The sequence below is a fragment of the Topomyia yanbarensis genome, chromosome 3, assembly GCF_030247195.1.
Source record: "Topomyia yanbarensis strain Yona2022 chromosome 3, ASM3024719v1, whole genome shotgun sequence".
NCBI lineage: Eukaryota > Metazoa > Arthropoda > Insecta > Diptera > Culicidae > Topomyia > Topomyia yanbarensis.
In genome coordinates, this window is record NC_080672.1 from 142,491,438 (window position 1) to 142,552,385 (window position 60,948).

The following is a 60,948-nucleotide window of genomic DNA, read 5'->3' on the forward strand; positions in this document are numbered from 1 at the left end:
GGGCCCTGCAGAAAATTTTCAACTTGTTAAGAAATTTTAAACTAGTTTTAATTTTAAAGTAGCAACCCCTCACTGCATACTCCCTCCGGGCCGGTATGATCGACGATTTTTAGAGTGATTGCATAACCTTTCTATATGATAAAGGCAAAAATGTACCAAAGTCCAAAAAAGTCAATTTTTGTCAAACATATCAATGTTTCATGCATTTTAAAGTCATTTGGCATCAAAAATACAAATTTGATTTTGAAATTTTTTCATTTCAGTTTATATGAGAATTTGCTGTGTGATTGCACTCTTCAACTCGTAACTCCGGAACCGGAAGTCCAATCAATAAAATTCAATAGCAGCCGATGGGAAGGTTGTACCTTTCATTTGAGACTAACTGTGTGCAAATCGGTCAAGCCATCTCTGAGAAACAGAGGTCACATTTTTTTTCACATACACACATACACACACATACATACACACACACATTTTCCGATCTCGGCGAACTGAGTCGATTGGCATATAACACTCGGCCCTCCGGGTCGGGATTAGATTGACGAATTTTAGAGTGAAAGGCAAAATCATTTTTAGCAAATGTTGAAAGTTATGCATTTTTTTGGTGAGCAGTTCTATGTTTCATAGACATTAAATCAATTTTAACTTCGTTTTCTATTAAATAAAGACCCCTTATTACAGTACATCTATGCAAAAACGAGCTCAATTTGAAAATAAATCTGAGGATTATGATTGATTACAGAACTCTGGAATTTTCTATTGGAATGTTTTCAGGCAGGAATTTGATATTGATGCTATTAGACAACTGTGAAATCAAGACCAATAGATCAGTTACATATCAGGACCCCATTCCGACAATTTATCAAAAGTTCTCATGATGTTTACAACAACAGGTTATCAATCTACGGATCAGATAATTGTAATTGTAATATTGAAATAAATCAATCTGCATCAATAAATTTTCAACTTCAATCCAATATTTTTTTTGGTGGGGGGGCGTTGTAAGGTGTTAAACCCCAAAACCTTCTCTTGGCTACGCCGTTGCATGGAGTTATTTATTTCGCTTTTCATTTTCCGATATGTTTCAAATCGATCCGATGGTCATAAGTTAGAAAAATTGCAGTCAGAAGGTTCGCACAAATGAACATTTTTGCACTGATAAGTTATCAAGTTCCTTCCAAACAACTTGGAAGTGTTCGGTGATTATTTCTAGCGGTTGTAGATAGAAAAATGAAATACAAAATTCGTTTTATCGTAATAATGTTTGGCTTATTTCAATGGATTATTACTATATTGAACAATAAATAGGCGACAAAGAGTAATCCACAAACAACAAGCCATAGCTTTTAATGTATTCAAAATGGATATTTGAAATCTTCAGTAAAGTTATTCGCAAAAGTAAGAGCTACAAATTTGCAGAAGGCATCATTTCGATATAATCACTTCCACGAAAATTTGTGAAAATATCTCACTCATAGGGGAATTAATCAGCAAAAGCACAATACCGAAAGAAAGGGCATATTGCCTCCATTAAATTCTCCGAAGACACTATTGACCTAAAATAAGCCGTTTTGGCGTTAATAATAGATTACATGTTTTTGGTCATATTTCTGGCAATGGGAAATGATAAAAATCTTTCGTCCGCATTTAATGTTAAATATCTCTTTTGATAATAGTCCGATTTCAACAATCTATAGCTTGTTCGAAAGGTATTCGTTAAAGCTGTCTAAAAACATATTAATTGTAAATCTATATTGTCAATTTCGGCAGATAATTCAAAAAAACTGCAAGGAACGCCATTTTTACGCATTCAAACATTCATATCTTGGAAACTAAACATTGGAATCAAAAACAAACTAATAGCGTTCTTACTGTTTTTTAGTTCTTTCATTTAAAATTGGTTTGGTTAAAGCGGTTCAGCCATTGCTGAGAAACACGAATGAGAATTTGTCCGTTACACACACACACAGACATTGTCCCAAATCGTCGAGCTGAGTCGATTGGTATATAAGACTCGGCCCTCCGGGCCTCGGAAAAAATATTGAAAGTTTAAGCGAATTCTATACATATCTTTTATAAGAAATGTAAAAAGGGAAAAGAAATGACATCGAAAACTACCGCGACATCGCATCACTATGCGCTGTTTCAAAACTGTTTGAACTTGTTGTAAAGGAGCCTCTTTTCACTCATTGCAAGCAATACCTACTTTTTTTCAACGATGTGAATTATGTTTTGAAAGGACCTCGTCTGTCATTTGCGGACGATCTGAAAATGTATATGCAGATTCGTTCGATTGCTGATGCCCATTTCCTGCAAAATCAACTCGACAGTTTCGCAGCTTGGTGCGATTTAAATCGAACTCAACCCGAGTAAATGCTCGGTGATTTCCTTCACAAGGAAAAGCAACCGATTCGTTTCAATTATACCTTGGGGAGTGTTGAAATCGATCGTGTCACTCACGTTAAAGATCTTGGAGTCATACATCCAAAACACGAGCCGTATGATTTACGTGCGAATAAGCATGATTCTAATGATAATTTTGCATTGTAACTGGTATAATGCATATAAAGCGATATTGGTCCGAGACAAAAACGCATGAAATGGTGATTACGCTGTAGAAACATACACAAACATACAATTGGGAATGTATTCGTGAAAACAGTTTACAGCATACTATGTTGCGTTTCGGCTTCGCCTTATCAGAAACCGACACTAACGTATTGTCGGAATAGATTAGCGCCGGCTTGACGCAAATCCCTTAAAACTAAAACACACTATGTGTTTCAATCAAACGACTGATCAAACGTGATGTCCCGTTAGAGCAGAAGTTCTGTTTATGCCGATGAGACACAAGTGAAGCCGAAACTTGTCTTGGCTTAGCAGGCCTATGCGAAAGCACTATGCTATATTTCACCCTAAGGAGGAAAATTTGGTAAAAACCAAAATTTCTCACTAGGGTGAAAATTTGTTGGTATAAACCAGTCTTTGTACAGGAGGGCACAAATCCTTATTTCATACTATGTTGCGTTTCGGCTTCGCCTCATCAGAAACCGACACTAACGTATTGTCGGAATAGATTAGCGCCGGCGCTAATCTATTCCGACAATACGTTAGTGTCGGTTTCTGATGAGGCGAAGCCGAAACGCAACATAGTATGAAATAAGGATTTGTGCCCTCCTGTACAAAGACTGGTTTATACCAACAAATTTTCACCCTAGTGAGAAATTTTGGTTTTTACCAAATTTTCCTCCTTAGGGTGAAATATAGCATAGTGCTTTCGCATAGGCCTGCTAAGCCAAGACAAGTTTCGGCTTCACTTGTGTCTCATCGGCATAAACAGAACTTCTGCTCTAACGGGACATCACGTTTGATCAGTCGTTTGATTGAAACACATAGTGTGTTTTAGTTTTAAGGGATTTGCGTCAAGCCGGCGCTAATCTATTCCGACAATACGTTAGTGTCGGTTTCTGATGAGGCGAAGCCGAAACGCAACATAGTATGAAATAAGGATTTGTGCCCTCCTGTACAAAGACTGGTTTATACCAACAAATTTTCACCCTAGTGAGAAATTTTGGTTTTTACCAAATTTTCCTCCTTAGGGTGAAATATAGCATAGTGCTTTCGCATAGGCCTGCTAAGCCAAGACAAGTTTCGGCTTCACTTGTGTCTCATCGGCATAAACAGAACTTCTGCTCTAACGGGACATCACGTTTGATCAGTCGTTTGATTGAAACACATAGTGTGTTTTAGTTTTAAGGGATTTGCGTCAAGCCGGCGCTAATCTATTCCGACAATACGTTAGTGTCGGTTTCTGATGAGGCGAAGCCGAAACGCAACATAGTATGAAATAAGGATTTGTGCCCTCCTGTACAAAGACTGGTTTATACCAACAAATTTTCACCCTAGTGAGAAATTTTGGTTTTTACCAAATTTTCCTCCTTAGGGTGAAATATAGCATAGAGTTTACAGCAGTTAATGAAAGAGAAAACTTTTCTCTTTGGTTTACTACCAACATCTGTGATTGGTAAGAAACGGTTTGTTCGGATTTTTTGTTTCAAAGAGAATTATGACAGTTGGCTTTTAAGCCGTAATCATATGTTTCTCGAGACTTGTATACATGGGCGCTCTAAAAATACTAATACACGCTCAAGAACCTTTTTCCTTTTCGCCTATCCATCGATAGCTTGCTGCATCTTACAGAGAGTAGCACACGGTAATCATCAAATTGATGTGGTGCGCGTGATGTTTCTGAGATGATCTTATGATAAACTTCGGCGTTCTCTCAACCCTCAATATAATTAATTAATATCAACAGACACAGTATGGTCCTAATGATAATTTCTTAATCTATTTAAAAAGTCAACATGTAATCTGCTACGTGGAATGTGAAGATCGAACTCGGATGACACTCTGTTGAAGGTCCGCTGCAAACCAATGATGGCACCGTTTACTCCATAGTTAGTCCGGCGAAGAGGTAATCGGAGGAATAAATTATTGCGAAGGGCGCGAGGGCGAACGTTCAAATTCATCGCACTGAGAAGCTCGGGGCAGTCAATTCGATCTTGCAAAATATCCGAAATCGTCATAGCACGGAATAGATCCCGTCGCACTTGCAATGTATCGAGTCCAATAAGCAAACCCCGGCTTTCATAACTTGGCAGCTGGTGAGGGTTGCTCCAAGGCAATCGATGAAGGGCAAACCGAACAAATCTGCGCTGTACTGTCTCAATTCGATGGACACCGTTGAGATAATGAGGGTTCCACACAACTGAACAATATTCCAGAGTTGATCGAACGAGTGAGCAGTAGAGAGATTTCAAGCAGTAAATATCTGAAAAGTGCTTAGATATTCTCATTATGAACCCCAAACAGCGTGACGCCTTTGCGACAATATAGCTGATATGCTGTTTAAACGTCAGTTGTTCATCGAGAAAAACTCCAAGATCTTTGACGCAATTCGCTCTGTCAATTGTGGATTCAGCTAGACAGTAATTGAATCGAATTGGCGTTTTTTTCCTCGAGAACGTAATGACCGTACATTTCTTGGGGTTTAGGGTCATTCGGTTGATCTCGCATCATTCCGCAAACGTTTCCAGTTGGCGTTGAAGGAAAGCTGCATCATCAGTATTCCGTATTCTATGGTATAACTTGAGGTCGTCGGCGAAAGACAACCGTGGTCCTTCTAAACAAAAGTTAACGTCGTTGAAATACAGAAGAAAAATCAATGGACCGAGATGGCTGCCTTGCGGAATACCAGATGAAGCAAAGAACTCTTCGGATACACAATCACCTATCTTGACTGCTAGACGACGATCACTGAGATACGATTGCATCCAACGGAGAATATTAGTACCAAAGCCAAACTATCCAATTTTGCCACTGCAATAGCGTGATTTATCTTGTCAAAAGCAGCGGAAAGATCCGTGTAGATAACGTCAGTTTGAAGGCCGTCCGACATAGCATCTGTAACATATGTTGTGAACGACAGAAGATTCGTAGATGTTGAACGTTTCGGCATAAATCCATGCTGAGTCACGGAGATATACTGTTTGCAGTGGCTGGAGATGGGTTCCAACACAGCCATTTCAAACAGCTTAGGAACTGCGCTTAGCGTTGTAATACCACGGTAATTGTCAACTACCTTTTTATCACCTTTTTTGTGAACTGGAAACATGAAGGAGGATTTCCAGAGTTCGGGAAATACTCCGGTTGATAGCGACAATTGAAACAGATGACAAAGAGGTTCAATTAGACCGGCAGAGCATTTTTTTAGAATAATAGTTGGTATACCATCTGGGCCTGCCGAGGTTGAAGCCTTCATTTTGCTAATCGCCAGTTGTACCATATTATTGTCGATATTGATAGAGTTCAAAGACTGGTATGATTGAGGTACATTGAGAGCCGCGCGTGAAGCCTGGGTCGATGTCAGTTTCTCGTTGGAGAAAACACTCGCGAACTTTTCAGAGAATAGTTGGCAGATCTCCTGTAAACTAGAGCTCATACGTCCTCCATAGCTCATCGTTGAAGGCAACCCGGATTCCTTTCTTTGCTCGTTTACATGCTTCCAGAATGTTTTAGGTTCGGACTTCAACTTACGTTGCACGTTTCGCAAGTAATCGGCATGGCAACGCTTCGATGTCTTTTTATAGACTTGGTTAACATGAACGTAGTGTTGTCGCAGCACGTAGCCCCCAAACTTGGAGTACTTCTTCAGAGCGGCTCTTTTAGTCGCTTTTAACCGTCTCAGCTCGGCAGTCTGCCACGCTGGGTGCTTAGATTGAAGGCCACTTCTTTTGGGTACATAGCGATCGATAGCATAGCTCATAACATTGGAGAAGGTCTGCACTGCAACGTTGACATCATCATTGTCGAGAATTTCAGTCCAGTGGATATTCGACAGGAAGTCAATAATGCTATTATAGTTGGCTTTTCTAAAATTATAGCTGACGGTGTCAGAAGCATTGCAGTCATGCTTCACTCGAATCGCTTCAAGCAATATATGCAGGGGAGGGTGATGTCTAACAGTCTTTACCAGGGGGAACGGTGCTGCGGTAACTTTTGGCGCGTAGTCAGATTTGCTCGAAAAACAGAGATCAAGGATTCTGTTGTTCTCGTTCACCACATTATTCGTTTGGCGCAGCAGATTTAGACTGTAGCAGTCAAGCAAACTGGTGATACCAGCATGAAAAGATGACAATTCGGGATCAGCGAACATAAATCCGTCAGAAGCAGAGCGCCATTTTAATCCGGAGAAATTGAAATCACCAACAATCAGGATCTCATCAACCGGGCTTGCTTGAGCGGAAATCCGTTCCAGTGACTCAGTATGTGAATCAATCAATGTCAAATCGCGAGTGCGGTCCGGTGGAAGATAAACCACGCAAAGAAAAAGTGCGTAGCCAGCCAGTTTGATTCGCACCCACACCTGCTCGACACAGACCCCCAAAGTATCGTCAATCAGTTGCGCTTTCAATCGACGATGGATAGCCACAAGTACCCCGCCGCCGGTAGCCTTGAGACTGTTACGTGAGCTGCGATCAGTTCGGAAAACATCGTAGTTGGCACCAAATGCTTGCACTGACAGAGTGCTATCGCTAAGCCACGTCTCTGTGAGGGCGATTATGTCGAAGCATTCATCCGAACTTGCTACCAAATAATCTTCGATTACTGAATTCATACCACCGGCATTCTGGTAATATATTTGTAGGTTTGAATGCCGCGATTGATTGCCGTTGGTATCGATTTGGAAGACCCCTTCACCACTCCTGCACACAGGACCGGGACGACTGGTGAACGCTGGCTGCAATGGCTCGACTATGGCAGGGGGATCTAGGGCTTCCATAGTGCAGCTGCAGTGCGTCCCAGGGTGCGATGAGTCATACCAGCATAGCATAGAGTGCTTAGTCCTTCTGTGATCGTTGTAGAGCCGAATGTGCTATGAAGAGACGTGCTCGTTACGATGGGATCCAAATTTTGTTTTTGACATTGAAGATTCACAGCGGCGGTAGAGTTGTGTTCATCAGCAGACTGTAAGTGAAATTTACATTGAGGGCGTGCAGCATCTTGTATTGCTTCGGAAGGACATATACCCTTCTTGGCTTTACCTGACACAGAAGAAGTCGCCGATTCGCCAGGTAAACCTAAATCGCTCGCCGGGATACAAGAAGTTGGACAGATGAGTTTATCCGGAACAGCTTGGCGCTACTGTCCACCACCAGATGGATTCTTCTCCGCCGCAATCCTGATGATAGGTCGTTGGATTTTTGAATTGGTCACAAATTCACGAAAGTAGATGTTCTCCGGCCAAGAGTCTTTGGACAGAGCCTTATCCCTGTATGATTTGCTAACGCCAACTTTGAAAGTAATGAAGCTCAAAGTTGAGAGATCCTTGTCCTTAGGAACTAGACGAACTATTCTCGGTTGCAGATTCTCCCCCAGACAATCTTTCACAAGGGTAGAAACTTCATCATCCGTCGTGCTGGGATCGAATGCTGACAAGTAAACCCATAACAGCTCCTCAGGTGGTGAAATTGTTTTTATTGTTTCAAACGCAGCTTTGGATCCACGAATATTTGGAATTTTTGTTTTGAGCGAATCATATTCCCGTTTGCGCTTAGGCGTGTTTGAAACTGGATTATATTCAGCAATTCGATTCCAAGGCGTTATAGTTGGGGATAGCGGTTTTGAGTCAACTTTAACCGAGAGAGCTTTGACGACATCTTTCAAATCAGCTATGTCGTTCTTTATAGATTTCAGAGAATTGTTGTCAGGCACTATGTCGCAACAACGCGAAGCCATTCTACGGAAATTATCATTCGAGAATAAGTCAGCACAGCCGTCGCACATCCAGAATAGATTCCGTGGGTGGGTTCCCAGGACGTCACGAACATCATAATCCATCTTGACGCATATCATGTGGAACGAATTTCCGCAGTATCCACGACATGTGATTCGATCAGAATCATTAACCACTTTCGAGCAGTTCTTACAAGCCATGCTGTTGATGTAGAAATAACGCCTTGCGGGTATGCAATATGCGCAGGAAAACGCTAACGGGTAACGTGCGTCAATGGAAGCGAACTTGCACGCAACGTGCGATAACTCAACTACCCACCAGCAGATGTCGCTTTTGGCGAAAAAATTGAGCGTAACGTCTGTGCAGTGATAATGTCAAGTGAAAACAAAAATCACAACCAAAAACAATCACTTTCACGAATCACACCGGTAGATATAATCGTGCTTGAAGTCACGAAATTTCAATGCACACGTACTACCGAATAAAACGATATACAGACAAAACGAGAATAAAAATAATCGCGAGTGTAAAACACTAAAAAATCAAAAAAAACTATCAGCTCTACTGACGACCGGAATATAGCAAACAGTGATGCCAGCGGTATCGGAGTTCTAGCCGCTAAACAGTCTCATGCATTTTATTAATGATTTTAATGATTGATGAATAATTAAGCGCACTATAGGCAGAAGAAAATTACCCATATCGTCGTTGTTGTGCTATCTTATGACAAACGCCATTTTGGGGTAAACTGAGTTAGATATGCCACATTACTTGTCTAAAAAATCTCTACAAAGTGGCGTTTACAGAATTTTGACATTCTGCTTGGTTACTGAGATATAGCGAGAAACATGCTGAGAAATTTTTAATTTTTTGCTTCAAATGACTGTGTCTGGGGATTGGCTCTAATTATCTTTATGTATGAAATGTTTTTATATGTAAAACTATCTGATAAACACAATGGAATAATCATTTTCGAAACAAAAATGCACGAACTGTGAGAAAAATGCAATTTAAGTTTTAAACTGGAAATATATCATATTTGGCAACACTGTTACCAAAAATAGTTATTTTTTCTAGATTGCCTGACTCATTTCCTTCAAAATGCATCTCACCGATTGTTTATAGTCCAAATGAAGCCAAAGATATGAATAAAAGTTAATAATTGATGATTTTTTTCTATGGAAAATTTTCCATGCACGATTATGACATGCCATACAAATTTTGTCATCAATACACACCTATGACACGTGTGAGACCGACTTTTGTTTACATTTTTAAAGAAAACTCGCAATGTAGTTAACCGATTTTCGTAATATTTGAGAGATTAATGCAGAATAGATAGAAGCATCATTTGTCTTCTTTGAATTGTTTATACCATTTATAAGTTTCAAGATATTCAATCTCAAACTTTAAAAATCGTTTTTCTCGAAATGTACAAAATGGCGCTTGTCATAAGATAGCACAACAGCGACGATATGGGATCATTGGGCCAACAAGTTAGTTGAACTTTTGTTCGATAAAAGCCGTTCACTAATCATTTTTGGTATTCCTTATTGCGACAGTATCTTTAAAAGTCAGGGTATATCGTATCAATATTTTGCGTCAAAAGCATTTAAGTGTAGGGCAACATAAACTATAACGGTCAATTTCTTCACTTGGATGAAAACCGGTTTGCGTTTAAAACCGGTTTTCGGCTAATTAATCACCAGCAACCCGAAAACCGGTTTTCAGCGAAAACCGGTTTTCATCCAGTGAAGAAATTGGGCGTAAGGGCAGTACTGAATTGGTTTTGCATTTTTAATCAGAAGTGGCAGTTGCTCATTTCAATTGTTTGCATGTCATCTCGAGCATGTGAATCCAGTCCACAGCATCGCCCTGGTCAACCATCATCAAAAATCAACCTGAGCACAAATCATTTGCTTCCACCTTTCTCTGAAGGGTGGAATGAGAGAGCTGCGCGAAAAAAATATTGTGTACTTCACACACCACCGTGAATAGGTACACTGCACATTTGAAATATAAATCGTTTCGATAATCATCATCTCAACACTCCGATGGAATACATCTGGTTCAGTTGAAAAAATATACAAACTTGAACGATGATTGGGAAATCCCTCGACTGCGCAGATGTTTTCACTCACCAGCGCGCTTCATCGTTAGACTTTCGAAATTCAATTTCCAGCTTTTGCCATGCATGACTTGGGATTTCACACACTCCGGCCAATTTCAAGTACCTACGATAAGTTTCTATGCGATAATGCCATACAAATCCACCGCTACATAAAGGCAGACTGTATAACTAGTACGTAAATGTGTAACAGTCAGGGATAAAGTTTTCACAAGCGAAAGTTGACACAACTTGAACGTTTCCACAAGGCGGGAGTCGCTTATGTGCATCAAAGGGGAAATTATCATATTTCGGATCTTTTTTCTCCCATGTTGTCGTCTGTTCTGCTGATGGAACCCAGGGTATACAGTAAGCTCGAAAAAAAATACGAAAAATTATTCATTATTCGAGAAGGTGAAAATTTTATCTTTTATACTTTGTTCTCGTCTTGGTCCCACAATCTGATGTAGCAGCTGGGTAGGAGTAGCGGAGATACTTAAATAAGATACCAAAGCAGGATCCAATCTTCTTGAGTTCGTAATATTTATTTTATCGTGGTAATGGTAGAACGTTGGCCTAACGTGACTTGGGCAAGGGTCCAAAATAAAGGAATGTAGAGTGGAAATCCACAAGTGCATTTTCCGTTGATACGCTAATATGGGCTACGAGAGCGACCAAAAACTTTGTAGGACAGCTAAATAAGAGTTAATTAAAAGTTGTTCAAACGATATAAGGGAAAGTGAAACAAGTTTTCACTTTGCACGTCCACGTTTTTTTCCGGCACTAACTGACGCAATATCAGGAACATGGAACCATCAAGCACATATATTGAAAATAGAAGGTACTCACTCAGCTGTTCCAGCATCTAGCGATGACCATTCTGTTCAAGTTGCAGACGTCTGAGATAGGCTATGACAACAAAAAAAGCTTAATTGTTTTATGATTAACAGTCAACATCATTCTTTGGAGGTTGGAAAGATAAATACCGCACATTTCCATATCGCTATCAAATCTAATTTCTCCTCATCCCAAGCAGAAAAAATACCGTTTCTAAGACCAAATGACTTAATACGGCATTATTCAATGTCCAGCTCCAATTTATTAGGTACTATGTTTAACCAGAAATCCAGGTTTTGCTTTGCTACTGCTGCATTCGGTTTAGATTTGGTGGACGTTTTTCACTTGATTTAATTCGAAAATAACCAACGTATTGCCGCTGCCGAGTAGAATGCAGATAGATACGACTGCTACCCTGCCAACTGTCCGCATACATAAGCGTTTCAGGTGGCATCTTTTAGCCAGCACAAGGACGCAACCGATCTACTTTCGAAGGTTCGGGACCGTTTCAGGTGCGACAAGGTGAGCTACTTTACCGAAAATTTAATTAACAGTGGCACAATCCGTGGTGGCTTCCACTCACCGTAAAGAGCTAGGTATTATGTCGGGTATTAAACATGGCTCACAATTTCTTGCCCTCTTGTCTTATCGAAGACAATGACATGACGGTGGTATCCTTCCTTCGGTAGATGATGGTAGCTAATGAATGCTCTGTGCAAAATGAGACACTTGGTAGCCCGTTATCTCCTTCCGTTAACTGTTTCTCGTTGGCCTTCTCTGTGAGTTCTGATTGCGGTGGATGATGTTGGTATAAATAGTAGGTACGATATAATAATCAATTACTTGGACTGCATATTGTTTTTAGGTGGAATCTAGCACAGGATCTGCCAGCGCTGTCCTCTGTCTTTAAGGGGTTACACCACTGTAGAACACGAAAAAATAGGTATACATATTTCAGGATTATTATAGACACGCGCGTGTTGTGTAACCCTTGCTGTATTAGGCGAATCTCTGACACAGTGCACTATGGTCCCAAAGCTGTATTTAGGAAGACAAACCTGTTTGCGCCTAAACCGTTGGTTTTAGATATATAGTATCTTCGGCAAACTTTCTTAGAACTTTCTTTCCGATTTTTTTTTAAATTAGTTGAATTAGGGTGGTCCTTTTGGTTAGGGTGTTCAAAGTATCAACTTCTTAGATATGTACAATTCAGCTACATAGTGTTCCACAAAGTTATAAATAAATCAAATTGAAGCAACTTTTCTGAAGAAACTATGTGGCTATCTCTAATCGTTCATGTGCTATGATTTTTGCAATATTTAAGGTAGGGTGGCTCTTTAAAAATTAGTTTTCTATTAATATCTTTTTATGTGTTAATTTCTCGCTAATGCTTTGTTTTAGAGGTTTTTAAAACTTTTGTAAATACACATTTTTGCACAAGCAATGAAGTTTCTATCTCTTTTGTTTGCATAGTTATAGGCGATTTTCAAAACAAACATGGTTTTTTCAAAGCTATATATCTTTAAACATTGCAAATGGATTTTCAATCTTTTAATTTCAAAAATCGTTCATAACTTTTCAAATAGACGAGATAATAACTTTGTTACTTCAGCAAAAATATTCGCCATGCAAGTTCTAAAAGAGCTGCAAACAAAGTATTTACGATAAATCAATGTATGAAGTGACAAATGAGAAATAGTGATTTTAAGGGGCCACGTTTTCATCGTTCAATCTCTTATGGTAAAATCAACTGAGAAATAGTCAATGTGTATGATAATACCAAAAGTCACAGAAAATCTATTGAATATGTGACACTGTTTGAAAACACAACATTCTACCGTACAACTACATGTTAGCGTGAATTTACAATAGTGTTAATAGCGTACTATAGTTAACTCTAAATAAAAGTTATCTATTACGTGGCCAATAAAGCAAGTACCGTCATCATGCATTATATAGATGCTAGGGAATTATGCTTTATGAGTTATTTTACCAGTTCGCGGCTAGCGATTTTCAGACCTCTTACTTTTATTTGTTTTGAAGTAACAAAAAATTGAGAATCTTTCCTTAACTTACCCACAGCCATCATTATAGCCGATAATTAATTTATACTTTCAAACATTGCATAAATGTTGGAAAAGCATACAATAATTTCCGCTGCTATGAATAACAAACTCGTTTCAAGATTTTATTTTAAGATAACAAGACGTGAACTAAAGCATTTTCTTTCTAGCACTCGTTTTGAGCACTAATCCAAACCAAAAAGGAGTGAGCATAACTTTTGTTGGCCGGTTTAGAATTAACGGTAGTTTGCAGCTAACACTACTGTAATTCCACTGTAACATTTAGATGTACGGTAGACTGTTCTTTCAAAAACGTTTACAAATCCAATAGAATTGCCATGACATTTGGTATTATCATACTCAATGACTATTTCTCAGTTGATTTTACCATAAGACATTGAGCGATGAAAACGTGACCCCTTAAAATCACTATTTCTCATTTGTCACTTCATTCATTGATTTATCGTAAATAGTTTGTTTGCAGCACTTTTAGAACTTTGCATGGCGAATATTTTTGCTACAAAGTTATTATCTCGTCTATTTGAAAAGTTATGAGCGATTTTTGTTGAAAAATACGCCATTTTCAAAAATTAATTATTTATTTTACAGAAATAAGGCTCCCACAGTTTTTTCACCAAAAACTAGAAAAGTTTCGATCTTTCAAATAAAATAAAAAAATTGAAAATCCATTTGCAATGTTGGAAGATATATAGCTTTGAAAAAAACCATTTTCGTTTTGAAAATCGCCTGTAACTATGCAAACAAAAGAGATAGAAACTTCATTGCTTCGGCAAAATATGTATTTACAAAAGTTCTAAAACCCTCTAGAGCAAAGTATTAGCGAGAAATTAACACATAAAAAGATATTAATAGAAAACCAATTTTTAAAGAGCCACCCTACCTTAAATATTGCTAAAATCATAGCACATGAACCATTAGAGATAGCCACATAGTTTCTTCAGAAAAGTTGCTTCAATTTGATTTATTTATAACTTTGTGAAACACTATGTAGCTGAATTTTACATATCCAAGAAGTTGATACTTTAAACACCCTAACCAAAAGGACCACCCTAACTCAACTAATATAAAAAAAAATCGGCAAGAAAGTTCTAAGAAAATTTGCCGTAGATACTATATATCTAAAATCAACGGTTTAGGCGCAAACAGTTTTGTCTTCCTAAATACAGCTTTGGGAGGACCATAGTGCAGTGGACGTTTGTTTCTTCGCAGATTCTGGGATTCAAATGATGGTCGTGTGCCTAATACCCATTTAGAGGTTCGCTATTAAAGATTATATGCCAAAGTTTTTGGTATCTTCAAGTTGCTATACAATAATTGCTGATGATGAAATGTGCAGTGCTGTGATCGAGTATTATTAGAATAAAACAAATTAATCTTCAGCACAAACGTACAGCAACTATGAGTCTATCCTGCCTTGTACAGGAAGGAAAAGCTTCCATAGCATTATTTGAAGAACTGTATATCCATGAAGGAAACTTCTATGTTGGAAAGCTAAGTAACCATGTTTTCGTGGCTTTCAGCAAAAATGGCGTGACAAATCCACGTGAAATGCATCGTCCATGTATACTTGCGAATAGTGCTATTGACGCATGTATTATAACCGACCTCATAACTCGCGATATTTGTGCTGTCGCAGTCGATGTGACTGTTGATAATATAAAAAAATCCGTCTGTTGTGATCATTCCGGTGTTACTGGAAAGGAATGTGTAGACGAATTGGCTAGAGCGGGCGCTACTACTGACTTCGTTGACCCAGAACCAATTCTACCACTGTTGGCCAGTTGGATTCGCTCTGCATCCGAACATGCGAACCATTAGTGAAGTTTGCAAACAAACGAAAACTTTTCTTCTGGATGAGTCCGAAAATATTAAAAAATATGTTGTATTTTTCAAAGCACAATTGAAGTATTCTAGTCAGGGTACTGACTGGACATTGCAAAATCAATTATCACATGGCTACTATTCCACGTGCTGCGTATTATTCGTGCGATCTTTGTAAATCCAATTACGGAACCTCATATCAATTGTAACTGCCTGCAGTAATGCGATGGCGTATCCGGATTTTTGGTTCTCCATTTGTAGGTGAACCTATGTACAGGGAACTAAAACTCAACGATATGCTATTGTTCCTAGCTCAGTGTGATAAAGAGCTATAGGGTTTATCAGTAGGATACATTATTTCTTTTGGAGTGAAGAATACAGGCTGTTGCTTCGTGTTGATTGAATTGTGTTGTCATTTTCCATTTCCCTACTTTTTTCCTTTCTCCTCAAGCAAAATGACTAAACGTTATGGCAATATACAAATCTCCGAATAACATGGAGACCGTGCCAAACGATAAAATATATACTGATTACGATTAGGCACTTTTCCCCCGAAGGAATGGCCGCATATATTTTCGATCAGATAACACAAAAAACTAGCGACTTTATTCATTACAGCGAAAGTTATTCGCATTCAAAAACTGAGAAATTATTCCAGCAGAATTTTTTGAAACGGGAAGTGTTCTACTTCAAAGCGAAAGTGGATAAAAAATTATTTTCTCAACATTTAAAAGAAAACACAAAATAAGTTTGAGAGTGTATTAAAATGTAATGCATTTTAGTTTTCAGAAAAAATGCAACATCTTGTAACTCATAGTCGAAAAGACGATATCCGTATCGCCTTGGCACCTTACTGAGATACTGGATACTGAGGATTTTGATCTAAAAATCGTGAATAAGACAACGAGTCAGATTGTCCTATTTTAAAAATAACTGCATTCACAGTAATGGCATGTCAGTCCATATTTATGGATTAAATGCAATGCTTTTGGATTATTGGCATTCCATCAATCTTGCGTTTGCATGTTTACTCTCCTCAGAAACTGGAATTTGGCAAAGGCACCAGACACAAGGAGTGTCTCTAATTTTGTTCACAAGGTTTGTACTAGCGACAGTCTGGTACTTCGGTCAAGTGCTAGATTCTGAGTAAACGGACTAGACGCAAACCCCAAAGAAATTGACTTACTTTACATTATTTCACTTCAGTCAGATGTATTTATGTTTAGTTTCGAAATCACATATTTTCATAAATATATCTGAAAAATTTTACTTTAGGGGAACATGGGGAGACTTGACCAGGTTTTCAGCTAAAACTGCATAAATCTCTAGAAAGAACTTCAATCCCTCAAAAGTCATTGAGATATAATGCGCAAAAGTATTGTGCTTCTTCATGATTTTTTGCAGAACTTTTAATTTAATTTTTTAAAAGTTAGGGTGGATGTACCAATAGTCGCATGCTTAAGGAAAACTTTTGATAAAAAATCGATTAATAGACCTATGGGCAATGTAATTACATTAAACGAAAGCTTTCAGTCCCTACTTCATAGGAAAAATATAAAGATGGCTTAGTAACCAATTTATGTATTCAAAACCGCTTGTACCACTATAGGAACACATGTACCAATAGTGGTGCAATCGCTAATTTCGGTTCCTATTGTTGCAAATCCCATTGCTTTCTTATGGGACTTGCAACTATAGGTACACTACATCAACTATAGGTGCAAGGGAGCTCAAAATTCTAAGAAAATAATTTTTTTCAATAGTTATTTGAGCAAATTTCAAGGATAACAGTTTTATTGTCGCATAATTTTAGTGCGATGAATCGATAAAAAATATGTGTTGATGGTTGGTATCTTAGTTAGGCGTATAACCTACTACTGCAACTATTGGTACACCTCAACTATAGGAGCACCCACCCTACAAAAGTTTTTCTGAGATCGTTTTTTTTGTCAAGTCTCCCCACTGCGGGGAGACTTGACCAAGACGTAGGCAGACGTGACCAAGAGAAATTTGAAAAATCATAACAAAAAATAAGGACATAAAACATACTGTAATTTTTTTTTCCCATATTGTCGCGAACTTTAGGTAGCAGCAAAAATATAAAAGGGTTGCATTTGATAAATTTCGATTTTTTTAATGCATTTCTTTTTAAGGATTAACTTTACTGCTTGCATTGCATGTTCACTAGACCTCTCCACATTTTAAAAAAGTTTTGAAATATACATCGGTCAGCTCAAATTCTTGGTCTAAGTGTGAATTTAAGAACATTCGCCAAAAATGGCTTAATTTGGACATGATTTAGAGGTGTCTCCAAACAAAAATCGTGTTTTTGATATGTTTCCATAGGAAGACCACTTACACTCTGATTTAATAGGCCTTACAAGCAGAGTTAAAAATAATCGAAGCTCTTTTTTGACGGCTGAAAATGAACCTGTTGCGACTCGTGGTGAATAAAAAAAATATTCATTCAACTATCCATCTTATTCATTCAGTTGAATATCGTACAAAATATTCATTACACTAATTATCTAGGAAAATGTTTTCAAATGCCGATAAAGCATATGATACAACAATCATCATCGCTTACATTGTGCCAGGGCCTACTTTGATGCGTTTGATTTGTTGCTGCACTGTCGCTTCGTGTAATAATCGGAGACGAATGAAAATTTGTATGGATGAATGGGTGGTTTGTTCGTTTGACGTTTTCAGCTGCGTCACTGAATATTGAAAATGAATGCGCCTGATTATGATCAATTTTCATTCAATGAATTTGAATATTTTTAACTCTGCTTACAAGCCCACATGTCGTCAAAGGTTGTTCCTTAGACATATTTTAACATGTTTTAACAGGTGAACATAGCTCTAATCGCAATAGAAAATTTGTTAGTTGGATTTTTATATAGAAAAGAATACCAAAACCACGAAAAAATACTACTAATTTTCCTTGGTTTTGATATACTTTCCTATATGAAAATCCAGTTAAGAATTTTTCTAGTGCTATTAGAGCTATGTTCACCCGTTAAAACATGTTAAGATATGTCTAAGGAACAACCTTTGATGATATGTTGGCATGTATGGCCTATTAAATCAGAATGTAAGTGATTTTTCTATAGAAACATATCAAAAACACGATTTTTGATTGGAGACACCTCTAAATCATGTCCAAATTAAGCCATCTTTGGCGAAAGTTCTTAAATTCACACCTAGAACAAGAATTTGAGCTGACCGATGCATATTTCATAACTTTTTCAAAATGTGGAGAGGTCTAATGTTCACACATCATGAAATCAGTCCTACTATTGCTAACTTTGTTTACTGATACTAAAATATAAAGACTTATGTTTGAGGTGGGATTTTTTTACGGCGTGATTAACATTAACAGTAGATACCAAAGCATAATAATTATCAGGAATTTTGTATCTTTCTTCAGCTAATTGCCACTTGGTCGAATCTCCCCATAAAATCTTGGTCAGGTCTCCCCAACATTAGTTATTGCATTCAATGTCATTCAAATTCTAGTAATAACCATCCAATGTTCCAATTTATGTAAAATCATTTCACTGCTTCACAAAGATTAAGATTAGTACATTAATAGTAATTAGTAGTCGAGTAGATATGTCCATACAAAGTTTGATAAAAAATTACATCATTTAATGCAAATTTATTAATCACGTAATTTTTTCTGTAAGGAAAAGATTTTTCATTCTAAACTTTTAAAATTACCTTAAGGGATCGAAAAAAGCATGAAATTCTTTTTGAAAAAAAATTAAGAATCGAATAGAAGATACCATAGCCAAAAATAGAATTTTGCGCTTGGTCAAGTCTCCCCATGTTCCCCTATATGTTGGATATACTACAGATATCACGGATAGGTCTTTTATGAGGTTGCTAGAAACATAATTAAAAAACATTTATACCAGATATATAAAAAGGAAGAAATGAGGCTATCCCAATAATTGAATACATACAGCAAACTTACTCCCCAATCCGTAATTTTTACGCAAACCAGCACTCTTCAAACTCATAATTAAAAATGTATGTATACATTGCAGTATTCGATCGAATTTTAATTATAGCTGCAATTCACATTCCACCACCCATCATCAGCTGTCTGCGGAGAAGATCATTACCACTGGGGTGTTAATTTGCGCCAGGAGACAGCTTCTGGCAATAAAAAAATAACAGACAACTCACTCAGTAATATAGAAATAAGTACAGCTGCAGTCAGTGTCAACAGTGGAAGGATAGACTGGAAAGGAACGTAAAACTTTTTCCACTTTTCACTGCATAATTTTTAATTAAAAATTTCTTGCTCTTACTCTCATCTCTGCCAATGGCTACCGTACTTTTTCGCTCATAACTTTTGTTCCGTATGTACAAATGTCGTCGGGATGGGTTGATAAAATACCCCGCAAAGAAAATGATGAGTTTCCGCTGTCAGAATTATCGACCGTTAGTTGAAGGAGATGGAGTGGATTGAGTGCGGGTTATTAAAGACCGAAACCAAAAAAAAAACTAAAAAATAGGCCGCACTTAAACACACATAGGGGAGTTGTAGGAAAAACCGACACTGTGGGTAAAACCGACACCCCATAACTTTCCCTAGAAATCAAATTTTTATTCATTTCATAATGACACATTATTATTAGTATGATTATGTAGAGCATTTGAAGAAAAATTGGATTTGCGTTAGTACGCCAAATGTCATAAAAATAAACAAAACATACGACAGCAGCTTTCATACTCGTTTGGATGTAAAATTTTGTTGGTAGATTTTAAGGTTTTAACCGAACAAAAGCTTTTCAAATCAACACAAATTTCAGTACCTATTATTATTAGCCTTTCCTATGATTAACTGGGTGCATTGAAGACGAGTTTGAGAAATTCAATATTTTTAATCGCTTTTTTTAAAAAATGTGCGCTGTTGGGGTAAAACCGACACCCTTTGGTTAGAGTAAAACCGACACGCTGTTAAGATGGTTGTGTTTACAAGCGGTTCATTACAAAAGGCTGGGGATCTTTGTGACACTTTAATTACACTATTAGCACACTATAGTAATAGCGGAAATGCACAGAAATACTTTTATTGTGTTTATTTCTTATAAGTATCTTTAAAAATCAAAAATTGGTATTTTTGCTTATCATATTCTATCGAAGCTTTGGTATTTCTGCAAAAAGCTCCTCAAACCGAAGTTCTAGTGTTCTCTTGGTTTGTCACAGATGTACTTTATCACAATGAGACAATGATTTTTTGTATAACCTGGTAGATCGTTGATGATCAGAATTCAAGGAAAATCAAGGCTGGAAAAGGTGTGCGTCACTTATAAGTGAATGAATCCGATTAGCAGAATAGAGAACACTTGCAAATCTTCTCTTACGAAATAAAATGACACTGAAGGTTGCAATGATGTGCGTAAGGATTATTTGGAAATATCATTATCAAGAAATAATCCTATAGCATAAAATACTCTTGTTTATAGCACTACGCTTTCGAACTCTCTTCTCCTCACTACATAATGAAGCCACGAAAATCACATATTTGTGTCTCACATACTCACACTTTATTATCAGGCATACATACAATTTTTAAAAAATACAATCAATTTTTAAAGAATACAAGCATATTGAATAAAGTGGAGAGAAAATAAATTAAAGGGGGTGTCGATCTTACCCCTATGGGGTGTCGGTTTTACCCGCAGTGCCTACAAAAAGGCACTTTGTTTTCCAAGTTTTGCAACCGATAATTTTTAATTAAATTAATTTTTTGAAGCACTTGTCAGCCTTGTTCAGAATTTTCTGAAGAAGAATTCTGTGTAGAAATTACAATTTTATTGGTTTTGTGGCAACTCAGAAAAAATGTTAAGCTTAAGGTGTCGGTTTTAACCATAATTCCCATACTATATGAATTTAAGCAGAAAATTTTCAGTTTCCTTTTCCATTTTTGCTGCTTTTTTCATGGAGACAGTTTACATATTTTTGTGTTCTTCCATGTTCTTCCAACACTATTTCCATCAGATTGGATATAAAGTAATGAATTAGCACAGTTTCCTTGAATATTAACAGCATAAAAGCCGACGGGAAAGTTTCTATTATTTTTGGGTAAGATTCTATTGTTATTTTGGTAATAGACCATGCAATTGCATATTGTGGTTTTAAGCCCATATTACCTCAAAGATTATTTCTTTTATCGGTAGTCTAACAAATTTCGGTTGCTGTAGGGAAGAACGAGAAGGGTTGAGATAATTTTTCGGTTTAATTAGATAAATCAACAAAAAACTATTACTCGATGATTGTTTAATTTTAAATTTCTTACTTCTGCTTATGCTATATCAAAGTATTTCAGAATAAATGGTACAAATCAATAACAATGCATCAATGTACTAACAATGTTTTCTTCATTTCAACTCTTCCCCTACCGAGGTTAGTTGAAACAGGGATCAAGTCAAAAATAAAATCAAATTGAATATTATCAAAACTTATTCTAAAGCACCAAATGTCACAAGTGTGCTGGTCATTCTCATTAAGATAATGCCTTAAATTGACATGCAAGCATAACAATATTTTTCACAGTGTAGATCTACGTAAAAATTTACTCTTGTTTTATAAAATGATGTTTGATTATGGCCACAAATGCAGAATTTTTTTCACTGATCCTAACAGTAATGATAATCAGATACTAACTAACCACTGGTTTACTATAATTGCAGAATCAAGAAATTTGATACCTATTTATCATTCCTTTGGTTATGGATTACTTTTCAATCACTTTCCTCAGAACATTCGGTAGTGATGGTCCATATAACCAGTGATACTCTTTATAACTCTTTATAACCATAAGTGGTACGAGCTTATGAAATCAGGCAATTTGGTATCCATATCGGTAGTATTTGGTTCATTTTGAATTATGGTCGCTTCACTCCCATCTTAAAAAAATGTGAGACGTGTACAATTAGAACAATTGCCTATTTCATGGTTATCAATGATCTAGTAGGGGAGCCCGGGGCTAGTTGGCGATTGGGGTAATTTAGCGGAATCCCTTTTCTTCCGTTTCTATTGGACATATAGCGCTGCCTCTCGTTGTGTACCTCAAATTACGCGAAACCCATGATCCAATGTGTTTTTGTTGCAAAACATTTTGTTTTGTAGAATTTGTGGGAGATATTGTTGTTTCAAGCATAACAAGTAAATTTTCTAAATTTTAAACACTTTGTGTTATGTAGGGTGATTTTCAATCTATTTCTAGAATGATTTTATTTTTCGATAGAGCGTAAAAAGAGCTTTCAATATCCATATAGATATTACATCTATCCATAAACGAAAGTTATTCTTTAAAGACTTTTTTATAAAATATGCAGTTGGGGTTGGCGGTGATGCAGGCGGGGCAAGTTAACGTTACCATTTCCAGTGTAAAAATAGTCATCAAATTTATTTTTATTTCTGAGATTCACTCCAAAGTAAGAAAATATTTTTCCTGAGTATCTCGTCAATGCAGGAGACATTTACTTCGGTCAATTGCCTGAAGAATTTCGAAAATTTGCTTTTGAACATGGGGTACACGTCGAAGTCAAAATGTCGGGGTATTGAGACTGAAATATAATACCACATCTCGGTTAATACACAATTTTCTTGGAAAGGCATTCAGCACGTTCCATAATGACCCCTGAAGTAATTGAATCCTCATTTGATCGCTTATTTTCTGAAGTAGTCATACATCCCGCCAATTTATCCCGGAGCCGGAGTAAATTGGCGGGTTTCCGCGTTATATATTTTTGTCTTTAAAAACGAAGACTACGCAACAAACACTTTGATAAGATTCAGGTATGTTGCCAACAGTCTACCCTTTCACCCTTACCCCGTTCTGTTTAGCAAGATCTTCATAAATTAAAGCAGTAAAACATGAAAACTGAAAACACCGCCAACTAGCCCCGTTCTCCCTTTGCTGATGAAGTACGAATGTTGACGTTTTGCTTATTATTATAAGTCCAGAAACGATTATGCGATAGGACTAGAAGTTCATCATTGAGAAGAGTTGAGTTGTTTCTCCTAGGTTCATTCGTTCGGTGACTCTCGGACCGATAGGTCAATCTTTCCAGTCCGTATAGTGTAACGTTGTAAAGAATAGTGCTTATCCGCTGTCAAGGTTATCTTGTGGATTCACCGCCTCATCTAGGTTTCAATATTTTTCCCTTTTTTATGTTTTGCGCGATTACTGTTATCGGCCAGTAGATCAGTGAAGCTGCAGTGTTTCTTTCTAGTAAGCCGTCTGGATACTGTTATATATATACAAGTTAAGTATCGTATAATATTACATTTTTCTCCAATATCAGCTTGAATGTAGAAATAAAATCGCCTCCTCGGCTGAAAACGTTCCCACACTCCGCAACCGGGCCATTCTTCCGAACCAAAGATAAGAAATGTTTGAATGTTTTTTGTTGCAGATTTCTCGACTTCTGACGGAGCGATATTCAGCTGTGACAAGAATATCGCCCTGATAAGCTTCGCTGATTGTGGGCTACGAGCCTTCTACGAAGCAATATAGAGTATATATCTAAGTTCTTCAATCAATGCATTGAATAGGGTAACTGAATTTCCTGAAGGGATGGTATATGTTGTGCTGGCAATAAATATTTATCTATCTGTCTCTCATTTTCCACCTTCTCCACTGTCACTGATACGAAGATGTAGGAATAACCACCATCCCCCCTCTTTCTCCCTGAATATCTTCCTGAAACATATTTGCCTTTCTTTTCTAGTTTTAGTTGTAAAATTAATTTTCTAGTTTTAGTTGTAAAATTACAAAATCTCTTTTAGAAATGCTCAACTGTACTACTACTCATATAGATAGTTCTAAATAATCTCCCATATTCTCTAAATAATCTCCCAATCACTCCCTAGTTATTAAGTTTTGCAAATATCGCTTTCCAACTAAATTTCCACTATTTCAGTTATGTATTAACGAAACAAGGTAAAAACTCTACAAGTTAATTTTTTCTTAATCGATAAATGGCAAAACAAATAAAACTAATTAAAAAATTTCAATATATTTATCGGGCGAATCTGAAAATTTGGAAATATTAGATAAAAACCGCGTCTAATTTAACAGTAAAACAATGAACTAAGTGCATGTCTTGCAACGTCACAATTATGAATCTAGGACTGTAGCAAAGAAGTTCTAAACGTGTTTCAAATGAAGCACAATGAAAACGTCTGTTTTAAAGTTCGAAATAATAAATCAAAACGCTTTGGTGGCGATGGGATTGATTCCATTCCAGTTCTGCTTTAAATCTCTTATATAAAGTACTACGCTGCTTAATACGCTATAATGGTAAACAAATTATGCAATTTACTCGATGCTTACTTTATATCTGAATGTAACGCAAAGGACTTCGCGAATGTACTTGTACTGTATGTGTGTAAATAAATAAATTTGAAAAATCTACCAGGGCATAGAAATCTTAAAATAACATTTTAATACTTTCTTTTAATTAGCTTCCAATGTCATGCACCTCAAATTCATCTATGTAATGAAGACATCATTCCACTAAATTACACAAACATTGGCTGCCTTGAATTATCCTCGTTGTACCAATAGAGAAGAACACGATGACTGTCTTGGTGTCCAGAATATTGGCAACGCGATGGAAGACCAGACCGGAACTGGAATCATAAAGTTGCAATGAACTTGACTTTTATCAACCTCCCTAATTCCACCAGCCCGACCGTGTACAGCACGAAGCAGCGAAATTAGTTCCGGCAGTGGCGGCGGGATAGCACCAAACATTCCAAAGGTCAGAAATAATTTCAGATCTAATTGGATGTCTCTCGTTGTGGGAGTGTCGGTCGGCGTCGTCGTGTCGGTTGTGCCATTTCAGCTGTACCATAGCTCGGCTCCAACGAGTCCTGCTTCATCTTAGAGTAGTTTCCATGTTGAAAGGTGGCGATTTCCAGAAGATAGGAATGTTTCAACGGTTGTGCGGGAATGGATGAGGAGCATTTAGCTGTTGAATGGAAAAGTTACTGGTGTCATTCGATATGCAGGAATTTAATACTGTGTTCGATGTGCGGAATTTGTGTGGTTACTGGTACGTTATTGTTTCTTGGTCGGTATGGGTGAGGACAAAAATATATGAAATACCAAGTAGCTAATAATATGTCTAACACTTTAGACAGAGATTTAGCAAATTGACAGTTTCGAACATTAGATAGAAAGTCAATAAATAAACTATGAACAAACATATGATCACAATTGTCAAAATTCTATTTAAAAGGAAAATCTTGACAAATTGTTACTGCCCAAACACAGTTCATAGCAGTTAATGAAAGAACTTACTCCAATCTGGCGAACGGTAAGATGCCAATCAGCATTGACTTACCTTTTGAGCACAATCCACGATTCGTATATCATACATCGGAGCACAGTATAAATAACTGGAGTTAAGCACTGTAACTTTAATCCTTAAAAGGGCATATAGGGGAGAGTGGGGATACAGGAACCACGGGGATAGGATATTACGTCACATTCTACCAATTCTACTGCAAACCTTACGCGTTTTGATAGCTCTGTCGGTCAAGTGTCGGTCAACTTGCTTCAATTGAGACCTCGCGTTTTTTTGGGAAAAGTTCTGTGGGATTAAACATCATAAAGTTTTTAGTTATTGTAAGTAGGTGGAAAATCTATTAATTATAAGAAGAAATTTGCAAAGGTAAATTTTTCCTGCAGGCTTAAAATTTCCTCAAATTTGCTTATGGCATGTGGGGATACATGAACCACTTTTTGGTTCGGGATTTTGTAATTTTTTGTTACGGGTTGTTAAAATAATGTGCAACTATAAACGCTAAACGCAAACAGGCTTGACTATGAGTGTAACTATGAAATCTGCGCTAATTTACAATCTTGAGAAGGGACATAGAGTACGTCGAGTAAGTAAAATACACAATATCTCGTACCCAACTTTAAGTCGTTACGTCATATCCTTATAAACGACGAGAAACGTACTTGGAAGCTGACTTTGGACCCCAAGAGACAGAATTGACTGCTTATCTTTTTCATTGTTTATAAACAAGATTCAGATTGAGCAGTGTTGAAACTCTTTTTAGAGGCAAAGGCTAATCAAATCAGTCTGAGATTTCGCTGAATATACCTATAATGCTCCATCGGCATGCAGAAAGTATAGGTTTCTACCAAGTTAATCACCTGAAACTTGCGCGGATTCCCAAAGGCTCAACCACGTGAGACTAAAAATTAGGAAAGAAGACGAGGAAGAATTAGCATCACTACCGACTCGCTATAAATGAAATTGATCAAAGAAAAACAGGATGGGAAAAATACTAAAAACAAAAACAAATAATTTGGGATATGGATTTTAAACTACAAACATACCAATGAAATTATTTTTTTGCCCAAAAGCAGAATGAACGAACTTTTTTCATATGGTTCTACGTGTTTTTATGATAATGGTTCAACTATCCCCATGGAGTGGTTCATTTGACATACTTAACAAAAATGCATATAATTTTGATAATGCCTTACTTTTGATTACAAATGGTATTGCATATAGTAAAGCAATGTTTGTTCTGTCATATGCATGCATATAGAATATTTTATGGCAAATGGTCTAATACATATAACAATCTATTCTATTCTATTCTATTCTAACCCTTACACAGCCAGTATTGAAAAGCATCCTGGAAAACACTATAATTATTCCATAGTGTTTTGCTTGTCAATATTAATATTTGAAGCATATTTTCATATGTCGCAAATATTAAACGGCCTACTGTGCAGAGTTTGGTTTAAAGATGATTCAAAATTAAACGGCAATCAAATTAATCAATTAATGAATAATTTGATTGACGAATCGTTTTGAATCTTAAAAGAGGAAGAAACGAGGACAACCGTACCATCGTTTCCGTTTGAAGAGGATATGATATATCGTTGGGAGTGACTTTGCTAAGAAGGTTAATGTCACTCCTTTGGTCCTTTGGGATGGGACAGAGGTATTTACACCTTGCCCTGGCTGTTAAGCCTAGGATAAAGCGCCTTTACTCGCTCTGAATTACGCCAGTGGCTGCAGTTGTTTTTAACGCAGTGTCAAAAATCGCTAGCAAGCGACTTTCAATTTATCGATGTATGAAGAGCCACAAAGTGTTGGATCCATAAGTAGAAGTTCTATGCGCACTCTACAGGGACAAAGAATTTCTATCCATCAATAAAATCCAGACGATTAAATAGCGACATTTACAACAATCGTTAAGGCACTGCCTTATGGTTTATATGCGAAGGACGCATCAAACTTACAGCGTGGTGAAGACAGGAATATCTACAATAACTACAAAATTTCGAAAAATTAATAAGTCAGTGCAGACATTTCTATCTTTTGGCTATAGACAGATGTTCCACGTACACTAGTCCATAAAAAAGTTTGTATTATGCCCTGATGTAATCTCTCTAGCCAAATAGTTAAATAAACAAATATCATGAAAAAATGCATATAATGTCTATTTGAATTTAATTGAAATAGTGAAAATGAAAAGCAACGATATACTTAGAGGGAACAGTGTTAAATTTATACATATAATAAAACTTATGTATGTATGAAATATGTTTAATAAACGCATGAGTGTAACATTGACACCTGGAATCGACATCCGACTCCAATACAAGCAAGGAGGGTCGTCATACGGAGCATGCTAATCTGCATCCTGACACTTTTAAGGAAAGTAGAAATGTTATTAATCCAATGTATGTAATACACATAATGTCTTATGGTGTTTGTTTTGCCAATATATAAAAAACATTGTTATAAATATTCGGCATCTCACAAAACTATTCAGATAAATTTTTGGAAGAAGTGGTAAACGGATCCACGTCGCCGTTGTTGGACTTTTGCGACAACTGTATTCACCACTATTTTCACTATTTCAAATAAATTATTTTAATGTGAATGTGTAATGTTGGAATATTAATGAAAAAGGAATAAGAAGGAAAGTTAGCTTTTGTGTTGTTTGCTAGAACTCCTTCGCTACTATTCTTCGCTAATATCCTCCAGAAAACAACGTTATATCCTCAGCGGGAAGTTGACGGGAGCAAGAAACCCATTTCGCACGCACAACGGATGTGCCAAAATTGGTAGCATCCACTTCCTACGGAACAACCTATTATGTTGTCCGGTTTGAAAATGACGGCTGCCGGTCCACTGAGCAATTAATCTTCTGCTGATATGGACGTTCCGAAAGTATAATTTTTCACAATCAAAACTCTCGCGTCGGACTTGAGCAAGGCGCCGGTATTTGGGTATTGTGGAGGCGTTTGGCGGAGTGGAGGTCCCCAGGAAGATGAGGGGGTATCCAGGCCCATGGTTGGGGTATTGCTGCCTTAGCACTCACTCGGGAATGGGACCTCCGAGTTGTAAAGGACAGTTTCAGTTTGCGATCCGTTTCTTAGATGCGAAAATTAATGCGATACCTGTCGTTCGCTGGTAGGGATGACGCCACCAATATAATAATTCGCCAATTCTTCCTGAAGCGACGCCGAAAAATAAATGCTTTTACGAAAGGTATTCTGTCCGGAATCCCTCCTCAGAGCGTTGACCCGTACTGAGCAGTGTTTCTATAAGTCACTGCCGTAGTTACAGCGACCCCGGGTGACGACGGCCCGTCTCACGGGGAAAAACTTTCACTAGTCGTGTCCGTTGAGAAATGCTTCGAGAAACACCTCCTTTATGCTTCTTCACTTTTACCATCACTGGATTTCACAGTTAAACATGTTTTAAACGATTGGAAGGAACAATCTGTGCCGAAAATGGTAAGAATTTTTCCTCGAAAAGAGCTGCGAAAAAAGTCAACCACTTGCAACGAAGGCATAGCCTACTTGTTGATTGTTATATGTATTAGACCGACATATAACAATCAACAAAAAACTGTATCTTGAACAATCTTTCAAAAACTACTCGGAAATGATGAAAATTTTCACCAAAACCCTTTCTTTGGAAACCAAATTAGGCCTTATCAGCGCTTCAACCAAGATTTAAATTTGAACATCGTTTCCTTCACCAACTATTATTTTTATTTCCAACGGGTCGAAATTAGCATACACACACGGAAAATCCGATTTTAATCATCTGACTGAAACCATTCCTTATTGTTTCCCGCTAATTACATGCACCGAGCTACAAATTTTTAACAGTTTTTGTTCGACTCCTCTTTCGCGATGCAAGTGAATTTATTTCATTCGATAGCCAGCCCCTTTCGCTTCAAACGTAAATGGAAACGGGTACAAAAGCGGGGGTCGTATGCGAGTGCGGCATCTTTCGTGTGTTAAACCCGCACTGGCAACATGCGTTCATCTGGCCGCGATATAGGAGGAAAGGCGAAGAAACAGCAAAAATCCCGCTGTGTTCGTGCCGGTCTCCAGTTTCCTGTCCGTTTGCTGAGAAAGGGTCACTACACTGATAGAATATATTCCTAAATCGCCAGGAATTGGTTTCGTACAGACAATTTTCATAAAATATACGAATTTTTTCGTACATATGAATCGTTCGTAGTTCTATTGAAACATTTTTATTTTTTATTACGAATTTTTCGTGAATACCACGAAACGACTTTCGTTAGCTTATTACGAAACAGCTTCATTCGGCAAACGAATTGTTCGCTGCTATATACGAACATCTTTGTAATATTTACAAGTACTATTCGTCAAACCGTCAACGTCAAAAAAGCTTCAATAGTAGCCGTATCCGTGCCCTCCGGTTTCAGGAAGATTTCCTGAACCTCTTTCGTTTCCAGTTCATCCAGAATCCGGAGCTGTACAGATTCAGCTGAGCCATCGCGAACTGCTCGTTGGTTTTGTATGAATAAGATTGAGTTTTTCTCTGCCGGAGCAATATCAAAATAATATGCCATTTTTTCCTGCTCATTATTTTATTGAACAATTTATAAAAAGATCACTATCTTTAACCTTTTAAATATACGATCAAACATATTCGTCACCGCACATATCCACCGCCTTCTAACCATCCTTCTCCCGGCGGCTCAAACAATTTAGTGGTTTTCACCCTTCTTCCCAGCCACCCGCTGGAAGTCATCCATCTTATTCGTTGCAATCGGTGACCCGATGAAGGCCAAATGATCGATAATGGTCGTCTCGTCACCAGAATGGCTATCCTTCACGAACAGCTGCATATTCTGCACGTTCTGAAATTTAACGAAGTTCAACTGCCCCAGTACCAGATCCTGCACCGAAACTTGCGATTCGGCCATATCGAAACCGATGGTGCTTGGTTGATTGATAAAGATTCTCACCTTTTTTCGGTCCGAGAGAGGGCGGTGATTTGAACTTGATGGCACTGATTTTGACCAGCTGATTGAAGGTAATCGAAATGATCAACTGTTCGTCACAATCGGACACCAGATGACCACCGCTGGAACTGAGCGCATTCACCATCGGATGGTCGTTCGATTCGTTCAAACATTCGCACTGGTTCTTCTGGATTAAGATGTTCAAGTCCAACATTCCATGACCGTAATCTTCTCCAGATTCATACAAGCTGGCGACGTAATGTTTCTGTATTTTGGCTTCAAGTCCATTAATGTCTGCACCCTGCATCCTGTCAATCTTTGTTCTGGCTCGGTAGAAAATAAACATTGGCATGGTCTACATGCCCTGGGACGGCGCCGTTTCGGTACATCTGTCGACGTCCGCCTTGAGAAACACAGCCTTTGGGTATTTCGCCGGAAGCTGATCGAACAAATGCGATATGCTTCGGCACGATCGACAAAAAGCTGCGGAAAAATCCATAACGACCAATTTTCCTCCTGCTGCGGCTAGTTCGGTTTGGAAGTGAGCTTCATCGGTGATTGCTTTAACAGCCATGCTGAATGGCGCTGCTATCGGTTAGATGAAGATTCTAGTTACAGGGTCACTATTTTACCCGGAGAAATTAACTACTTAATTAACTTTCAACGTTATGCACTTTACTCCTCACAAAATTTAACTAATCGAGAATGACGAGAGATGAACCAACGTTTTAGTTCCATTCGAAAGGTGAGAAAATTTCGCATTGAGTGATGCCCTCACACGTTTCAGCTAATGAGTTGAAGTAGCCTTTACAAAGTAATTTATTGAAAATTAAACTATTTTAAACGATTTTTCGTTCATTTCTTGAAAATTTGAATTTTAATCATTTTAATAAGGCCATTACAAATCTTTTTTAAAAATTATGTCCAAGTACATATTTTTTTCTGAAGGGGGGGGGGGGGGTCAAACAAAAAATAAATATTTATTTTAATAAACACAATTTTTTTTCTTTTTACATTTTCTTTTGATTGAACAATCGTGGACGTTTCCACAGGGTGATTTCGTATAGCGGGGTTGAGCTATTTGTTTTACTAGAAAAATTCAAGCAAACATTACTGAATCAATCAAAAGTTCACATAGGAAAGGGATGCTAAAGTTTTCGTTTTAAATAATTTTCCGAACAGTGCAATTTCTAAATTCCCAAAAAAAGCTTGAAAGTTCTCAAAGAACTTAATGTAAACATTTAAGAGTACTTTAAGGTATTAACTTTTGGTTGCTTGAATAGTTTTCGTTCCGTTGTGGCGGCACATGGACCGATTGTACACACAAGGCATGAAAATCGGTCAAAGGTGAACCTGCTTGATAACAATGTACAGAAACAGGATTGCAACATTTCACTTATGGACTTTTGGAAAACATTCTGGAATGAATCCAAAGGTAAAGTGTGCGTCAATGGAATTATTCATCTCAGATATGGTTTTCTCTGATATTTTTTTCTATTGCGTATTTCGTATACAGTAGCCTGGCGAACGTACATCCTGTGCATACTATACTTTTTCGAACTCTAGTGGAAACATCAGCTTTGGTTTATCGCTTGTGCTTGAAGACTTGTAGATTTGTTTGTTTGGTACATGATAGCAATTCGGCTCGGTTCCGTGTACATCTTCGAAATCTTTGCATTTTTCCCCATCTTGTTGCACAGTAGGTAGCCACATCAGAGTAATTCATCTGATAGTCGTACGGATTTATGAAATGTATAGCAATCATCAGTTAATTTTTTGCTTTTTTCATATAAGGAAGACTGTGCAGTCACTCTGAAACTCGACTTTTTAAGGTACACCCGGAGTGTCGAGTGTCATATACTACAAGATTCAGTTCGTCGATATCTGAAAATGTCTGTATGTTTTATAGTATGGTTAAACAACTTCAAAACTGCATTGGCCCTAGGTGGGACTCACTTTTGTGCCTAACCACTACTAACAGTCCTCACTTTTCTTCCTTCCTTTTGTTCCACGATATTGCATCGAAGCGTTATATCGTGGGGAGGCTGATTCAGTCTTAAGACAAAATGATACATTAGAGCGGTTTAGCTCCGAACACATATCCGGCTAATCGCAGTGATGAACTTCCGTTAGACATTTGGCTCCCGTTTCTGTGAACCATTTAGTTCCTGTTTTCGCGAGCCATCTCAATTCCTCGTCGGAAGTTCTCCCAATACCGATGCCTGTTGCGCGAGTCATTTAGCTCCCAGTTTTGTCGCAATCTACTCGCATAGTCCATAAATCCTACTCAAAGGGCCAACCAGTACTTGGCGAGGACGGTTCGGCGATACCGGATGGAGCGTAGCTTCAGGTTCGCTGCTTCCGGTTCGTTGAAAACTCGACGACCCACCACTGGCGCTTCACTCGACCTACTCGATCTTGTCCCTGACGGTGAAACTAGTCTGCTCACATGCTTCGATTTCCGCTGGTTCGTGGTGCCCAGTACACTGGCGCCTCAAGCAAAGCTGTGGTTGCTCTCACAGCCTTCCCCTTAACATAATCGTCGTGACTTTAAAAGTTCAAGTCGATGATATATTTTCTGACCGCGGTGTCTTTCGGCTGCTAGTCATCACCAACTCTGTTTTATGATGGGCAATCGTCTCCGTGTCGAGTGTTTCCTCTTCTAGCGATTGTCCGATTACTTGGAACACCACATCATCCGTGAAGCCGAAAATCGTTATATCTCTGGGAAGGTTCAGCTTCAATACTCCATCGTACACTGCGTTCCACAGCGTCGAGTCGAGGAACGTCATTTGTAGTTGTTATTCTCCCTTGTCTGTCTCGTAGATCAGTGTTCGGTACTGAAAGTAGCTCTATAATATCCTGCAGAGTTACTCATGCTGTACAGCAAATGGGCGATTGCTTCCCAGCTAATACTATTGAAGCATTCTTCACGCTTAAGGGAACCACCACGCAAAAACGATATCCTTATCTCTGCTGTCTCCACAGCTCCCACAACCGTTTGGACCTGCCTATAAGGAAGCCGAATTACATGAGATGCCGTTCTCACGGTCCGCGTACTTCGTTAGCTTGTTCAGGATTACTCCTTCTCTCTAACATTACCAAGGGATATATTGACTACGCTGAAAGATTTCCATGTTGTCCCAGCATCGGAAGCAACATCAGCTTTTGTCGCTTCCAATTGTCGGATCGATTTGAACATATCCGGGCTCTCATGTATCGCTTCACTTTTATGGCTTTCGCCATCTCGATAAGCTGTTTGTTGGTAAATCGATCTTCATCTTTGTGATCATCCTCCTCACTGTACGGCGAAAATAGATTCATGTTGTGGGGAAAACCTTTCAATGGTGACCTCCATCTTTTCCGGGCACCTTTCAGGTGGTGCAGCTGGTGGTGCTTTGTAGGTCTCTCCTAAGGAAATTTGCGTTGGCTTTGTGGCAAGGCTTTCTTGTACAGCTTGACTGCTTTGTTGAGAGCGGTTCTTGCAGCTCGCTTCCCTCGAGCTTTCTGACTTCTTTTTAATTTTAAATATATTTGACACGGCTCAATGCGTTAGCACAACTGAGCCGTGGAGCGCACCTTGGGGGTCATTTGGTCCGTCTTCTCTCGCGTTTTCGTTTACGTCCATGTCATCATCGGTACTGCATTCATCTTGCTCATCGTCGGATGTTCTTATTTTTTGTTTGTGCTTACGGGTCGCTATTGTAAATCCTTCTTCATCGGTATTAGATTCCTTATTGGTGGTGTTGGTTGTTGGTTTGGAAACATTTGCTGCAATCGTTGTTACTTCGATGTTGGTAATGGAAGTTGGTTTAGTGGTACTGGGGCCGATCGTTGTTGAGCTGGTGTTTGTGAATGTCCGGTCTGCAGTCGTTGGTTTACCAACTGGTTGTGGTTTAACATACGATGATTGTATACCGGGTTTGGTCGTATCAGGTGGAATTTCTTTAGCAGTCTCTGTGCAAGGTTTCCCGTGGTGTAGCGGATGATCACTGTTGGGAATTGAGACATCCTAATATAAACCTAGGCTTAGACTTTCTGTTCATCGTGTGTAGAGTTCAATTAAAATTAATCGATGTATATTGTCTGTACTTATCATTGTGTCGATCAAGAGAGAAATATGATTTATCTCAACTCTCATAGGCTTAGGTAGAAGGAAGATTAAAATAAACGGTCTCTTGGCTTCAGACCACCGCACGATCAGGTCGTATATATTTCTGCCGTATAACACCGCGTGTTTAAAGATTGTCACATTCCGAAATCCGACTACGTTTCCCGTGGCCACTGATAGTCCGTACTCGCGCGTGCAGCTATCGAAGAGTTTGAACATGAAAGTGGTCCTTCGAACCGGATCGCGCCGGTGAAGAAAAGTAGAACATTTTTGTGAAGTGACCACGAGGAACGTGGATTTCGGAGAACGGAATCAGTGCATGAACGTTGGACAAATTTGTGTGAAGCGTGCTACGAACAATGCACGTCTATAAATGTGCTGGATGGACAATGAGTGCTAAAAAATAAGAAGAGACGCTGATCTATGAAACACATGAAAAATAGTACAGTGATAACCCAACAAAGGTTGGCGAAGAAAAGTTATTGTGCTGTTGAGATTTGAGCGGTGTGCTGTGCAAAAATTGCTCGATGCCAGTTGGATCGCCACGTTGCTAGGCTTGATCACTGATGTATGCCTTTCATGCTTTCAGATTGGTATAGGTGGAATCGGTACGGTTTAGAAATCAGGTAAAATCGTGCAAGTGGTGGGTTGTTTCTGGGAGTTGTAAAAAATATTGATCAGATTTAATTTTGCGCGTCTTCTAAGATGGCGGCCGAGAAGAAGCTTTTGGTGACGTCATATAGCCGTATGATTGACTCTATTGAGTCACGTTCGGAAAAAATGCTGATCTTTGTGCGTTCTTTTGATCCCGAGAAGCAAGACAAGTCGATTCTCGAAGACAAGCTAGAGTCGGTTGAAGCCATGCGTTCTTTGTTTCATGAGACTGAGGTTAAGTTGTATGGCGTTATCAAGGAAGATGAGGTTCAGTCGTGTCAAATGACCAGTGAGAAGTTAGAAGACCTGTTCGATGAGATACGTCACATTATTCGAACCAAACTTCGTGCGATTGATCCTCCCAAGCCAGCGAGTGCACAGGTTGTAGTTGCGACTGCCCAACAAACCCAAGCAAAGTTACCAGACATCCCTCTTCCTCGTTTCAACGGACAGTTGGAGGATTGGATTTCCTTCAAAGGTCAGTTCAATGCTCTGATAAAGCGTCGGGAAGGTCTTCCAGAAAGTGAGAAATTGTTTTATTTGAAGGCAGCCATTCAAGATGGTGCCGCCCGCCATATTCAATCGTCCGAAGACACTTTCGCGTCCCTTTGGAAATCCCTTAGCAGTGAGTTTGAGAATAAAAAACTGCTGGTCGACAAGCACATTGCTCAGTTGTTCCACTTAAAACCAATAATTCGTGAGTCAGGGTCTGCGCTGCGATGTTTGATAAACGATGTTACTCGCAACATTCGTGCCTTATCCAATCTTGAGTTAAAACTTGAACCTTTGTCGGAACAATTCCTTATTCACCTTATCTGTACACGTTTGGATTCCCGTACCAGGAAGGACTTCGAACTACAGTTAATTGATAATTCGCTACCGTCTTGGGATAAACTGCTCGATTTCCTTCAGTCGCGCTGTAGGTGTTTGGAGAATATTGAACAAGACGGCAAGGACTCCTCTGTACATGGTCTAGGTTCTCGTACCAAGCCTAACTTTAGCGATCGCTCGTCGAATGTCTCCAAATCGTTCCCAGTCAGCACAGCTCCAACCAAGTCCAGTCCAACATGTTTCCTTTGTAAAGGGACTCACTACCTGAGTCGATGCGAGCAATTTCTTCGACTACCACAATCAGAACGTTTTTCGAAAGTTAAAGGTTTGGGTCTCTGTTTGAACTGCTTCAGTAATAAACACCATGTACCGGAGTGTAAGTCCAGTTCCTGTCGAAAATGTGCCCGTCGTCACCACACTACATTGCATGAACTGGATCCAATACCGTCAACCTCATCAAACATAACCAATCGATCGAACCCTGCACCTTCCACTTCATCGACAAATTCGATCGTTGCTACTGTATCATCAACGACCAATCGAAAAGGTCAATATGTTCTTTACACAGCAGTGGGTTTAGTCGAAGACGAAAATGGAAATTCGATTAATTGTAGAATTCTTCTCGACTGTGGGTCTATGCACAATTTGATCACTACGCACTTAGTCAACGCGTTGCGTTTGCGCATGATGAAAGTTAATTTTGCCATAGAAGGCGTTTCTGGAGCACCGCATTTAATCAAGAGCAAAGTAGGAGCAACGATCCGCTCTAATGTGAACGCTGACGTTTCAATGAAGCTTGAGTTCCTAGTAATGAAGAAGGTTACTACTGACTTACCCCTAAGATCATTTCCGATAGACCCCGAGCGAATCCCAGCGGATGTAGTACTGGCAGATCCTATGTTCAATCGATCGCGACGAATCGATATGCTGTTGGGAATCCAAGTGTTCAACGAATTATTTACTGGCCAATCTTTTTCGTTGACGAATGATCGTACGTTCTGGTGCAAAGAAACGATTTTTGGATGGGTTGTTGGCGGAGTAGTGAACGAGCAAGAAGAAAGGTCAACTTCTACGAATTTTTGTGCAGTCATGACGAACGAGGCATTAAGTGAACAGATTAATCGATTTTGGGAGATGGAAGCGCTTCCCGAAGCACGTAAATTGACTCAAGAAGAACGAGCAGCAGAGCGAAGTTTTTCGGATACATGCCGGAGACTTCCAGATGGACGATATGAAGTAGGTCTCCCAATAAAAGAAACTATTCAAAAGCTCGGAGATAGCCAGACTATGGCGTTGCGAAGATTTGTGCAGATGGAGAAGCGATTGTTGCATGATTCCAACCTACGAGATCAGTATCGAACATTCATGAACGATTATCAAGAGCAGAGTCATATGATCAAACCGAAGCAACATTGTCCAACAGGATATTTCATGCCCCATCACGCGGTGTTCAACCCCGCGAGCACCACCACGAAGACGCGAGTCGTATTCGACGCATCCGCTGCTACTACAAGCGGAACCTCCCTAAATGATCACTTATTTGTTGGTCCTGTTCTACAGCGAAAACTGACTGATACCGTGCTAAGATTTCGTGTTCCAAAGGTAGTGTTTACAGCGGACATAACTCAGATGTTCCGACAGATCCAAATTGGACCCGACGATTGGAAGTATCAGCAAATTTTCTGGCGGATAGAGCAAGGACACCCATTGGAGATCTTTCAGTTGACCACGGTTACGTACGGAACGGCTTGTGCACCGTTTTTGGCCACGAGGACGCTGGAGCAATTGTGCAAGGATGAGAGCAAACGGTTTCCTTTGGCATCGAAGGCAGGGACTGAAGATTTTTATGTGGACGACCTGTTGAGTGGAGCTGATACTGTTGACGAGGCTTTAGCATTGCAAAACGAATTCATTCAGATGATGGCTTCTGGAGGGTTCAAGTTGCATAAATGGGCTTCTAACCATCCTGAATTATTACAGTCAGTACCGAACGCCGATTCAGAGCAGATTGCATTTTTTGAGGACGAGAACGTTTTTCGAAAATAGAAATATATAGAAAACTACACGCACGTTGGGGTTAACTTGGCAACCCCGTAGGGATGTGTTCCTGACCAAATTGCACGAGATCAGTTTCCACTCAGGACCTATAACAAAGCGATCTGTGTATTCGGATATAGCAAAGTTGTATGACCCGTTGGGCCTCCTTGGTCCAGTAATTTTTGCGGCGAAGGTGCGACTACAGAAATTGTGGAAACTGGAAGTTGACTGGGATGAAGTTTTAGCCGAAACTTATGCTGAATCGTGGGTAACTTTCCGCAATCAACTTGTTCAGATGGGAGAAATAGCGATACAACGCGGCGTATTGCCATCTCAGCCACCACGTCAGGTGGAACTACATGGCTTCTGCGATGCCTCCGATTTGGGCTACGGTGCATGTGCCTACATCCGCTCTATCGACGACAACGGTCACTACAAAGTTGCCTTACTCACCTCAAAGTCTCGAATCGCACCCTTCAAGAACGCTAAACTGACTATACCGCGCCTTGAACTTTGCGGAGCGCTTGTACTTGCACGATTGATTTCTAACATAACGCACAATTTAAATATTACCTTTTCCAGAATCATTCTCTGGTCAGATTCCACCACAGTACTATCCTGGATAAGAACTGATCCCACCAAACTGATGACGTTCGTAAGCAACCGAGTTATTGAAATCCAGGAACTAACGAAGAACATAGAATGGAGACATATTGGGACTCATGATAATCCCGCTGACCTAATATCGCGAGGGTTTATGCCTTGCGAAATCCGAGCATGCACACTCTGGTGGATGGGAGCAAGTTTACTGTCCCAAAACGATAATACTTGGCCAACGAGCATCCAACACATACCGCCAGAGCAACTCCCGGAAACGAAAAACCCCTCGATCAGTCTCACAGTTACAGAACCAACGACGTTCACCCTGTTCACCATCGAAAGTAACTATCGCCGAATGCAACGAGTTATGGCGCTAATGTCGCGGTTTATTGATCATCTTCGTCAAGACGACCGCAAAAAACATCGCTACGGACATCTGAATATACGAGAACTTGATGAAGCAACAATGGCGCTGACGAGAATCGTCCAGAAGGAAGCATTCCCGCAGGATTTCGATTGCCTGGAAGCTGGAAAGGTAATCCATAAAAATAGTCAACTTATCACATATTCTGTGTTCCCAGACAAATCACGGTTCAAGGTGCTACGAGTTGGCGGTCGGAGTCGTCATGCGACGTGGATGCCATTGAGTCAACGACATCCCATGGTGCTACCATCTCGACATCCGTTTACACATGCTGTTGTTCGAGCTTACCACAGTGAATCCCTTCACGCTCCTCAACAGTTGCTGCTTAGCATACTGCAACGTCGGTTTTGGTTGATACATGGCCGCAGTACAGTACGATGGGTACTCAGACGGTGTGTTACTTGCTTCAAGGCGAAGCCGGTGATAATGCAGCAAATGATGGGTGATTTGCCAAAGTCCCGTTTGGAAGGCGGCTTTGCATTCCTGAATGCTGGGGTAGACTTCTGCGGGCCGATCTACATTCGTCAGCATAATAAGCGATCAACGATCACGTACAAGGTGTATGTGGCGGTGTTTCTATGTTTCGCAACCAGAGCGATCCACCTGGAGCTGGTTGGGGATATGACGGCAGATGCCTTCATCGCGGCCTTGCAACGATTCATCTCACGCAGAGGTAAATGTGCGAAATTATTTTCCGATAATGGCCTTAATTTTGTTGGTAGCAAAAACAAGTTGAGGGAGATGTACGACATGTTCCAGTCCCAGCTCTTTAAGCACAAGTTGGACGATTTCTGTTCAAAAACGGCCATCGAATGGCATCTGATCCCGCTCAGTGCTCCACATTTTGGCGGCCTTTGGGAGGCCGGGGTTCGATCCGCCAAATATCATCTCAAGCGAATTACTGGCACTGCCAACATGAACTTCGAGGAATATAGTACAGTACTTACTCGAATTGAAGCTGTGCTTAACTCGAGGCCAATCACGCCGATGTCAGTGGATCCAACCGACATACAACCTCTTACTCCAGGACATTTCTTGGTCGGTCGCCCGTTGACCGATATCGCCGAACCTGACGTCACCGACCGCAAGGAAACGACACTTTCTCGTTGACAGCGACAGACGCAGATGGTACAGCATTTTTGGGCTCGCTGGTCCCACGACTATATCACAACACTACAGAATCGAAATAAATGGCACAAACGTTTCGCTGTTAAACCAGGACTTATGGTGATCGTACGCGAAGACAATCTTCCGATAATGCAGTGGAGACTAGGGAGAATCAACAACGTCATTCCGGGCCCAGACGGCTTGGTGCGAGTGGCCGATGTTCGTGTGGGTGGAAAAATGATCAGACGACCTATCGCTAAATTGTGCCTGCTCCCAATTGAGGATAACGACCTTGCTCAGGTCCCAGTAGATAACGAAGAGAGTAGCAATTGAAATCTATTGATTTCAATGGGGGCAGCATGTTGGGAATTGAGACATCCTAATATAAACCTAGGCTTAGACTTTCTGTTCATCGTGTGTAGAGTTCAATTAAAATTAATCGATGTATATTGTCTGTACTTATCATTGTGTCGATCAAGAGAGAAATATGATTTATCTCAACTCTCATAGGCTTAGGTAGAAGGAAGATTAAAATAAACGGTCTCTTGGCTCCAGACCACCGCACGATCAGGTCGTATATTTTTCTGCCGTATAACACCGCGTGTTTAAAGATTGTCACATTCCGAAATCCGACTACGTTTCCCGTGGCCACTGATGGTCCGTACTCGCGCGTGCAGCTATCGAAGAGTTTGAACAATCACAATATTGACAGGTAGGAATCTGTCCTGGGTGCGTGACTAGTGTTCGTTGAGAATATTCAACACCATGAGGTGATTTGCATGTGAAAGTCAAGTAAGAGGGAATAGGTTTTGTCCGACGCATTCTCACCACACGAACTCCGTTGCGGAGTCTTAGGAAGAAGTTCCTCCAACTATCTTCCTTAGCACTATTCACCTCTCCGTATTTTGACAGGATTTGTTTGATAGCGAAGGAACTAGTACGTGGTGCCAGGTCATGTTAACATTTATATACGTTGGGATACTGTATAAGATGTCATTACATTCGATGACGTGTTTCATGTTGTTCTGGGAAGCGAATGATTCTGCTTGACTAATATTTTTTAACATATTCAGTACCGCATGACGTAAATGGTGGAATTGCACCGCATGAAGTACCGCAAGCTACGCTGAACTTCAAGTTTACCTTCAACATTTGCTCCCCTTCATGAATTGATGGTATTACCGGATATTTCGTGTAGTCAACAGCAACACAGTTTGCCCGCATCGTGATATACTTTTGCTTGGCATTGTCACTCATTGTTTATTCATGTATCACACACTAGGCAGAAGGAATCAATTTTTGCCAAGCGTCGCGCGGGTAAATTTGATTACTTGCCCTGCTATTGCAGCGGAGCGATTTCTAGCTTCTGAACTGAGCGAGATGAGAAACCGAAGTGATCTCCGACTTCTTCTCCAAACTCGGAGGCAACTTATACGTAGATCGATAATCGTCGTATTGCACCCGGCGACCGTTTCTCAGTTTACCATCCCTTGGTATGGTCGCATTACACGCCTTTGTTAGTAGTGCCGTGAACTCGTTCGCATTTAGGGTGAAGAGGATACCCTCAAATTCAAGTTCTTCGACGGACACGTTCCTGTGAAAAATTCGTCGCTGTTGTGCTATCTTATGACAAGCGCCATTTAGCACATTTCGAGAAAAACGATTTTTAAAGTTTGAGATTGAATATCTTGAAACTTATAAATGGTATAAACAATCCGAAGAAGACAATTGATGCTTCTATCAATTCTGCGTTAATCTCTCAAATATTACGAAGATCGATTGACTATGTTGTGAGTTTTTACTATAAATGTAAACAAAAGTCGCACTCACACGTGTCATAGGCGTGTATTGATGACAAAATTTGTATGACGTGTCATAATCGTGCATGAAAAATTTTCCATAGAAAAGAATCATCAATTTTTAACTTTTATTCATATTTTTGCGTTCATATGGTCTATAAACAATCGGTGAAATGCATTTTGAAGGAAATGAGTCAAGGAATCTAGAAAAAATTGTTATTTTTGGTTACAGTGTTGCCAAACATCCTTTATTTCCAGTTTAAAACTAAAAATGTGTTTTTCTCACAACTCGTGTAATTTTCTTTTGAAAATGTTTATGCCATTGTATTCTTCAGACATTTTCACACATAAAAACATCTAAAACTTCAATATAACTTGAGCAAATCCCTAGATACAGTACTTTGAAGCAAAAAACTCACAATTTCTCATCATGTTTCTCGCTATATCTAAGTAACCAAGTAGAATTTCAAAATTCTGAAAACGCCACTTTGTAGAGCTTTTTCAAACAAGTAATGTGGCATATCTAACTCAGTTTACCCCAAAATGGCGTTTGTCATAAGATAGCACAACAGCGACGAATTGCTGTTTTCCATCTTCACTCGTTTATATATCTTCTACATATTCATATTCATGTGTAGTTCATAGTCCTGTTATCAATGCTGTACCAAATCGCTTGGTGGTCGCTGTGGATATATCCTCGCACACTTTTCAGTCCATCTTTCCGGTTACTCCAAGGCTACAAAAATTGACATCGATAATGGATTCCCGGTTCTTCCTGCGGTAAGTGCTTTGCTAGAGCATTCTTGATCGCTGATGACCAGACAAAGTTCTTTTGATTCCAGCGTCTATCTCGAAAATTTCACATGTTTCTGGTTCTTGGAATATTTCAGAATTAATGTCTCTCCGGCTTCTTGGAAAACGGCTTATTCGATTTTCACAAGCTTAGCCTTAAACGGAAGGTTTGGTAGCAGATTTTGATCTGACCAAGTTCATAATAATCGCACACATGGCTGCGGAAATACGGTATGAATACTACGATCCCATATGAAATCTTTAAATGTCAAAAACCTTTCGGTAAAGCTCATGTATATTGAATATTGAACCACATATAAATCTCCAGGAGTCTGATTTGAATTCAGATTGTTTCCTTATCGAAATTATTTTCGAATGCAACGATCGATTATGTCTCTATCGACTGTTGCGTTTAAAATGGAATCTATTCAGAAGTCGGTCTGTATTAGCCTTTCCATGAGATGTTTGTTTGATAATACACAGATGGGTCCTTCCTTCCGCGACCAGCAAACGTTTCATTTGATGTTGGACTGGATCGATGATCTCATTTGAACTTCACATTTACCCGAGAATGGTCAAAATAAAAATTATCATGGGATGGTAATTTCTAAAACTACCATAATAGTTTTCAGTTACGAAAAGAAAAACTCTATGGAAGCTATTGTTGTTCTATAAAACGTGACAATTTTTTGAATTTTGGTTATTTTAAAAAAATTATTTGCCCCCTGATTTTTTTCAGCGATTTTGAAGGGGGGGGGGGGTGACATAATTTTTAAAAAATATTTGTAATGGCCTAATTCAGATTGTTGGTCTTGATGAGCTGCTTAATTCGTTCTTTGACATGATACACTTACCTTTTCTTATTTTCACGATTTTGGGTTATTCAACTTGGATAGTTTTATCTCATTTTCACTAGTAACAGCTCTAATTGAAAAATTATGGCACTTATTGTACTTTTTTTCCTTTTTATTTTATTGTACTTTTTTTCCTTTTTATTCGAAATATTTAAAATACAAAGTATACTTTTAAAGTTAGAGGTATTTTAAGACAAATAAGTTTTTTACACAAAAAGTTCTATAACTCTGTAACGGTTGAGATTTGATGGTATGTGTAGAACAATTTTTTTCTCCAAATATGACAGTCTATCACCCCCTGAGAGATTCTTAACCATGTACCAAACACCCTGTATAGTTTAATCAACAGACCCTATGGTTGAAATATATTTTGGTTGCTTTCATGTAACTTTCAAATGGTTTACAATATCGCCTTGATGTCAAAGAGAAAGTTGCACGAAAGTTTACGGGCCTTTTGAAAAACCTATTATTGTTGATGGAGAAACGCGACTAATTTATGAAAAGGTCGTAATAAAGCAAAATAATTGTGTTGTTAAAACAAAAGTTAAAATATCTCGAGAACTACTACATTTTAGAATTTTTTTGTTAAGAGCATTTCGATTTAAAATGGCGTTTAGAATCATATTCAAAAAGAAAATTGTATTTTTGACTGCAAATAGTAAGAATTATAAAAAATGTCAAAAGTTGTTGTTACGAAAACTTTTTTATTGAAAGCTTCTCCATGATCCAAATACACCAAAAAGGTTGCTTTTACGTCTTTAAAACGATAAACATTAATTTTTTTACATTTTTGATGGGGTAACGCGAATAACTTTTAAAAAGAGCATAATTACACGAATTAATTGTTTTTGAAGTAGCAAAATTTCAAATATCTCGAAAACTATCGCATTTTGGAAGATTTTTGTTAAATGCATTTTGATTTTAAATGGTGCTTATAATTATATTCTGTAATAAAATTACAATTTTGTATGTCAATTAGTATGAAATTTAAAAACATGTACGAAGTTATTGTTAGAAAAACTTTTTTATCGATTTTTTCTCCATCATTCAATCACAATCAAAATGTTTGTTTTCTCTTTAGGTTTTTGGTAACAAAATATAAAAAATTTAAAAAAATGGGTTTTTTCGAAATTTAAATTTTTATCATAAATTTTTGTTTTTTTTTTTGAAAATGAAACAACATTTTTTTCAGTGTATATTTTTTTCGGACAGAAGTATTCATTCCCTGTAACTTGTTCTCAGATAGTTTTGCTGTATAAAATACAGTAATCGAACAAAAAAAATTTGAAATTCGTACACGTAGAAACGTTTACGCCCTTTTGAAAAATTACTCTTGTATCAAAATATTCCAATTGCCAGAGAATATCATGGAGATTCATACAGCGAACACACCTGCAAAGTTTCGTTCGAATCGACGATGGTCATATTTTGCGGTCGGCCGGTTTCTCATGGAATCCCTCTAATGCTAGCCTAACCAAAACGAATATGCGTCTTTCCCCCCACCATCTATTTAGTAGCAAGTGTTGCTAAACGCATTTTCAGCTTTTCATCAATAACGTTCCTACAATATTTTCAAAGAATGTTTGCAGATTTGATAACAAGGGAAATAGTTGGCAAAGGAGATTTATTTTTTTAACCATATTTATCGAGAAGAATCATTTGAAAATTTGCCACTCAAACGTGATTCCGTTGCATATCATTAGATTTGAATTAACGTCCCGAAGTGTCACGACACTCCGGTTATGTCGCAGACAATACCCACCCATATATTTTATGATGAATAACTTTAAATATTCCTCACCCAAAGCACTTTTTATCCGAAAATTCTGATAAGTTCATCCCACACACCTACGGCCAATTTCTTCACTTGGATGAAAACCGGTTTTCGTTGAAAACCGGTTTTCGGTTAATTTATCACCAGCAACCTGAAAACTGGTTTTCAGCGAAACCGGTTTTCATCCAGTGAAGAAATTGGCCGCTAGAAAAATCGGTACATTTATGTCTTCTGACCCTGACATATACGAGCATTAAAATTACTTAGTTTTACCAAATACAAACATATTTGTATTTGGTTTTACGTTTGATTTTAATATTACATGACATTGACTTTCGTAATCATGTAATTTTACCCAACATATGGCGTTCGTTCTGAATGGCAGTAAGCATAATTGTATGTCATTGGGCATGTTTTATGAAATATTAAACGAAATACGGTAATGTTTCGTCATTTCGTGAGGTATGGTTTGTTAAATTGTGGTGTGCAATTACGTCAATGATAAAATTCATATTTTTTGGTGCGCACCTAATTTTTTCTGCCGAGTCTCAGTTTTTTCGCATCTTTTACCGAAATCTCAACAGCTGAGATTTCAGTAAACATTTTTTTGCTGAGATCTCAGTAAAAGTGACATTTGATAGCTGAGACTCTGAAAATATTTCACCGAAAACCAGAAATCAAATCTCAGTATATTGAGATATCAGTTGCAAAATTTGACTATATGACTGCCGAGCCGAATTTGAAGTACCGGCTTATTATGTATTCTACATCTCTCCGGTTATCTCGCAGACTTTACCCACCCATCTTTTTCAACACCGTTTTTGAACGATGCTGAAGCGGCTGCGGCTTTTCGTAACGTTGTGCATGGTTTTCTGAGAACATTCAATCCAGCACAAACGAAAACGTTCAAGTGGAAAAGCTTATTTTCGACCGATTGTGTGATTGGGTTAAATTTATCTTAGGCATTCTCGAAACCGTGCCATGCATTTTCACGAGTCGTTTGCATGTCCGCGGTGGAATAATGTCGAATTATTGCGTTTTGCGAAATGAGTTGGCTTGGTTAAAATTTGGATAGGTTCAAATGTATTCAAAGAATTTTCATCAAATTTACGGAGTTAAACTATATATCGACGAAAATTACAGAGTTAAACTATATGTCAACGAAATTGTATTATTCTGCGTCGTTCGAAGAAGGACTTGCAGTGCATTTTTGTCGTGGAGAGTGAGAAACTCGGTGTTAGAATAAACCACCTAGAATCCATTGACATTTATGAATATTTGCCGTATTTTATCCGCATTTAATGTATCAATAAGTGTGAGATTTCAACGATAAAATTCAGAACTAGTAACGTTCGCCAAATTGTCAATAAAACATCTAATGTCAATATATAACAGCATAAAAAATGTAATATTTAAAAAGTTATACATGGTGGAACGAATTGTTTACGAAAACATCCTTAGGTACAAAAAATTATTTACCGGACTGAACAAAAGAATTCGATTGTTGAATTTACACTAAATCTGCCCTACTCCATTATTCCTCCTTCTTGGCCGAAAAGCTCTTAATTTTCGCACAACGCAATGTAACTATGGATGTCAAATTACTTTTGTTAATTCTTTCAATATATTGCTAACTGTGCATTCAATGCTATCACGGATAGCTATACGCATATTTGTAACCATCAACTATTTTCGCATCTTTTCAATTGCCATTACAAAATGTTCCTTGAAATAAAGCGCGATATACTGATCTCATCTCTGTGATGCCACGCCTAATCATATTCATTGAATGTTACTATTAAGGCCATTACAAATATTTTTTAAAAATTATGTCACCCCCCCCCCCCCCCCCTTCAAAATCGCTGAAAAAAATCAGGGGGCAAATAATTTTTTGACCATTCTCGGGTAAATGTGAAGTTAAAATGAGATCATCGATCCAGTCCAACATCAAATGAAATGTTTGCTGGTCGCTGAAGGAAGGACCCATCTGTGTATTATCAAACGAAAATCTCATGGAAAGGCTAATACAGACCGACTTCTGAATCGATTCCATTTTAAACGCAACAGTCGATAGAGACATAATCGATCGTTGCATTCGAAAATAATTTCGATAAGGAAACAATCTGAATTCAAATCAGACTCCTGGAGATTTATATGTGATTCAATATTCAATATACATGAGCTTTACCGAAAGGTTTTTGACATTTAAAGATTTCATATGGGATCGTAGTATTCATATCGTATTTCCGCAGCCATATGTGCGATTCTTATGAACTTGATCAGATCTGCTACCAAACCTTCCATTTAAGGCTAAGCTTGTGAAAATTGAATAAGCCGTTTTCCAAGAAGCCGAAGAGACATTAATTCTGAAATATTCCAAGAACCAGAAACATGCGAAATTTTCGAGATAGACGCTGGAATCAAAAAAAACTTTGTCTGGCCATCAGCGATCAAGAATGCTCTAGCAAAGCTAAATATAGATCTTACAAATAATGGTATCATCGGCACTTACCGCAGGGAGAACCGGGAATCCATTATCGATGTCAATTTTTGTAGCCTTGGAGTAACCGGAAAGATGGACTGAAAAGTGTGCGAGGATATATCCACAGCGACCACCAAGCGATTTGGTACAGCATTAATAACAGGACTATGAACTACACATGAATATGAATATGTAGGAGATATATAAACGAGTGAAGATGGAAAACAGCGATTTTTCACAGGAACGTGTCCGTCGAAGAACTTGAATTTGAGGGTATCCTCTTCAACCTAAATGCGAACGAGTTCACGGCACTACTAACAAAGGCGTGTAATGCGACCATACCAAGGGATGGTAAACTGAGAAACGGTCGCCGGGTGCAATACGACGATTATCGATCTACGTATAAGTTGCCTCCGAGTTTGGAGAAGAAGTCGGAGATCACTTCGGTTTCTCATCTCGCTCAGTTCAGAAGCTAGAAATCGCTCCGCTGCAATAGCAGGGCAAGTAATCAAATTTACCCGCGCGACGCTTGGCAAAAATTGATACCTTCTGCTTAGTGTGTGATACGTGAACAAACAATGAGTGATAATGCCAAGCAAAAGTATATCACGATGCGGGCAAACTGTGTTGCTGTTGACTACACGAAATATCCGGTAATACCATCAATTCATGAAGGGGAGCAAATGTTGAAGGTGAACATGAAGTTCAACGTAGCTTGCGGTACTTTATGCGGTGCAATTCCACCATTTACGTCATGCGGTACTGAATATGTTAAAAAATATTAGTTAAGCAGAATCATTCGCTTCCCAGAACAACATGAAACACGTCATCGAATGTAATGACATTTTATACAGTATCCCAACGTATATAAATGTTGACATGACCTGGCACCACGTACTAGTTCCTTCGCTATCAAACAAATCCTGTCAAAATACGGAGAGGTGAATAGTGTTAAGGAAGATAGTTGGAGGAACTTCTTCCTAAGTCTCCGCAACGGAGTTCGTGTGGTGAGAATGCGTCCGACAAAACCTATTCCCTCTTACTTGACTTTCACATGCAAATCACCTCATGGTGTTGAATATTCTCAACGAACACTAGTCACGCACCCAGGACAGATTCCTGCCTGTCAATATTGTGATCATCCGCTACACCACGGGAAACCTTGCACAGAGACTGCTAAAGAAATTCCACCTGATACGACCAAAGCCGGTATACAATCATCGTATGTTAAACCACAACCAGTTGGTAAACCAACGACTGCAGACCGGACATTCACAAACACCAACCAACTTCCATTACCAACATCGAAGTAACAACGATTACAGCAAATATTTCCAAACCAACAACTAACACCACCAATAAGGAATCTAATACCGATGAAGAAGAATTTACAATAGCGACCCGTAAGCACAAACAACAAATAAGAACATCCCACGATGAGCAAGATGAATGCAGTACCGATGATGACATGGACGTAAACGAAAACGCGAGAGAAGACGGACCAAATGACCCCCAAGGTTCCACGGCTCAGTTGTGCTAACGCATTGAGCCGTGTCAAATATATTTAAAATTAAAAAGAAGTCAGAAAGCTCGAGGGAAGCGAGCTGCAAGAACCGCTCTCAACAAAGCAGTCAAGCTGTACAAGAAAGCCTTGCCACAAAGCCAACGCAAATTTCCTTAGGAGAGACCTACAAAGCACCACCAGCTGCACCACCTGAAAGGTGCCCGGAAAAGATGGAGGTCACCATTGAAAGGTTTTCCCCACAACATGAATCTATTTTCGCCGTACAGTGAGGAGGATGATCACAAAGATGAAGATCGATTTACCAACAAACAGCTTATCGAGATGGCGAAAGCCATAAAAGTGAAGCGATACATGAGAGCCCGGATATGTTCAAATCGATCCGACAATTGGAAGCGACAAAAGCTGATGTTGCTTCCGATGCTGGGACAACATGGAAATCTTTCAGCGTAGTCAATATATCCCTTGGTAATGTTAGAGAGAAGGAGTAATCCTGAACAAGCTAACGAAGTACGCGGACCGTGAGAACGGCATCTCATGTAATTCGGCTTCCTTATAGGCAGGTCCAAACGGTTGTGGGAGCTGTGGAGACAGCAGAGATAAGGATATCGTTTTTGCGTGGTGGTTCCCTTAAGCGTGAAGAATGCTTCAATAGTATTAGCTGGGAAGCAATCGCCCATTTGCTGTACAGCATGAGTAACTCTGCAGGATATTATAGAGCTACTTTCAGTACCGAACACTGATCTACGAGACAGACAAGGGAGAATAACAACTACAAATGACGTTCCTCGACTCGACGCTGTGGAACGCAGTGTACGATGGAGTATTGAAGCTGAACCTTCCCAGAGATATAACGATTTTCGGCTTCACGGATGATGTGGTGTTCCAAGTAATCGGACAATCGCTAGAAGAGGAAACACTCGACACGGAGACGATTGCCCATCATAAAACAGAGTTGGTGATGACTAGCAGCCGAAAGACACCGCGGTCAGAAAATATATCATCGACTTGAACTTTTAAAGTCACGACGATTATGTTAAGGGGAAGGCTGTGAGAGCAACCACAGCTTTGCTTGAGGCGCCAGTGTACTGGGCACCACGAACCAGCGGAAATCGAAGCATGTGAGCAGACTAGTTTCACCGTCAGGGACAAGATCGAGTAGGTCGAGTGAAGCGCCAGTGGTGGGTCGTCGAGTTTTCAACGAACCGGAAGCAGCGAACCTGAAGCTACGCTCCATCCGGTATCGCCGAACCGTCCTCGCCAAGTACTGGTTGGCCCTTTGAGTAGGATTTATGGACTATGCGAGTAGATTGCGACAAAACTGGGAGCTAAATGACTCGCGCAACAGGCATCGGTATTGGGAGAACTTCCGACGAGGAATTGAGATGGCTCGCGAAAACAGGAACTAAATGGTTCACAGAAACGGGAGCCAAATGTCTAACGGAAGTTCATCACTGCGATTAGCCGGATATGTGTTCGGAGCTAAACCGCTCTAATGTATCATTTTGTCTTAAGACTGAATCAGCCTCCCCACGATATAACGCTTCGATGCAATATCGTGGAACAAAAGGAAGGAAGAAAAGTGAGGACTGTTAGTAGTGGTTAGGCACAAAAGTGAGTCCCACCTAGGGCCAATGCAGTTTTGAAGTTGTTTAACCATACTATAAAACATACAGACATTTTCAGATATCGACGAACTGAATCTTGTAGTATATGACACTCGACACTCCGGGTGTACCTTAAAAAGTCGAGTTTCAGAGTGACTGCACAGTCTTCCTTATATGAAAAAAGCAAAAAATTAACTGATGATTGCTATACATTTCATAAATCCGTACGACTATCAGATGAATTACTCTGATGTGGCTACCTACTGTGCAACAAGATGGGGAAAAATGCAAAGATTTCGAAGATGTACACGGAACCGAGCCGAATTGCTATCATGTACCAAACAAACAAATCTACAAGTCTTCAAGCACAAGCGATAAACCAAAGCTGATGTTTCCACTAGAGTTCGAAAAAGTATAGTATGCACAGGATGTACGTTCGCCAGGCTACTGTATACGAAATACGCAATAGAAAAAAATATCAGAGAAAACCATATCTGAGATGAATAATTCCATTGACGCACACTTTACCTTTGGATTCATTCCAGAATGTTTTCCAAAAGTCCATAAGTGAAATGTTGCAATCCTGTTTCTGTACATTGTTATCAAGCAGGTTCACCTTTGACCGATTTTCATGCCTTGTGTGTACAATCGGTCCATGTGCCGCCACAACGGAACGAAAACTATTCAAGCAACCAAAAGTTAATACCTTAAAGTACTCTTAAATGTTTACATTAAGTTCTAGAGAACTTTCAAGATTTCTTTTTGGGGATTTAGAAATTGCACTGTTCGGAAAATGTTTTAAAACGAAAGCTTTAGCATCCCTTTCCTATGTGAACTTTTGATTCAGTAATGTTTGCTTGAATTTTTCTAGTAAAACAAATAGCTCAACCCCGCTATACGAAATCACCCTGTGGAAACGTCCACGATTGTTCAATCGAAAGAAAATGTAAAAAGAAAAAAAAAATTGTGTTTATTAAAATAAATATTTATTTTTTGTTTGCCCCCCCCCTTCAGAAAAAAATTTGTACTTGGACATAATTTTTAAAAAAGATTTGTAATGGCCTAATCTGTTTGCGTATGTTCAATTATAGGGGCCCTTAGTTCAATAGTGCCCAGGGGTCTCGAGTGGTCTTAAGACGGCCCTGCGAGTAGTCGAAACTTTTAAAGGAATCCCAATAAGCGAAAAACGGCATGCTAAACTTTTGTGCAAGTCCAAAAGGCACCGAATCTCGATGCACGGCCGAGAGCGGAAAAATCACGTGATTTAGCTGTGATGAGATAATTCAAACTATTGTCGCATGGTTACAGTAATAGGATATAAATACGCATACGCTCAAGCTCAACAATCTCATAAGGAAAAGTTAGCACCTATAAACAGTCTTATCGAAAAAGTTTAGCAAGAAACTTAATTTTATTGCTTCATAATTCCTCGCTCACACACATTCTATGTGCTCACATCCGAAGTTGATTCACATCACACCTGGCTGAAATTGTTCCTTGCGAGAAATTCCACTCCTATTTTAGGAACTACTCAACCGGAAAGGTGTGCGAAAGGTGTACCTCACCACCGTAAGCACAATGCTGTGGGAAAATACGCAGCACACCACCGTTTTCCGAATGCTTTCATTAGGAAAACTCAGAGCTAAGATGGCATGTACGTTAGTTGAACAAATTGTCGAGGTGCTGGAATATTGAAAAACTTTTCACCGCCTCTGCTTCCGATGCTAATCATAAAAGTTCTGTTTCCTGGTTCGGTCATATCATTAACTAAATTTGGTTATATGAATACAAAGTGTCGCTCACGGTTGCTAACGAAGCTAAGCTCTTCGGAGGAGGCGGTAGCCGGTGGCTATGCATAGCTCGGCTATGGATAAAAGTTGCAGGATGAACGATCCCAAATCCCGTCGATGGAAATATCCAGATAGCAATGAATGAATGTATAACACACGAGTAGACTATGACTGCCCTCTCAAGTGCAATTGAGCGCAGTTATGAAAGGGGAAAGAAAAATGTTTTTCCGGTCTTCGCAATATGCTAAGATGTAGAGATAACGAGACTTTACGGACTCATATTCAACGTACGGCGAAGGCGCTTCAAGCGATTGCTGGTGTTATTTATATGTTATACCAGACGGAACTCGTGTTTGTAGCTTGTCGGTAGCTGTATCCGGTCTCACAATAGAATTAGTCTCTTGTTGACCGTTGAAAAAACACTTAGTTCAAGCATGCATCAGCAATACTATAGAGAAAAAGATAAAATACGAATAGACATAGGTACAGAGAAACAGAAAGACGGAAATTTCGTTGGCGTTGTTGATAATTTCCATCAAAGTCATCTCGGTCTAAAGTATCCACATGACAAAATAATGATCAGAGGTGAGAAGCGAGTGATGACAGGTATTAAGCGAGAAGTGAGAGATTAGAAATCAGAAGCGATAGGTGTGTGTGTGTGTTTTGATGATGGTGGAGTGTGATATGAAAAAATATGTGAGGTGAGCTGTGAGAAATATGTGATAGGTGGAAGTTGATAAGTGAGTACTCAATACTGAAAGGCTAGACAGGTGAAGTGAAGAAGCGCAGGGTGAGAAGTAGAGATGGATATTTACTGTATGACTGCACTCTTTTTCAATTACTCCGGAACCGAAATTCCGATCAAAAAATATTATTAGCAACCGTATCAGACCGTGGCGAAAAAATTGGTAAATCAGGCACGGAAATTATTTAACCCTCCGGCACTCGCGCGAATGGCTCCCCGAATGAGCAGCCGTTGGTGCTGAAAGGAGATTTCTCTAGAATTTCCGAAGGTGTTGCACAAAATACAACGGCGCGAGTGCCGGAGGGTTAAGCTGTTTCTAAAAGATACTCGTCACGGAGACGGGACTGGATCCATACGAAAAAAAAAATTCTGTTGTAGAATGCTTATTATGAAATTCCTACAATAGATGAAGATTTAGACCTAAGTTCAATAATTTCAATGTTCCCATCGCTTCTAGCTACAATAAGCACATACATATATACAAGCTAGAACCTGTGTAAACATTTAAATGAAAATGCGTTGAAAATCACCATCGCATACAGGTTCGCATAGATGGATCACCATTGTGTCCAAAATTGCACGCAACGCCCTTATAGCGTTTGGTTGCCGATGGTAGCGCCTTGTTTGTTAGTTCTCTGTGCTTATAGTCGGCATAACACGAACTAATGGCAGATTATCCAAAATATAAGAGATGAGTTCTAATTTCTAAACTCAAACTTACTATTTTCAATTCTACTAGGTTAAGCTCTAATCATAACAGTAGGAATTAGAATAGTATGAGATAATTTTAATAGTTTTGTTGGGTTCGCTTTAATTCAGTCCACGCGCAAGCATATCAGATTGATTTACCAAACTATCTTCCCTTTGTTTATGTATATGCCCTTTCTACTGCAGCCGATCCCCTGAACGGGTTGGTTGGGGCATGAACTAACGCAGCAACATCGAAATCGAGTGTACCTAATTAGGTATATGGTTGATGGTAGGGCCTAGTAAACACTCGTCTGCAGAATGCGCGATGGGTTATCCGTCAGCGTATTGTCCACAGCGCATACGTCAAGAACAGTTGGAAGCCTGTTTCATTGCAATAACCTTACCCTTAGGCCAGCAATTTCGGTCAAAATTTGGGTCGACGATTACTACAATGTCGCCGACAGTAATTGGTTTTTCTGGAGTAAACCACTTGGTTCTGCGTGTGATCGTGTCACGGATCCACTACTTCCAGAATAAGTTCGCCGTGATCTGAGATTGAGTTCGACAGTGCCGTCTATGTACCGGACTGCCATCGAAGCGAACCAACGACCTCAGATCGTTTACTGTTCCTTACAGAAAAAGTTAGGTGTTAGCACATGTGATTCATCAATATTCAGGGGAATGCCGGTCACTGGTCACGAGTTGACAATGTTTTCTACCTCCATCAACGCGCTCTGATGCACTTCGACGGCAGGTAATCTACCGGGTTGTAGCTTGCTTAAGTTCAGCTCATGCTGCGGATCACACGTTACTAAGTAGAGCGAGTACGACAAATTGAAGTTCCACTACTGGATGCGACTTGAGATAAATTCGCTAGCCAGTTTTCCGAAATCGAGCTGCTCGATCGCCTGCTTGATCACCTTGATTGTAACTTGGATGCTAGTTCCGCGATCGCTCTAGATGACTACCAGTACTCCCCTCCTACTCATGCCATCCAAGCAAAACCAGATTTGGGCCGAAATAATTCGCCCCCATGTAGGTGAACCCAACAGCTGTACGCGGCCAGACGAGAATGTGGAAGAGCAGCCATCGTTGGAGTTTGCGGTTTCCCTCGATCGTTTTAGCATCACTGGCACTCTCTCCGAATCGCATGGTAGGTGGCTTTCAAACGAGGAATACGGTAGCGTTATAGAACTTCCTTGATGATTGTGGAATGGTTTTGGTGGTTGAAACGTTCGTGAATGTCGGCAATAATCAGCTGTTTGATGCGAAGGTTACGAGGAAGAATGACGGGTTCAACAAAATCGCGTTCGGCAAATATACAGCCTTTGTTCGACCACGGACACCGGTAACTCCATTCTCGTCTAAGAAGGCGCAATGCAACAGTGGATTGTTCTTAATCATCTTCGTCCACTCATCTCTCGCAGAGTGATTTGCGGCTAGTACGGTGTTTTCATCGATATAGAGTTCCGACTGTACTTGTCGGAACAGGTAGTCTTCCGCTTTAGCTAGCTCTTATTGCACCAGCGGTCTAAAAACACGATGTTCTTGTCTCGTAGGATCCATAATCTGGAATGGACTTGTTATTGTCAGTTTCTCGAAGCTAGGAATCGGAAGCCAGACGTGTTCGTTTTGTCCAAAAACTTCTGGTTTGCATGCGACCGCAAACTAATTATGTATGCTTCAAACATTGAACGTAAACGAACGGTGTACATGTTCGTGTCGAACAGCTATGTGAGTACATCGTGTACGTACATGAATGCAAAATACGCACCAAGCAATGCTAGTAATAATGGGTGCAGCTAAAGAAAAATTTAGTACCACGACGCTATGGTTACCATGTACGCAAGAAATGTAAAAGGTGAAAAGATTTCGAAATTGTGAGCCCAATTGCTTAGATTTGTTGTTTTAGTGTACTAACAACAATTCAATGTCACTTTGGTAACATTGACTCCCATAGATGGTTCCGGTATTCCCGGGAAAAATTAACAAATTCACATCGATTTCTTGGAGATTGTTAAACCGATTTTTATAAACTAAGTCATAAATGAAAGGTATATTATCACCATAGATTGCTGTGACATTTTGTACGGATCGATTATATGGTTTCGGAAATAAAAACTGACTTGTTCGGTCACATATGAAATGCCCATATATATATATATATATATATATATATATATATATATATATATATATATATATATATATATATATATATATATATATATATATATATATATATATATATATATATATATATATATATATATATATATATATATATATATATATATATATATATATATATATATATATATATATATATATATATATATATATATATATATATATATATATATATATATATATATATATATATATATATATATATATATATATAGGGTGACCATATCAGACAACTAAAAAACCAGGATAGTCGAAAGGGTTCCCCCCGCTACCTCTCAATCGACATTGCCTTTTCCGCATGTTTTCGGCAGATAAAAAGTTCTGAGGTCTGGCAGGCAGAGCTTCGTCAGTAAAAAAGTTCTGGGAGGAAGAGCTCTGCCAGAAAGTCTTTCGTCGGAATTCGATCACCAAGACAACAAAGGCAGTTCTTGCTACACCACCATCAGAAAACGTTTCATGCTGAGATGGTCCGTGCAGGACCGACGAGGAGTTTTCAGTACTAAAAACACGACATTGACGTAAATCAGAAACATCAGCGATCCCAAGTAGCTCCCTGCGCTATGCCTGACAATCCCCAATGACAACCATTATCTCTCGATTTAAGAGCTGAAAAACCTACCGTTGCTACCAAAAATTTCTCCGTTTAATCGATTGTTATATGAAAACTGGTGGATAGCTTGGTGTAAATAATATCAGCTTGAGCCAGAGCTTGAAAAAACATCCCTGCGTGAACAAAATTCAATTCATGCCCGTCGCGATGAATGAAATGTTTGGTTCGTTTCCCTCGTCATTCGTTCTCCCGACACAGCGTATTCAGTTCGGTTTCAGAAGCAAACTGAAGTTTTTTTCCGTTCTACCTATGAGAGGAATTATTGAGCAAAAGTGCACCAGATATAGATTATGCAGTTCACTTATGCTCGAAAATGTAGAAGATGTCAGCTTCTGCCTTCAAACTGTCCACGTAAAAACAAATAAATGCTTTGGTAGGTGAAGGAATTTATATTTCCCCTGCACTCAAGCATTCCATTCTGCATGAAGTTTCAGCAGTTGGAAAGTTAATGAATGAGGGAGGCGGTGAATCTGAATTATGGTTTCGGTAAATACAAGCAGAAACTGATTTTGAAATTTCGCAGCACTGGTTTGAGCGCGACATTCCATACTCCCTATTATGTAGGATGCTAGACTCGGCGGTTAGTCGCTGTTCAGCGCCCAAGCGTAACGGCATGTTAATCGTCCATTAGCTATTTCATTTATTTGAAACGCCTCAATGCATTACCTGAGCCGTGGATCTTTTAATATTATCAATGTGTAAATAAAAATAAATATATCGAATTTTATTGTATATCCATCGGATCTTGTGTACGCGATTTGTTACTTTGGGTAATGATCTTATTTCTTGTTGAAGATCTATTTATTTCATTGCCTCTTGTTGCTTATGGATCACTTTGTCCGCTTTCTCTCGGTTTATTGTTTTCGTTCATGCTATCCTCGCTGTTAATGTTGTATAGGCTTTCACGATTACCTGGTTTGAATTGTTATTTACTTTATTATATTATGGGACGTAGTAGGCGCATCATAATGATCGGACACGCTGTGCGTAGGTTCTCTTGTTCCAGTATTCGTTGGTGCCTGAGCTGCAACTCCGGTGGTTTATGGTTTCGTCACTCGCCTTCTCACGAAACAAAAACCGTTGGAAATACCTAGAAAAATTTTCTCCAGGTTTCAACTTTTAAGGATTCCATCGTACGTATTCCGACATGATGGTTGTAATAAATTTATTAATAGTACCCAGGTGTAGATCGTGCAGACGCACATCAATCTTTACATTGTAAATATAAACGGGTATCTTGGTCCTAACATTATCATGCTCAACGACGTATTGCATGTTGTCTTCCATAGCGTAACTTTCCGTTATGGCCAAGTTATAAACGTTAACAGTAACGAGTGTGGTGGGCTTGTATGACGACGACTTCCGTTAGTCTAAACTGCATTTGCAAATTTGCTGTTGAGTTTCAAACATCTTGAAATGAATGATCGATATCGCACCGATGAAAGTAACGGTGCTTTATTGTTCAAACTTTCTTGGGATGAATTTTATTATTCGATTGCTTTGCTTGTTTATAGTACTGGAACGGTTCATATAGACAGTAAGTAGAAACGTTCGTTTGATTCACTGCACTGTTAACAAGCAGAGCGACTGATTAGGTACTGGTATCGACCCCGTAGTAATTCCACGATCCCCAGCTCGAGAGAGCGCTCAATGAAATTATTCCACGATAGTTGATATTTATCTTTTTATGGAATGAATTTCCAGTAACACCAAAAAAAGCCACTAGCAAGAGGACTCAAGTAGAAGCAGAAACACCCAAACGCAGATGTGTCTTTTCAGAGGTACCAAAGAGAATTCTTCGGCTCCCGGATTGAAAGGCGATTTAAGCCCAGAAGAAGCGCTGGTAAACATTGTTTTATCGATATTGACGAGGCACTCTTGAGAGATTAAAAAAACATCGGAAGGTACAATTGGGAGATTCGACTTATTAAGTTTTGTTTGTCGCATTCCGATGGAGGATGAGTATAAGTTGCAGTTATGGTTGCGGTCGGTCGTAACTGCGATCTGGAGCATAGTGAAAAGCGAAGACTGAATAAATAGAAATATATTTGGCTTACAGGAGAAAAACCAGGACAAATCAAGCATTTTTCTCGACTTCCCAGGACACCAGGACAGTCAATGCAAAACCACGACATGTCCTGGGAAACCAGGACGTATGGTCACCCTACATATATAAGCCAGAACTGTAAAATTTTCCAAGCAGACAGTACACAAGTCAAAATATTTACATCTCACAAGATGCACATAAAAGGTGCGTCACAATTCACTTGAATTTACATTTAAGAACATCCCAGTCAAAAAGGGTAAGTTGCTGGCTAACGGGGGGCTATTTGCCAACTCGGATGCGCTAATTGCCCTTCAATTTGCCAGCAAATTGCTGGCAATTAGGGGACTATTTCAAATGCAACATTTGGGCGAATTGCCGCCGTCATTTTTTTTGCCGCCCTACCCGCCCTTAAATCGCACCCAAATCGCCCACGGAACGCGCCATATAATCAACTTTAATTGCCTAATATGAAAATTAAAAATAATGCTTATTTTCGGATTCATTATCTACCCACATATACTTATCAGTATACTAGGTAATCACCACCAAATTATAGGAAGAATCAATGCTGAAATTGGTATTGCACTTCAAAACTTATCACAATCTGACGTTCATTAAGACTTTAGGTCTGAGATCTTGTTCTACTATACATACACAATTTCCCACATTCGTTGGCTAAATGAAGTGCACTAGACAAACAAATTACAAGTGAAAACACACCAATTGTTCAAAAAACAATTTTAAGCTTAAGCCAAAAATGAACCGCCATGTTTGAAAAACGCGAAAAACAACCAAGTCCATTTCAGCCGCCAGAAAATTTGTCTAAGTATTGAAATTGCCTTTAAATCGCATTCGTAAATTGCATTTGTTCCGAGGGGCAATTAGCACAGGCGAGTTGAATCAAACGTCAAACTTTTTAAATCGCCTGACCATGTTCGTCCGCATTTTTTTTTGAAAGGGATGTATTGCACAGTTCCCACCAAATCGAACTGCACGGTATGAAAGTGTGATGAATCAAAACTGTGATCAAAAGTGCAACTCCTTCGACCTGACAAATTATTGACATAGAAAAGTATCAAAAACAAACTTCTTCTTACTTTTAGCACAGAGAACAGACATATAAGCTAGAACAAACTTTCCCGAAAACCCATTTAAATGAAAATATGCATGCGTGAGTCACCATTGTATCCAAGTTTGCACACAAGCCCCGTATAGCAATTGCTGGCCGATCGAAGCGCCGGCCAGTGGCAAGTTGCTACTTACTGTTGTCATCTCAAAATGACAGTTTGATTTCTTACACAAGTTGAAAACTTTACTTGTATGTCAGTTCTCAGTGCTTTTAGTAGCTGGAAGGTTAGCATGGCTGCCAGTATCCCGGTTTTTACAATAAATTTGATGGAAAAAAATCATTTTTTGTCGATTTCATATCATTTCATTTGGCAACCGTGAAAAAAGTGTGATAGCGAAGTGCATCAAAAATCCAACTTTCAAAGCAATAAGCAATAAAAATGCGCTTTGTTCACAATTCTCCATCTCCATCAAACTTTTATCCGAGTTTACATCAAAAGAGATACAATATTTTATTTCACATGTCAAAACATGTAAAATTATATTATTAGACAGCAAAATACGTCGCAATGTTGTTTACGTCAAATGTAATTTTCATTTTTTCTAAGTGTGTACACTAAAGTTCAAACATCGAATTTGCATTTTTGGTGGCAAATGCCTTTAAAATGCATGAAACGTAGAGATTTGATGCTATCTCCAACAAAAAAATAACAGATATTAGGAATTCCACGAAGATCCGTCCGAAAGTAATTAAAATCCTGATCGACCATCT

The 60,948-nt window shown here is 39.0% G+C and overlaps 3 protein-coding genes across 3 annotated transcripts; 2 read left to right on the forward strand and 1 right to left on the reverse strand.

Annotated features, from left to right (window-relative positions):
• Positions 1 to 30,184: 30,184 nt before the first annotated feature.
• LOC131687255 (thioredoxin-like protein 1) lies at positions 30,185 to 30,749 on the reverse strand. Its single transcript, XM_058971328.1, has 2 exons — positions 30,446 to 30,749; positions 30,185 to 30,387 (listed from the first exon to the last, which is right to left on the reverse strand). Exons 1-2 carry the CDS (start codon positions 30,747 to 30,749, stop codon positions 30,185 to 30,187), a joined length of 507 nt encoding a protein of 168 aa, XP_058827311.1.
• A 4,509-nt stretch (positions 30,750 to 35,258) lies between these two features.
• LOC131687256 (uncharacterized) lies at positions 35,259 to 38,084 on the forward strand. Its single transcript, XM_058971329.1, has one exon. It carries the CDS (start codon positions 35,259 to 35,261, stop codon positions 38,082 to 38,084), a length of 2,826 nt encoding a protein of 941 aa, XP_058827312.1.
• Positions 38,085 to 38,370: 286 nt separating this feature from the next.
• Positions 38,371 to 40,209, forward strand: LOC131687257 (uncharacterized). The gene has a single exon (XM_058971330.1). The coding sequence runs from the start codon at positions 38,371 to 38,373 to the stop codon at positions 40,207 to 40,209; it is 1,839 nt and encodes a 612-aa protein (XP_058827313.1).
• The last annotated feature ends 20,739 nt before the right edge of the window (positions 40,210 to 60,948 follow it).

Bases quoted from the DNA above. Each gene is read 5' to 3' on its own strand.
- LOC131687255 (XM_058971328.1), bottom strand. From the start codon at position 30,749: ATGCAGGGTGCAGACATTAATGGACTTGAAGCCAAAATACAGAAACAT. The intron at 30,388-30,445 runs GTGAGAATCTTT...CCGAATCGCAAG, and splicing joins CTCTCTCGGACCGAAAAAAG to TTTCGGTGCAGGATCTGGTA.
- LOC131687257 (XM_058971330.1), top strand. From the start codon at position 38,371: ATGGGAGAAATAGCGATACAACGCGGCGTATTGCCATCTCAGCCACCA.
- LOC131687256 (XM_058971329.1), top strand. From the start codon at position 35,259: ATGGCGGCCGAGAAGAAGCTTTTGGTGACGTCATATAGCCGTATGATT.